We start from the raw sequence: 60948 nt of genomic DNA on the forward strand, positions 1-60948 counted from the left end.
ACGGTTCAAGGAATAAAGAGGTTGTTGACCAGGCAACCTACCTTCCCCATCTATTCACTGATGGAGGGGGGGGCAGCTGCGATATGAATCAGATACAGCCATGATTGGAATACAATGGCCTGGCAACACACGGTCTCTCCCTCTCTCGCTCTCTCTGTCTTGCCATGTGTCTCTTTTTCTGAACAAGGTTATCAGCAAAGATAATCGGGGTTAGGGCAATAGATGGCTTGATTCACATGTAGTGAATGGTTTTGGCACAAAACGTATTTGGGTCTGTGAATGTCATTTCTCCTCAACTGCAATTGTTTTTAATAAAAATGGGCAAGGTGTGATCAAAATCATCCTTGGTATATTAGTATTATTAATTGTTTTAGTAAAACAACTTTGGGCCATGGAAATAAACATGTTACATATGAAAAATTATTAAATGTGATGACATTTTTACAAATCTGTTAAGTATTTACAAAATCCTAATTATTATCAGCACTAATAATACTACCATTTCCATCAAGAATTCACCAGTTAAATATAGCTTCTATATAATTTTAAATAAAATCTACAGGGAGTTGATGAAATAACATACCCACCCATGAAAAACAACTTTAACTTTGATGTTACTAGGCATGCTAATGCTGCTACAAAGTGGGTCATATGATGTCTCATACTAATTAAGTATTTGTCAACCCCCCTATATGCTTTATACAGTATCTTTATTATCCCCGATGACTTGTCTCAACTAGTGGAGGCTGTTGTTCTTTCTCAGTGCAGTTCTTGATTTTTAACACTGTACTCCTTGAGGTATTGAATAATTTAGCAGTTTTTGGACTGATGCGCCTGCAGTTTAAGCACAGATGATCTAACTGTTTCAGATTTTGTGCCGGTTGTCACATTACACCCTGAATGCTCACACATCAAAGTGCTGATTGCCACACCTTTTTATCAGTAACAAATACTGCTTACTGGCATGCAACCTAATTATGATTCACCTTTGAGGCAGTTGTTGTAATTACGTTACTACAAGGTTAAATGACAGCCTGGGTCTATTTTTCATTGTTTGGGCCTCATTTTCTAATGGAAACAATAACAGTGTATACATCAAGTTAATTGCTGAGATTTCAGAACATGCAGACGTCGCTAAAAAGTATCCCAGTGGACTAGAAAGACAAGCAGTCAGATCCTGGATTAACTTTGGCCTACCCTTGTTGCCGTAGCTGTGCACACATACAGTTGTGTGCAATGACAGATACAGTATCACTCCAAGTGCCTGTACAATATGCTTGGGCAGTTTCACTGCATGATGGTATACCAGGGTATTTAGAAATCACGAAGGCATGTTTTTTTAATTCTGTCATAAATGCAGGTAGTCCTCTTTCTATTAAGCTCATTATATGTAGTGCACAGCATGCACCACCAGAGCTCAGTCTCCAGTCTCTACTGGTGGAACTGGCAGTTCAGCTGAAGACACTGCAACACCTAGTGAAGGAGGGATAAGTTACAAGACTGTAAAAAGCCGGCAGAGAGAGACTCTGGGGAATAACGGCATGTTTTTCACATCTAACTTAAAAAAAAAAAAACTATTTATTTGACCAAACCAGAGCTGATGATTGTTGGAACAGTGGACTCACTAACTAGATTACTAAAATTAACCAAGACTGTTTGGGTGAGTTTTAATTTTGTTTCTGTCAAGTTTGAATGAAGCGTGTTTTATGACGAGTTAACAAGGCAGTTAAGCTTTCACAGTCTTAAAATGAGAAAGTTTCATCCAAAAGGTGTAGAGTTGTATTTCTCTGTTTAATAAGGAAAAGGAAAATAGGTGTGACAATATTACTTTTAGAAATTATGTACTATTGAGTAAGCTGAAGGGGGGGGCTTGTGCCACACACCTTCATATACCCCGGTGAAATTTCAAGAAGGTTAGAAAGTGTGACATATTACATAACCACTGTCATCATAACCACTAGAAAATGATTGCAAACCCTACAAACTCAAATTATAATGCACTTGAGAAAACTTTCAAAGTCCTATGTCATTGAATGTTTATATCATTTTTTGCGATCCCTCTTTATAATAGTCTTGTAAGTAATCTTGTAATATTTTGCATGCATAGCTCTTTCGTTCTACAGTAATGCAGTTCATTTGGAAAACACACTTAAATCAGAGTGTGTTTTCCAAATGAACTGCATTACTGTAATATGAAAGAGCTATGGATACAAAATATTTTGACTGCAGCTGATGCACAGGGGCACTAATTCACATCTCGGATCTGTCTCAGCAAAAGGTTATTCAGAGTTTGTCCACATCTCATGTATCATCTCCTTAATATAAAAACTTAATGAAGCCTGTTGAGGCTGCAGCAGCTGAGGCGAGTCTTTAGAAAAGGATGATAACACGCTCTTAACACCTCTCTGAACCGTGGCAGAGTGCATCACTTTTCACAATTTTCACCCGGGACGTAACTATGGGGTCACACCAACATTCACCATGAATCTTTGGCAATTAGGCAGAGAAATGGAGAGTGGAGCTGGGGGTTGTGAGATAGAGGGGGGTACTATATTATACCTAAGGGTAGCAGGTGAATGTACTCTAAAGACTTCTGGCTTCCTGTAATGCTGCTTAGTGTGTTTCAGGAATGCATGTGACACCGTTTGGGGGGAAAAAGCTCTTTGATCAGTTAAATGTTGTGTGACAAGAACACTGGCTGGCAGTTTCACCTGTGTGTGTTAATGTAAGTGTTTAGAGCTCCGCTTTGAGATGTTGCTAATCTAAGTTGTAGCAGTCAGTTAACTCAAACTGTTTGTGTGCACTCTGGCAGACAAAATGAATACTGTAGGCAAAGAGTTGAAACTGTGATCATGTCCATGCCAGAGTCATTCCATTATTAAGAACTGTTATTAAAACACTGATTATGTTATGTGTTTAGGATAATGTGGCCACACTGTGTTCAATCAGTGGCTCCCAACATGAAGATGACCCCCAAGGGGTCATAAAATGAACTTGAGTATTTTTACCTCCTTAGGCCTCTAAAAACTATTCAAAAAAATAACCTGAGAAGGAAACATCATTTAAACCCAGACACATGTTACCTCTGACAATGGGCTCTTGGTCATACAATACTTTTCAAAGCAAAAGTTTGATTTTTTGGAGGGAAATTTGGTTTCTTGCCTTGAGTTAGGTGAGGAGATTAAAACCACTTATGTCCTTTAAATATAAAGCTGTCATCATATTGATGTGGCCAAGCAACCACTCCAGGAAGTTAGTGCACCTGACCCTTGGATGTGTAAAGAGAACTGGATACAGCGCCTGAGGTGGGGCACCATTCATTTCTATGAAAACTGCAGTTTGACTGTCCCAGTCTAAAATTACCTGATCTTATGTACGATAGAGCAGGCACACTAGGGACTTCAACCAGCTGTGCAGCTGAATTCCAGCTTACATCTTTGCTAACTTGAACTGAAATGGGTTTTTTTTTCCAAAGAAATTAAAGTTTTATCTGACCTTAAGGGTCAAATCCAAATAGAGTGCTGCAGGGATGACATTTTTTCTGTAGGTCGACACTGAAGTTAGTGTAGCCCCAGTACCCTCGTCAAAAAGCCAATGGGATTTTTTCCATTTGATTTTGGATTATTACAGAAAATAATTGGCAAGCAAACATTTATGACACTTAAAAGCAAGATAATCTTACCAACAAACACCACGTTTATGATTTTTGAATGGTAAATGCAATAACTACAAATAAAAAAGCTAATGTTAGACTATGAACAAGCTACACCACCGTAGCATGACTTAACATGTATACCACAACAAGGCTGTAAAGCCATATTTGGCATGATGACGATCTGTAGTCTAATTTAGCCACTTGTTGGCAACCATCCTTTTTCAAACACATTAAAGCTTCAAAACATACAGACATATTCTCAATCACAGAACAAAAGTGAAAGTCTCTTTAGCTTGTGTTAACCACAGACCGTATTTCAGGCATCTAACCAAAAAATCCATTATAAAAACACTGACTTCTAGACGAGAGGACCAGGTGTGCTAAAACGCTAACTCATGTCTACGTTTTAGGACTCATTCCTGAAGTTACTTTATGGCGAAACGAGTTGTGCATTCATCAACGACTTTTTGTGGGGGTTGTGACTCTTGAAAAAATGATCCACTGATTTATAGATTTTTGTTTCGATGTAAGTCTATATGGGAAAAGCTCTAGACGAAAAACCCGGGACTTGTAAGTCCGCGGTTTGGCCACTACGTTAAACTGGCTTTGCAGCCAGCACTGTTTCTGTAGGCTGGACTCTTCCAAGAAATAATCAAGCTCACTACCCTCTGTTAATCCAAAAATGGTCATTGTTACACTGTGGTGTTTGTACAAATTACGCAAGACAGAAAAAGTGCTTATTTTGTTGCCTTGGATGATCCAGACTATTTCCCCCTAATTTCAGGCTTTAGTCTATGCTAAGCTAACACACTGCTAACTGTAGCTTTCTATTTAGCATATAAATATAAGAAAAGTATCAATCTTCTTTTCTAACTCACAGCAAGAAAGTCAATGAGCATATTTCTGCAAATGTTTAAGAAATTCGTTAACAGGTCGTTAACAGGTTAACAGGTTGGGAAACAATCACGAGAGTCAGTAAAAAGTCTAGAGCCACAGTCTTAAACCCCCCCCCCCCCAAAAAAAAAGTATGAAACAGAAATTGCTACCAATTGATCAACGGATCCGTTTTGATGTGATCGGTTCTATTGTTACATCTGAGCTGTGACTTTCCATCGGTCTAGTGGGCGGCTGCATGTTTCACCCACAGGATACAGAGATTAAAAGGCAGAGGAACTTGCATCAGCTGCCTCGGTAAATATAAACACATCACTACTAAGCTCATTTTCACGCTGCCGTATGCACTGATCTTTGTCGTGTTTTTTCATTCAAACCCCATGGAAAACATCTGCTACAACACACTCCAGAAAAACAATGATTGATGTTTGATACGCAGCCTGTTGATAACCTGTTTAATAAGATATTTCACTGCCAGACACAATCTGGCCTCCCCCAACCCCCATGTCCACCACATTAAACTTCTTATTAGGGCTGGGTAGCTCCTCCATCTTGGGAGCGATCTGTGATCTACAACCCAATAGCCCATCAGAGAAAACACAGGAATTAACTTTTAAATGAGGCGTCATAAACTGCCATGCAACACAGTGACTGGAGATCCCGTTAGGCAACATGAGGGGGCTAATTCAATAGGCACAAGCAGGCCCCAATTTCTGCCAGGTCACAGAGCAGAAATCCACACACAATTAGCAAACATCATGACACTCTCTGCTGAAACACAGTGATCTTGGCAATGTGATGAATGAGATGAATTACTCTACAGCAGGAAGGAGAAACAGCCCGGAGGTGATCCGAAACACGCCGTGGTGGTCTTTTTTTTTTTTTTTGTGATCAACATGGAGCGATTGAAGCAGGCAGGCCGGAGCTGGAGCACACAGGCAGCAAGGTGCTCTTCATACAGCTCACATGCCAGCTGACGGCTGAGGGAAACAAAAATTCTGATCGTCCGAGTATCGCCCAGCAAAGGCAGCACAAAGGCGCTTGCAGCCGGTCACGATGAGCCGCTGTCACCTGTGTTAATCCCGCGAATATCACTCACATTTAGGTCAATCTGAAAGTAATACGCATCAGCCAACCCCCCCTCCCCTCATCCTCCGACCCCCACACACCCTCGTATGGACGGATGGATGGCGAGTCTTGCTGAAATGGGGGGTTTTCCATTTTCGAGCACACCACAGCCCTTTAGCGCATCATAATAAAAAAAAACACAATCCACACCACGCCTCGGAATAAACTCACACAAAATAACAAAACAAACCAAACAAACAACAAAAAAAACCCAAACATCTGGCGCACACTTCGAGCAACAATACAACAGCCAGCCATATTCCCAGCAGGCTGACACATTCTAGCATTTTTCAAGCATTTGCACAGATGGGAGGTGTGAGACGAGCGGAATGAGGAAACTGGAATGACATTGCGCCTGCTTACTGTAAAATAAATTCTCTCGGGGGATGGAGAGCCTCCTTTTTTCTCCCCTCTCTTGACTCCCCTCCTTTCCGACGTGCGAAATTCCCGAAATTCAGACCATGCAAAACAGGTAGTCAGTCATTCCGCCCTCCGAAGTATTTGGTCCAGCGCGGCGGTGGTGGCGAGGAAGAGGAGAAGAAGGCAAAGAGGAGCCAGCATCCGAGAGGAGAGAGCCAGCTGTGGGGAGGAAATGAGGAAGGAAGGAAGGAGCGGCCGGGCCGGAGCTCTGCGCACAGGAGAGGAGGCAGGAGGAGCGGCGGCAGCGGTGCTCTCTCTCTCTCTCTAGCTCTCTCTCACTCTCTCTCTCTCTCAGTTCACAATACAACATCCCCCCATCCCTGCCAGACAGACTGACAGACGACTTGGGTACCAGTGTCAGCAGCGACACCCACCGGGGATGAGAGGAACTTCTATATGGAGGGTGATTAATGCCACAAGCGAGGCAGCAGCTGTAACAGAAGAACTCACTGTGGCTGCAGGTGCGTCAGGACATCGGTTAGCTTAAAATTTCACAAATAAACATTTAGGTCCAACTAAAATCATATTTAGCGATCCCTCTTTTTTTTTTTTACAAAGAAGTCATGTCAAAGTGATTATTAAGGTTATTAGCCTATTGATATTTTGGTATTATTGAAAGGAGTAGAAAGGGCTTGAAAGGCATGTATTGGTAGCCTAAGTATAACGTTTGAAAACAATATTTACATCATTAGTATTTTCAAATTCCACTGAGTTATTTTTTTTAACCAACATCAGTCCTAATCATAAATATCAAATATTCATTAATTTTCAGAATATTAGCCCTTTAAGTGCCAGGTTGTCGTTATGATGCCACTGTGTTTTTAGATGAAAAAAAAATATTTTCAATATACTATATGCAAAGTACTTTTTTTTGTATTTTCCCCAGATGCCAAATATGGTTAAAATGATGTCATCAGGTGGAAAAATTACAAATTCCAAGGCAAAAGCCCAGAATGACACCAAGATATAATACAGTAATACAATAATATTATTTTTATGCTTTGGAATTGAAAATTGCAGTTTGAATGGCACTTAATAGTATGAATGTTGCAATCTTGTTTCCGCAGTGTATTTTAGACTTATTGTAGGAGCTGAGCTGGAAATTGTAATATCAAACAAAAATGCAAAGTCTTGCCAAAATATGTGATATGCATGAACACAGCCAAAATTATCAAAAAATGAAGAACGGAAGGCGCCAAACAGCTCCTGAGAGAGGCTTAGGGCAGCTACACAGAGTTTTTAACTGGTCATGAAACAGTAATTATTATGCCTCTTTTGGACCTACATAAGCAAATGACAGTATCGGCTATTTAAGTTAAGTTATAGTTATTTTCAAAGTCAGTCCCTGGGTCTGATTCCCCACTAAATCAGATAAAATTTATACTACACAGAGCGGAACAGCCTGTGTTTACATTTTCTCAGGCAAGGTTTTGCAATAAGTAGGCTAGAATTGTTAAAAGGAAGCAGGAGTTTTTTTGTTTGTTTAGTCAGTGTTTTTGTTTGTTTGTTTTTTGGAGAGAATTTTATTTTTGACATTATATTTACCAGCCAGGACAACATTGCAATCTCTGGTATTGTTTTCACTTAGTGAGCGTGTGTGCTGAGTATTTTGCCAAGTGTTTATGTTCATCTGTTTCTAGACAGATTTTGTCAACACAATAATGATCTATTATCGCTTGCATTACATGCCTGCATTGCCTTCAATTGGAAATAACAATGGCTGATGCTGTGGCTATATGAAATAAACGTGCTAATGTTTTAAACAGCCATCGCCATGCTTCTTGGAATGTTATTGCAAGAGGAGTAACTATGGGGTCACTCAATGGAAACAGTCATCTTGCAAGTTTTGTGCAAATCTGTAATGAAAACCTGCCCTGTAAGTCAGATCAGCCCTTACTCCCCCACAGCTCTAGCCTTTCTGCAGAACTCGAGGCTTCAGAACAGGAGTCTACAAACCAATGGATGACGTCACAGTAACTATGTCCATTATTTTATATAAGCTATATTAATGTCACCCCATAGGTGTATGAAGAGCTAATATGTCTGTCTTGAGGAGGCCAGTGTGCTGAACAAGTAAAACAAACACGGGACTTTAACCTAAGAGACTGCTGTTTGTGTCCTGTGTGAAATTAGGAGGCAATGTTGACTTTTTAACTCCTTAACATATCGACATCACATTGACACACATCAGTTACAACAAAAATAGTCCCATACATAATAAACTTTGTATTTTTAACACAATCTTTTTCTAAAACAAAAGTTTTGGTGCCTAACCATGTCGCTACCCTGTAATTAAGATGTAATTTCACTTATGTCTGTGAAATACCGTTGTGATGCCAATAGCTTTAGAAGCGCAAAAAAGCAGTTTCTAGAGTGCAGTTTCTTTGGATGAAACTATTTTTTTTAAGAGAGCCTCGTTTAATAAGCCTGTTAGGGTTAGTGTGCTCACACGAGCTAGAAGAATCTGGATGGATGCCTTATGGTTGGAAGACAGGTACTCTTACTGCTGACAAAGAGTTTCTGTCAGTAATGCATTACAAAAGTCAACCCCTTCCAATGAACTGCTCCTTTTTAGCAGTTTCAGCAAGTAAATTGTTTTTTTTTTTGTTTGTTTGTTTTGTTTTTTCAATAACACACCATCATTTTTCTTTTTTGCCTCCTTGATATTTTCTACCTTGTTCTGTGCCCCATCAACTTTGAAGGCAAACCTTCATCCTTTGTTAAATAAACTACAATAGAAAATACAATATGCACAGACTCACATGCCAAATCAGGACAAATCCTTTACTAGAGGGAGTTAGAACACAAATGGAGACTGGGGAAAGTTTGTAACCCAGTTGAACTGAGCTCTGTTTATCCTGCGACTCTTTTCTATCTCTGGCTTTATCTATATTTGTCTGCCTCTCTTTCTGCCTCTCCCATTCTTTCGCTTCCTCTTTGTCTAACATTTCTTTGTTCAGTCAACTGTAAGCTATTTCCAAATGCCACAGTCAGTGGCATCAATGGCAAACTAAATCTTGCACACATTGTTCTTGCATGCACTGTTTGCTTCATTGCACAAGAAATGACTTGGGATGCTCAGATTATCTACACACATTGCAGCCCAAATGTCATACTTTAACGGTGGAAGAATGAAGGCTTTGTTGATATAAAAACCTTGAAATATGACTTTGATAAAGCATATGCATGGTGTAACAATGTACATTTTTAATTTATGTTACCCTGTAAATCTGTATTATTTGCTGCATCATCCCCAATCTGCTCCTTCTCACACAGTTTCTTGCAGTACACACTCCATTTGAGCTATTCTTATCTGTAGCCTATCCTCCGCTGCTCTAATGACCTGACATCTCCACAGGGATCATTAAAGTTTCATCTGACCTAATCTAAAAATTGAAGTCCCCTTAAGCAAGGCACTTGTCTGCTCCAGTGAAGCTGCTCAGTGTCCATCAGTGGGGAATGTGGCTATACTGAGAAGCTGCTCGCAGGTGTGTGTGTGTGTGTGTGTGTGTGTGTGTGTGTGTGTGTGTGTGTGTGTGTGTGTGTGTGTGTAGCACAATGCTGCAGAGAGGAACACATGCTCATTTAAACCTATGTTAACACAAAAGAATATGTCAGCCCCGTGGTATTGGATTCAAAGTGGTGATGAGACAGCGTGGTGAACATGCAGCAGTGGTGAATTGTTATCTGAACAGTAGGCGGGTTTCCATTAACCCCCAAACTGCGCATATTGAAATTGCAAATAAAAAATGGAAACATCAATTTGGGGGAAAAAATTCTAGTTTATCGTAAAAAAGTATTTACGCTTGCATGAGGTGGTATTCCAGGTGATTCTAAAAAGCTATATTTTGCAAAACTGCAATGGAAACACAATTTTTCAATTTTACAGATCATATGATGTGCAATACTGGATAGCGTAATACGACTTTATGGATGCCAACCTCCATTTAATCCAAATAAGGAGAAAAAGAAGTACACAAAGTGGATAGAGAAAGAGACTGAGATTTTCTTAACTTATTAATGGAAATGTAGTCATCTTGCAATTGTGTTTTATCAACAATTCAAAAATATCGCTCAAGTTTTGCGCAAATATGTAATGGAAGCCCACCTAGTGTCTGGCTTTTGGAACTGGCAACGTAAACAAACAAAGCATCCACCTACCACGGTGGTGCACGATGATGTCATGTGTGAGAGAGACAAGGAGAGAGGCAGAGAGAGAGAGAGAGAGATGGAGGTGCTGTGAAGTCAAGATGTGCAGACTATCAGTCATAAACCCAGTGACTCACTTTGCCTTTCATTTGTCTACCATCATCCACTCATCTCTCCATTTACATTCACACAGTGTAACCTAAGAGGTGAGAACCAAGGTAGTATAGCTGTGTTAAGATTTTTTTAAAGACCCAATCTGCAATTTCAAAACATACACTATAATGCCGTTTAAAATTTTTGGAATCTCCTTCCACAAGAGCTTGATTGAAAGGATTACTCAATATTTTTCAGTGGTCTTTGGTGCGTCCAGCTTGTACAAAGTTCTCTTTGAATAGATGTTATTTCGTAAGAAGATTTTTGGGGTTTTTTTGATAAAAAATCCCTCTGAGTAAAAGTTCAATAATAATAGAAGCAATTACCAGTCACTGGTAAAAGAAACTGGAAGTTCAGCATCTTTAAATAGAAACAGGTTCCTGTTTCAAAGGAAAGTGCATAATAATAAGCCCACTGCCAGAATAAGATGTTCGAATTTTACATTTCTACAAATCAGGGATATATTACACAAATACATTTCATATGTATTTTAGATGAAATGTAATTGTGCTGAGTTTCTCCTTAGGTAGAGGAGGGGATGGTAAATGGTGTGACTGCCAAGCAGCAGACAGCAGCAGACCATTATTCAAGACCAACAAAAATGGGCATTTTTCAAAGTTTGCGACATGTACAGTCCTGTCTGTGACGACCAAACCGAGTATTTTTAATCCAAAACATGTTTACCTAACCTTAAACAAGTGTTTTTTGTGCCTAAACGTAATCACACATTAACTACAGCATTGTCACAGCATAAAGATGAGAACTGAATCATAAAGAAAGTTTTAACATATCTGCAACATATAGCATGCAAATGTAGCATATATGTGGTTTGCAGAAGCGTACAATGGCAACATTTATTTTGGCATTTGTTTTGCAATAAAGTCGATAACAAGCTGGTATTAATTGGCAATGTGTTGCTTTAGCAGAGCTATTCTGCTATAAAGTTATTATAGAGTTAGCACTGTTGGAATTAGATCAGGGAGTATCAACTGATCATAAAATGGACAAACAAATCACCCATTTAAATAGTTTCTTTAGAGCCCAGTTACACTGTTGTGTTTTAATCATGATCGAGGGTCGTTTTAACAAAAAGATACTTCTCACATTTTTTTCCAAACAGGTGAGAGTAACAAGTAAAACACAACTTACAGAAAGACTCTCTGGAGACTGTCTGACTCAAGGACATTGGTGAAATGGAAGTTTGTATCATTTTCTTCTTCTTTTTTGGTCAAAACTATATTAAATGTAGATAATAAATGTGGGGTCTTAAGTACACCATTTTTATCTGTCTTCTTTCCTTTCCTAACGGCTATTGCAACAGACATCAATATTAACAGGTGATTCCAAGCATTTGAGCGGCAGTGTAAATATTCACATACATGACCTGAAAGGTTGGATTATAGACCCCATTTACACCTCTAATCCATATCTGCATCAGGTATGTGGGTAAGGACGCATGATTACAGGTCAATGGAGGACATGGAGGACATGATACTGTATGGGCTCTACTTATTTTTCATTATTAGTCATGCTAGCAGCATGTATGGATGGCAATGAGGTCGGTTAGTTGACCACTTTGGCTCAGACTGAGATATTTCAACAACTATATAGATAATGAAGAGTTAGGTTCAAGTGTGTTAGTCAGTTGATCTTCTTGTGATTCAAAGCTTGTGTCTGGTTCTATTGCATTTAACCCATTCCAACTTCACCATCCAAATTAGCCAATAATCTAACAAGTGCTATAAAAAGTACTGCTTTTGGCCTTAATTAAAACTTGCTGAGATTATGTCTGATCTCCAGAGTTGCTCCCTCCTCTGATAAATTCTTTTGTAGACTGCGGGCTGTTCAGGTTACAGCTAACCACATCTTCTGTGAGGAATAAAACATGACACTGCTGTCACTGAGGTCTGAATCACATCCTTTTCTGTACGAGCAACAGGTAAAGAAATTCTTCCCACTGAAGGTTAAGCTTGATCTAAAAATCAAAGGGACAGGTAGAAGTTCTGGGCAGGGAGAGTCTTTTTCCGCTTCTGTTGCGTCGAACCAGTGAACCAATCTTTAGGGCTGATGAACCAAGTCACTTCGTGAAACGACGCATTCTTTTCTTACTAAAGCTGAGCTCGCAGTCAGTTTTGAGCAAACATGCAGGGATGGAGTGCAGTGTGAGTGACATGCATGTTCAGTGACTCGTCGCTGAAATAAAAGGAAAATTTAAAAAAGTCAAGAAAAATAAATTTACCTTAAAATAAGCAACAAAAAGTAAAATAAGAAAAAATTACCTAAAAAGTATAAAAATTTTGTTAAAAATGTATTGTTTGTATATAATTTTTGTAACATAATTTTAAATATCAAAATATTATAATTATAAATATAGTTTTCTGGACATTTCTCCCATTTAAAAATAATCTCATAATCTCCTCTTTTTAAATTTTTTTAAGTTCTTTTCTTGTCACCTTTTACCAGTTTCTTGTAATTTGTGATACATTTTTTGCCAAGTTGGTCATTATTTTCCAAAGTCATTCAACAAATCTGTTCTGTTTTTAAATGGTCAAATACTTGTGAAAGGTGTCTGAACGCAGCACAAAAAAAATTGATGACAATCCAGGTTTCAAAGGGTTAAGTCTAATGCTCCTTTTCCCTTGCTCTTAGGTCTTGAAGTCTCAAAGTTGGAAGTAGTGCAAAATATTTTATTTCATAATTAGGTACCACAAAAAAGTAGAACTACATGCAGCTGTTGCTCTGGCTGAACATTTTTTGGTGAACAAATCTTTTTAATGAACGGATTTTAGTGATTTAGTGCGCTGAAAAGAGCTGCTTTGCCCACAGTCAGCTGGAGAGTGAAAGCTCTAACATTTGCTGAAGATACTGTAGGAAGACACTGCAGGTTTTATTGATCTGCTCTGAGCTGCCATAAACCATACAGCTATAATGGGATGAGCACCACTGTGAGCACAGGAACTAGAGTTCATTTTTAAACTAGTACATCCATAAAGCTGCTCATTTTTCTGTCAGATAAACATCTTGTGTCTCTTGCTTTCCTGAGCACCAGGTATTTCATCCATTTTTTGTGCACCAATCAGACCAGACTGCTCAGATTTTCTTGAGTCAACAGAGGAGTGTGTAATCTTTTCTGTTTAAAGTACTTTGACCCTTTACTTAAAGCCACTGGAAACCCAAATCACCAAAAACTTTATTAATATTTAATTTAGGCTCTTAAATGCATAATAAAAAAGAATAAAAAATTATCAGACATTAGCCTTAATCCAAATTTGAACAGCATTATCTTTGCTTTCAGGGTTTTGATAATAAATGGGTGCATCTCAGCTCATATCATATGTGCTACGTGATGCTAACTGTATGCTGAAGTAATATCGATAATCAAGCATTCAATAAACTTGCCATTCGGTGACAGAGTGAAATATATTATTTTGAGAATCCTCCAATTCTGAAAGTTCAGAGGATGTGTTCAGAAACACACACTTGGAGTGCCAGAGCGCCCTCTGGCACAAACTGGACCGTTGGTAAATTCGCAGCGCTGTTGGAATGTAACATTTGGATATCCAGAGCACTGTACTCTGGAAGTGTCAGAGCACAATTTGGGCACTGTTTGGGGAGAAGGAGCCGCAAAGCATCGAATGAAGTGAATACTTAATGAACTTAACCGTTTGTTAGTTCTTGGAGAAACAGAACACTCCATGGCTTCAAACAACAGCTCTCTCATTTTAGAGAACAGCATCAGATTGGATTTAGGAACGCAGCCAGAGTCAGAGGGCTGGAACAGATAGGGCCGTACCACGCCGATTCTGCTTTGCTCCATGGCTATCGTCGTGGAGACGAGAGACAGTTGACGAAGGTGGGATCCAAGGAGGTGTCAAATAAAATATGATTGGCCACGCCCAGACAGTCTGGAGAAATGCTGTTTTGAACTAGATTTGTCTAATAGTTGGGAAAGTGAATTTCTTTTCTTAGAGCCTCTAAGCGCAGACGTTTAAGTGCAGAAGTTTAAGCTGTTTAAGCGCAGATGTATACCTGGTCGAATTATGCGGAGGGGGCGTGAACAAGGCGGAAGCTGGTCTGCCTGAGTGACTGGTGGAAAAAGGAGAGGCAGAGACTGGAGTGATTGGCTCAAGCCGTGTCACAAAGCTACTGACTGTTAATGGTCTTCTTCCTGACCTCTAATGTAGGCCCACAGTTCAGTTAGGGTCATGTTATCAGAGGCTGCAGAGTCTGGAGAAATGCTGTTTTGAACTAGATTTGTCTAGTAGTTGGGAAAGTGAATTTCTTTTCATCCAGATTTTTGTAGATACTTAATGAGACACTCAACTTTGATATAGTATGTGCATATAGTAACTATATCAAGGCATGTTTCTAGAGGCTCTAAGACAAGGTACTAATACAACCGTTGCAAGTCAAAGTCCTGTATTCACAATCCTGCTTCTGTAAAGATGCAGAGTATTAACAGCAAAATGCACTTAAGAGTATCACAGCGGTTCAGTGAACTAAGTCCATCTCATCATTACCCCTCATGTGTAATGGACCGGAGACAATAAATTGATGCGAACTCATCTCTCTGCAAACTATAATGTCTGATTTCTCATTGCTTCCTCCTTACCTTATTGGTGCTGAGATGGAGTACAATGTTGCTAAAGCTAGTGTTGATGTGTGCCTGGATTCTCCCTTTGAGATACCCTCAGATTAGCCAATTAGCAGAGTACAGGTAATGGAGTCTCGTATTACTAGCATGTGTCTGGAGTGCCAGTGAAATCTGAGACTGTATTAGCAAAGAGGAGCTGTTCTGACAGACACGGGGTCATCTCTACATTCCCAGGGTCCTATGTCTCTTGATATAAACTAACATCGTAAGAGATTTTAAGGGCTAGCTGCCTCGCTTTGAGTTTAAACTGAAAGATCAGATATGTATGTTTCAAATGCAATTCACATGAAAAAAAATCCACTCAGCCACTGTGGAGATATCAACGCCTAAAGTCAAGAAAACTGCCTGGCCCACAAATCTGAGAGTATAAGTTTCAAAGAGTGTAACATCAGAGGGCTATGAGCTGTATGTGGTTGATTTAAACTTTTCTACCCAGGAAAACACACACTGTACATTTGACTTCAGGAAAAACATTGCTGAGAACATAAAAACCTTCAAAAGTCCCCCTTAATGTGCATTCCTGGTGAATTGCAGATTTCAACCAGCTTAAGTATATATATAAATATATATATATATATATATATATATATATATATATATATATATATATATATATATATATAAATATATATATAAAACTTCTCTTGTTTAGAATTCCTTCAGTTTAGTTGTTCAGGAGGTTTTAACTGCAAGCTGAACTATCTGCAGAGGTCTCTTAGTCTCTAAACAAACTGGATGATTCAAACCGGTAAAAGCACTGATTAAAGCAGTTTCACATTATTCTCAATGTTTCTCTAGTCCCGTTTGGCATGTTGGACACAAGCAGCTTGCCCACCACCTGCTATTGTGCATCCACCATTTTCTCTGATAACTTAACAAGTGTTGACTTACTCTGATAAAAACGTTCAGAGGTTTTACGGGGAGCCAAATTATGCACAGAGGTCTCCTCATCTCCAAAACACACAGACCAGTTGATTAAAACCAGTAAAAACACTACATAAAGCAGCTTCACATTAAAACTCTGTGTTTTTCTGATACAGTGCTTGACACAGACTGGCTACTAACAAAGGTGGCTGATGTAAAAACACAAATGGCCACATCTAGAGCCAGTGTTTGGAATTTTGATGATGGAATTTTAAACATCATCACTTAAGACAAGCTGTCATCAGTTTAAGATACGCCTTCGAGCAGGAAGCCACAAAGGAGACACGAATCTCTGCCGCACTGGGCTGACATGCCAAACCAAACTAAACCAAACCAAATTAAACCATGCTATACCAAGCCAAGCCAGCCCATGATTGTGAAAAAGGGGTTAGAGACTGACAGGAAAATACGAGTGAGAGTGAGGAGATTAACCCCTTAAAAACTGATGTTGATAGCCTACAGGTGTTAAGGGTTAAATAGATTTAAAATAAGAGCCACAACAGCTAGCACATTTATTCTTTTTGCAGCAGAAAGGTAAGGCTTCTATATTCACTGTCATCTCATCATGACCTTTAGTTATCTTACCTTACATGCCATGTAGATGTAGTATTTCACTGCAGTTATATTCCGGTATTTGCCCAAAATAGCCGCAGGATATCGCTGTTTCCATCTTGTGTGTATATATGTCGCCCTAAAATAAAATGAAAACACAATAGATTGAGAATCCATACTTTTAACAACAGAAAGCTAAGGCCACTGTCTTTCATGGCATAACTTCATTAGCTTGTTACCTTACCTTATGGGCCGTGCAAACTGTGTATTTCACCGAAATTACAGCGGAATTTCCCCGCTAAGGGACACGGAAGATAGTAATTTGCATACTCTTGTATATACTGATTTAATATATAATACATAATATAAACCAAAATAGCTAGAGCATTCATTATCTTTGCTGCAGAAAGCATGAATGTTTTTTTTTTAAATAGTAGAGTAAGTAGAAAGCCCAGGTTTCCGTCTTCCGTTACGCTACATGACTTGCGTTGTGAAAACACGCGGCACGCTAGTGCACTAGAATAATAATAAGAATCCCTTAAAGAGCTCTGGACAACGCCAATGAACTCTGCTCATAAAAACAAGCACATCTCAAAAAAATAAAAAAATAACTTAGAAATATTTTAACTAATTTAATTAATTTTTTATTTTTATTGATAAGTTTCTATGTTTCTTTGGAAAATCCTTTGGATCATGGCCGGTGTCGAGGAGTAACTAGTTACATGTAACTAGTTGCAGTAATTCAATTACAAAGTAAATGTAAAAGTTATCAGTTACAGATAATGAGAAAAATATGCAGTTAAACTACAGTTACTAATCAAAATGTTGGTGATTACAAAGGGGTTACGTATGAGAAAAAGTCTTTTAAGTAAAAAGTTTATGTTAAATAAAACATTCATTCTGTTGCTTTACAACTGTTTGCTGTGCAGGAATTCTTTTATAATATATTTTTGGACAACACAGTTCAGCAAAGCCTTTGAGACAAATCTGAGCACAACTTCTCTCAAGTTATTTTTTAAGGTCTTTTCAGCTTTATTATCCTATTTAAAACATTTGTTAGAAAAGTAATAAAATGTAATACGTTATATTACTTTAATAAGTAATAAAAGTTATATTACTTATTAATTAATGTAGTCAATGTGATTAATGTATTAAAGTTAACTGATTACATTTCAAAAGTAACCTTCATAGCACTGATATAGGACATCTGGGCTTTTTTTTTTTGCAGAGTTCAAAGGGTTAAAACAGAATCTTGAAAAGGGAGATCAAGGTTGTCAATCTCACAATGTACATTAAAGGTCTTTTCATGTGATATCTTAATATGAAAAGTAAAGTAACAGCTGTCAAATAAGCACAGTAGAGTAAGAATCACATTATTTTCCTATGAAATTTTCCTGATAGAAGTATAAAGTAGTAGAGAAAAGGGGAAAAAAATTCTTAAAACTGCTATTTAACCCTTAGTACCCTTTAAAACCTGAGCAAATTTAATTGATTTTTCAGCAAGCAACTTAGCAAAAATGTCCCAAGGAGCAAGAAAATTATTTTTTTAAGAAGGTAAAAAAAAAATGAGGAAAATGTCCAGAAAACTAAATTTATAATTTTTATATACATTTATATAAAATTATAATTATATTATTTTATTATATTTAATTATATAAATTATATATATGCATAAATTATGTACAAGAAAAAATATATACTTTTTTTGTTTGTTTTGTGTTTGTCAATTTTCAATACTTTTTGGGGTCTTTTTTTAACCTTTTTTTTTTTTTTCCCTTTTTTTTTTACTTTTAGGTTATTTTCTTGTTTTTGGGGAGTTTTTTTTTTTTGTTGTTGTTTTTTTTACCAATTTCTTGCTGGGCCAAGCCTAGTTATTTTTCCCCATATTCTCCCTATAGTTTTGCAAGAAAGCAAACCATTTGGCTCAGGTTTCAAAGTGTTAATAACCTGATATGATAGTTTTCTCTGACTGCAATGTGCAGTATTCTAATTATGACTAATGGTTGTTTAATTTCATAATTCTGCATGTTTCCAGGCCCAGTGGCTTGTCTGCTGATAGAGCCGCAGTCTTTCATGAAGCCATCGCTCACAGAGAGACAAGGTGCAGCTGGAAACATCTAAAGTGAAGTGACAGAGAGGTAAAGCACAGCATTGCAGCCAGCCAGTGAAGACAGCCAATAAGGACAGCCAGCGAAGACAGCCAGCGAAGACAGCCAGCGAAGACAGCCAGCGAAGACGCAGCTGAGCCTCTGTGGATCCTGTCAGCAGCAACGCATCTGAAGGTAAAAGTCCCTGAAGCTGATGGGAGTGAGCCCATCTCAACTCTTTGCCACTTATCAGATTCCTTTTTTCAAAACTTCCCCAAATGTGTCTTGCTGCTGAAACCTTGCACCACCAGTACAAAGAGGAGAAATTGTTTCCACAGCAACAAGATGCTCACGCTGTTCACTGCAGAGTTGGAGTCAGGGGTGTGGAAAGGTCAGCACGTTTTCTCTCTATACTGCAACTGTTGGTTTTGTATGTTTTATCTTTAATTCATCAAGAGGAAACTGAAATTATCCATATTTTTTTCTTTACAACACAAATGGAACTATAAAGAAAACTGATGTGGTGAAGAAAGACATTGGATGCTGGTTCCCCAAAAGACAGTGGTCCTGAAATGTGTCACCACGTGCAGCACCAACGAGTTCTCATCCCAACTCCCAACGTGTCAAATGCCGCCACTTTGTCAGTCGACCTACATGTTTAGATTTTTTTTATTTTTTTATTTCAAACATGCAAAAAAAGTAATATTTACAGACAATGAAAAGCATAAAGCAAGAGAAAATGGTCAAACACACGATTACTTGGTTTGCGTATTTGACAGAGTGAGAAGAACTTATTAAATCCCAATTTTAATTAACCAGCTTCCTTATTTTAAACCTACACTCTAACTAAAAATATATATGTAAACACCCACATACCCTCAATCAGATATCTTAATTTTTTATCATTATTTAAGAAAAAAAAGAGGAAGATAAACTAGGAGAAAAATAAATATAATGTAACCAAATAAATAAACAATAACCCCTCAATCCCTGTACCCACATGTTAAAATACAATGCACTAGGTACCCTCCTTTGGGCACAAAAATCAATATTATATTGATATTGTGATATGTGACTAGATATTGTATTAGATTTCGGATATTGTAATATCGCAATTTATGTCTTTTTCTGGTTGTAAAGGCTGGATGGATGGACTGATCTCTGAAAAGCTGCTTTACAAACCATATGGCTGCTGGTGTCAGTGAGCAATCCCTGCCACCTCCACAGGTGATGTTTTGTAGTTGTAACTGTTCCATTGCTCAAAATATAAAGGGATTTAAATATGAGATCAATAATTGGTACCTAAAGTATATTAGAAATGGCATGTTAGTCCACTGAGACCGCATCTTTACATTGTTGCTTTACATAAAGTATACTTTCCTAAATAAAAGTTCTAACAGTTGGACTTATTTTTTCACTGTATTAATTTGGTTATAGCAGTGATTAAAGGTAGATTGCAGGAAGCTGTGTTTACTCATGCTGACAGCAGCGCCATCCTGTGGTATGACAATGTATTGCACACAATTATCTCCTGGCATTATGTTGTTTCCAATCGCATTGCACATCATCACAAAAGAGCAAATATCCTTGAAAACAATGCACTGTGTGTCATCGAGCACACAGGGATTTCTCTGTGCTCATTCATTTAATTTACAATGGTTTTTTAGAAAGAGACAGACGACACTGTCAAAATGTGACCACATTCTTAACATGTAATAGAAAAAATATGTTTTCACAACTATTTTATTCCACTTATTATGGACCCAGTCCGCTTACATTCAGTGTGATTCCTGGGATGAATAGATTTAAATGGGACAATGTGAATATGAAGATAACTCATATGTGAAATGCATTTGTAATATTTAACCCTCTACTACACCACATGATGTTGTGCGCTGTTAAATCAGCAGATGTGATAGGAATAAAAATAAGCAAATGTAACTTTTTAAATTAAAAAAACAACCTGTTAACAATGGGAGAAACTATTGTAGTTATGGCTTTTTGCCACCTTCAAGTGCTGTACAAAATACCGTTGTATGGAGTTTAGAGCACATGAAAAATTTAGTGGTTTGAATTATCATATTTTTAAACATTATTCAAGTATATTTCCTTTCATTTTATTTCATTATATTTTATGTTTTCAATCTGCGATTTTATCAGTATTTTTATTTTATTTTTTTAGTCTGTACTATAAAGATCCCTGCTGCATATTCTGAAATATTCACTATTATTTTTTTAGTTTAATTTTATTCTTTTTTTAAGTTTTAAATAAAGCAGAATTAAAAATCCTTTTTTTTTTAAAAAAAAAAAGGGGACTTTTTCTTTCCATCTCTTTCAACTAAAGCCATGCTAATCTGAATGAATTTCTTTTGAAACTACGAAACATAATTACTTTTCTTATCGATAACTTTTCACTTTTTTTTCATAAAACAACGTCCAAATAGCCAAAAACATCATAAGCAGATATTTTATTGCTGTCGCTGAGATTTACGAGCTGACTTTGAACGCAGCGCGAGCCTGGTGCTGCTCAGAGCTCTCTCCTCTCATCCTTTTGTGTCTGCTGTCCAATCAGCGCGCAGATGCCGCTTCCTGGCTACTGATTGGTCGCGAAGGAGGAAGATGCGACAGCTATGGAGGAGAATAGACTGGGGACTTTTCAAAGCATCCTGCTGATGTGATTAATCACGTTTAATGATAAACACGCATTGAGTCGTCGCGGTATGTAGCGTAAGGGTTTAGGATTATTATCTGCTGGTCGCGGGTCGGTTCCGGTATTTTTGTGTTTGGTGCTGTTTGTTGTGTCGGAGCGTTTGATGTGATGTCGGGCCCGTGGCGCTGCGCTGGATGTGAAGTCACTCCCTAGATGTGTAGCTTTGGTTACAACACTGCTAGAGCTATCACTGCAGGTAAGGACACACCGAACCTTGACTAAGACATAAAGCAGTGACATCATGACTCATTTTGGGGATCAGACTTGACTTGTGGTCGGGTTTACACCTGATCCTGGACTTGTGGGCCTAACGGTGGTCGGGCAGCCTGGTTTAGCATGAGATACTATGGGAAAAAAATGCATGAGTTCAGATTAAAGACATGGGAGTGATTCAGATTGTGATAGTGGGTTAAAATGGTTAACCCTGAAATCTGGATCCACATCACTTCACTTGTGCTGTCGCTTTTCACACAAACGCCTTTCACGTATTTAAACCTTTAAACCCTGAACAAATTGGTGCAATTTCTTTAGAATAAAATAAATAAATAAATATATATTTATAAACTAGAGGAAATAAAATATTTTTTAAAAATGGAAAAGATTATTACTATAATTATACTTATATACTTATTATTATATTATAATAACCATAATACTATATATTAAATTAGGTTACACAAATTAGTATAATTTGTTCACTTTTTTTCAGGTCCTTGTTTGTTTTTTTACTCTTTTTTGCAAATTTTCAGGTAATTTTCTTCCTTCTGTTATTGTAAATCTTTTAATTTTTTAAAAAACCTTTTAATGTTAATTTTTGTATCATTTTTTCTTAAGTTGGTCATAATCTACTTCCCATATTTTTTGAAGAAATTAAGCCAATTTGCCCAAGTTTCAAAGGGTTAAAACAAATAATGCCTTTAGTTGTTTTCCTGTGTTGTGTTGTCAGTGGTGCTGTGCTAAGGCTATATGTAGACTAGAATAGGGGAGACAGGGGACGGTTGTAACACTTTTTGCATTCCTCTCAGTGACTCATATACAATTTGGACTACATCAACCACATTTTTATATATTAAACTTAAATCTGTCTGCTAATTCCTCATGCCATTTAAACATGATTAGGCTACATATGACATATCGTTCATAATATTTATTTCAATGGAAGAAGGGAGATATTGAAACTAACCCCAACCCTGGGAAAAGTTGCTGAAAGAGTAGGTGTAGTTACATGTTCAAAATGCCAGAAATTTAAACTAATCACCTTTTGTCTCAATAAGCAGAATATTGTGAAAATATGCATTGTTGTATGATAATATAGTATTTTTAAATATATACAATAAACAATATTATACTTTTATTAAAAATTAAGTAATATTTATCAAATACCAGTTTTGAGTTTTGACTGTGTCTGTCAGTAACCTTCTTCCTTACACTTGGAATACTTTAAAATAATAATAATAATAATAAATAATTCTACTTTAAACGACAAAATACATCATCAACAACATCAACATCAAAATAAACATGCCCAGATTATATACTATAGTATACTACGACTCAAGTCTAGTATACTATAGTAGTAGTAGTAGTAGTAGTAGTAGTAGTAGTAGTAGTAGTGGTATTTCAAGCATCTTTCCCAGCTTTAACGTCATGTAACCAGTGTCAGTCGTCGGTCTAAATATTGTTTGGTGTATGACAAATACACACTGTATGCTGTTTGCACTTTAATGTTGAAAACATTGACTTTACCTTTAGTAAATGGGCTACATGAATAATATAACCTTTCCAGTCTACATGTAGGCCTACTATACGTACACACTGTAAATGATGAAGCTGAACTTCGAGCTACTCCCCTTGCAGGTGTTGCTGTGTGAACGATGCACAAGCGATGTCTGATGTTGAGGCCACGTACGCAGACTTCATTGCCTCCGGCAGGACGGGACGCAGGAACGCCATGCACGACATTCTGCAGAGTCCCACCGACCCAGAGGGACGAGAACTGCCCCTCACCCTGTCTCTGTCCCAGCTGCACATCAACGCAGGAGGGGGAGGTAAACTACTGCGTCATACGGGGGTGGATTACTGTGAACTGATTTTACGTATAATAGTGCGTTTGATTTATTTGATCTTTTCTTAACCCTATAACACCTGGATTGATATCACTTTTCTTCTGCTGCGTTCAGATGCATTTGACAAGAATTTAAACCTCTGAAACTAACTTAAAAAAATTAATTCTTTCCTGGACATAAGGAGCAACCTGGCAAGAAATGTCCCACACTGGCAAAAATGAATTTTTCATCTGCTTGTAGTGCTAGATGAAAAGTCAAAGATCACCAAAGTAAAAAAAAAAAAAAAGAAAATTTATCCTCTGGGGACACTGAATGTCCAGTATGTCTTGAGATATTTCAGTCTTTTCTAATGTGAAGGACCTACAGGCCAATCAATAGACCGTTCTATCCCTGGAGCCTCGCTACTCGCTTAGCTAAAAAGTTAAGTATGATAGGGGCAAAGGAGAATATACTGAAACATGCAAAAACACTGATATAGTCCTATTCATATTTATGTCCTGTAACTTTCCTCCCAGATGGAAACGACACTGAGGACAACCAGAGCTCCTCCTCCTCGGCCCACAGGGAGGTGGAGCAGAGGAACAGCTAACCTGCCACACGCTCCTGCCAGTGGACAGAGAGCTGCGAAATGGATTCCAGCAGCCATTGTGATGAAGCCGTTAGTCAAGAGCGGGCTGGTAGCCGGAGGGTAGCACCGCCACTGCTGAGGTGCCCATAAACAGGGCACTGACCCCCCTAAATCCACTGTAGAGGCGCTGTGCTGTGCTGCGATGTGATCACCCAGTGCTCTCATGTCCCCGTGGCTCTGCTGTGCACTAGAATAACAGACTGTTGGCGAGGGAGTCGAGTACACAGAGAGACAAATGTGTAGCTCTTGTACAGCTGATTTTACTTTCAGTCTTTGTTACTAAACACACAGGCTGGATGGGTGGAATGAAAAGAGAAAAAAAGTGAGTTTTTTTTTTAGTAGTGCGGGCAATTTGTAAGACCACTGAGACATGCTGATGTAATGGGTCACAGTGGGAGTCGCATGTTTGTCGTGACGCTGATAGAGATTATATTGCCAGTTAATGGCTTGTGCTTCCTTTAAATTGACAATACTGTGGAGGGAATTGGACTACTCAGCTGTAGTAAAGTTGGAAAACACCATGAACAAAAACACTGGGGTTTGGTTACTTTACTGTTGAAAGGTGTGTTCACTGATTTATATGTTTGATGAAGAAATTCAAGTGAAATGTGAAAGTGGTTTATACTGTAGAAAGCTGCAGACTGGATGGTGGTGTGACACTGTTCTGTTGACCAACACTACTTAATAATCAGTTTAAAGTACAGTACAGTATGGATGATGTTAGTCAGTGGCTCAGTGGTTAAAAAAAAGAAATAATGGTAGTGTACTATCTTTTAAAAAATTTTTTTTTTTACTTTTCTAATGACGTCATTATAATCACAACCTTAAAGGAATAGTTTTAAATTTGGGGAAATGTGCTTATTTCCTTTTTTTTGCTGTGAATTAGATAAAAGGGGTTGATGTCAATGTAATCTGTTAAATATGTAGGTGAAAACAGCTAGCCTGGCTCTGTCCGAAGGTAAGAAAAACTTCTACACCTACCAGGTCTTTCTAAAACTCACTAATTAACTTGTTATATCCAAGCCACAATATCCATAATAAAAAAAATGAATCCAGTGCATAGTCATAAAGTTCTTGAATTGAATGTTAAAGAAGGTGTGCACACCACAATAATTTCTACAAAAAGTGAAGTTCATAAATAGCAATTAGCAATTTTACTGGTGTCATATGCCAAACTAGGTCTGGTCTTCTTGGATGTGACCAGTTGCAAAGATAGATAGATAGATAGATAGGTACTTTATTGATCCCGAGGGAAATTTAAGTAACCAGCAGCATAATAAACATACAGAATAGAATATAGACCAAATAAACATACAGAAAAAGCGAAACTCCAGGAAGTTAGTGGTCACTTGACAGTTCAGTTTTTGTACAGATTGAACAAATAAAATAGATAGATAAGATAACAAGTTAATTAGTAATTGTTAGAGGTGTTGGCAGGTTAGTAGATTTTGTGAACTTTGAACTGAGCCAGGCTAGCTGTTTTCCCTGGTCTTCATGCTAAGCTGGTTTAAAAAGCATTCATTAGCCTGCACATTAGATAAGTGTGTTCTCTGTTTGCATACATTCATGTACTTTGTTTTCCAGACAAAAGAGTAACAGTGGTGCTTTTTGTGTCTAAAAACTATAGATATGCTAGATAGTTAAGCTAAGCTGCTTGCTGCAGCTACATATTTAGTTTAGAGGCATGAAGCTGATTTCAATCTTCTCATCTCTCTCCCAGCACTTAAGTGACTGCGTATTTCCCAAAATGTCAAACTATTCCTTAAATGTAGATATGCAATACTCAGTGGAGCTTCCAGTACGTGTAACATGTTTGTGTGAGCGTTTCTATCTCTGACACTGAGGCTGAACTACATCCCTGCTTCTTTCTGTAATAATGGAAACATCCCATAATCGTCATCTGGTAAAGACCATCATGCATGCACTGTTTTAAGTGTGTATTTTGGTTATTTTGTTCCCAGTTTTTCTTAGAATAATCTTACCGTAACACTGCAGCTTGACTGCATCTCATATCCACACCAACAATATTAGCGAATATATAACTTGTTTTTATGTCACTCATTCAATCAGGTTTTCAAGTTGTAAACTGCCGTGAAACTGTATAGTGACTTCCACCTGCTTCAACGACACTGTAGAAAACCCAGCTGTTCATAATTCAGCATGTAGAAATATAGCAGGTGCATGACTCTGCTAAATGTGTAGGTGTTCGTCTGACTGTCTATAACCATATTTTCTACTCTGTGTGTCCAAAAATAAATGACTGATGACAGTAGAATGAAAAGCTTTGTTGTACTTCTGCAATGTGGCCGACAGGTAGCACTGCGGGAGAATTCACTGAGCCAGGAACATGCATGTCACTTAAACTGAGGTAAATGCATACCAAACTGTATATATAAAGTTTCACACGCATGACCAGTATTAACACAATTAAAATGAAGTAGTACTGATAGTACTGATAGATTTTTTTCAAGAGATTCTGCTTGTTCAAGTCTTTTGTAACATATTGTAAAACCATTCTTAACAGCATTAACAAATGAGACAAAAAGACCTAAAGGCCCTTGTGTGCCCCTGTGTGTGCCCCTGTGTGTGCCCCTGTGTGTGCCCCTGTGTGTGCCCCTGTGTGTGCCCCTGTGTGTGCCCCTGTGTGTGTGTGTGTGTGTGTGTGTGTGTGTGTGTGTGTGTGTGGGGCTTATGCAAATATTCATTAGACAATTGTACCAGGAAGTTTCAGTAAAAAAAAAATCCCCCACCAGTTTCTCCAAGTTCCTCATTCTGTTGGCTGAGTGTAACAGTACATGTCGACCGGCTGACCCAGTTGCCGAGCCAAAAGTCTGTCTGTCCACCAGTCTGTCTGTCATCAAATGAAAATCAAAGGGAAGAAATCTAAGGACTAAGACATTTCTTCACAGTGGATGATCTGTTTCTTTAAGTGGGAATACACACTGAGAGAGGTAAGCGCTAATGCACTTGAGGTGTGAATGACAGATGTGCAACAGGTCACTGTGCTATCAGTCTATTTATATTCACTCACAGACACAATAAAAGAATTGAAAACATGTTTTCTAGTCTAATTTGTGGAATAAAATTAACCACTGAGCCACTACACTGAAAATTATAGGCTTGGTTGTGATTTTTGTTATAATGTACCAAAGCATTTCAGAGAGTAACTTGAGTTAATTACAGAAAATATTTCAGTTACTGTTGGATTTTTATTTATTTAGAATTTATTTATTTGGAATCAAGGACTTATCTCCTCATGTATTTATTTATTTATTTGAAGTATGGTTTGTCCAGGTTTGAAAATTAAAATTTAAGGAATCTTTTGTGAACTGTACAGTAATCAGTGGTTGAATTGAATGTGATGTAGGCATAGGTTTAGGGTGGAAATGTGTACTATATGCCATTATCATTTTGCAATTACTTGTATCAAATTCTGCAGTTGAATTTGTTCTTTCCTCTGGTTTCATTTCTTCACCATTCCAGCCTTTGGCTCAGTCCATCACTAAAGAAGGAAGTTTGTATGTTGGTCATAGGCACGCACACTGAGTGAGTGTGTGTGTGCGTGCGCGTGTGTGCTCTTAATCTGTTCCGACCCCTGCTTTCCGGCTGTTTGCTGACTGTCGAGTTAAAAATATAACAGAGGCACTGAACCAATAAATCACATAACCAACAACAAACTGCCAACCTGCTGGTAACAACACATTTTTATTCACCATCATGAATACTGTCATCTTGATTCATAAACCTCTATTTAGACAAGTTAAAAACTTGCTGAGCATCAATACAGGTTTTTAGGTGTGCTGCTTTTCTGTTGCCTTTGGGGTGATGGTATTTCAACTCTTTTTTCCCCCCTAAATCTTTCCAAACAATCTGTCAGATTCAGGTCAGGAGCTGACCCCAATCTGTCATCGGAATATCTTTGGGCACACTTTTATTTGCATACTATTACTCAAAAACTTTCCCTTTCTTTTGGCGCTAAAAGGGTCAGTTGTTTTGAGCTGCTTTTGGAGGTTTTAAAACTTTTAGTATTCAATGTGGGGTTTAGGTAACAGAATGGCTCTAACCTTTTCCTAAAGTGCCACTTACAGATAAAAAATATATATATATATGTGGTTCCCAAATAATAAATCCTTTTGACTTATAGTGATCCCGACGCCACAACAAGTAGGGTGAAGTCAGGTAATGTGGGACGTCAGGTAAATCGCAACAAATTAGGTTTTACATCTTTAGCTCTTTAACAAGTGATAGCTAGTCACCAAACATGTTTCTGAGTTGCTGCTATAAATGTCATTTACATAAAACAATCATTTTTATTGGTCTGAGATAACTAGGATGGGCAGAGCAAAGAGAAAAATCACTGGTCCCAGAACTTGCAAGTATGTTGGTAATAAGAATATTGCAGCTAAAACAATATGGGTAATCAAAATATTTTTACAACACTCTTTACTTTTTGTGGTACAGGGTTTTATGTGAGTTCTTAATGTATTCAAGTAAAATGGGGGGAAAATTAAGCTTAAGTGGGACATTTTTCAAAAATGACACCAGCAAGTCTAGGCTAAGGTGCCATAAAATCATGACTTGTACTAATGAGTGCCACCCTGTCAAAATTCAGATATTTTTAGTATTTTTGTCACAAAAAAAATAAAAATTAAATAGGATGCCATGAGACCATGTCAGCCACAAAAGACATATTTTTTTGAATTTCCAAAGGTTAAGTGAAAGATTTTAAATTCATGACTCTACTGAAAATGAATTTAATCATTTGGGGAAAAAAAGGATTGTCCCATTTTACCTTACCAACCGTCCCATTTTACCTAAAATGTCACCTGAGTAATATCGGTGTACTAAATGTATTTGAAGGTTCAAAGTCTCTAAATTATTTTACTTAACTTTTTTTTATTCATACAAAAGTAGAGCAGAGAGTCATGACAAGTTATAAAAGTAACTCTTCAGGTAGTCTGCAGAGTTTTAGGTGGTTTTCTTGATAATCTACCAAAAGGTGTCCCAAATAACCTGACTATACACTACACCTTTGTGGTTTTTAAGTGGAATGTCTCTGTTATTGGATGGAGTACCCTAAGGTTTGCAACAGACATTCATGTCTACTAATGACCTCCCCGTCAGCCTCAGCTGTATGGTAGACAAAAGTCAGGGCAAAGGTGTGAAATTTAAGTATCTTGAGCTGCCTTGCAGGTCAAAACAAAGTTGTCTTCATGACAACTGATTGTAAATGTAACCATGGTTGGCTGTCTTTGTCAATAGTGATTTATCTTGACTTTTGACATGTGACCTACTTTATTTTCTGACTGGCCTGGACCATTTACTGTACGACCTACTGTCTACTGGTGAACTTCTATATAGCCCTTCTATATAACCCACAATATAGCTAAACCTAACCCTAGGCGTGTTCCTCCTGTTGGTTTGTGTTCAGTCATGCACTTCAGTTTCCTGGAGAAAGAGCGACAGTGTTGTTTTTCTTCTTTTCGAAAGCAGGTTTTATATTTCTGACCAACATGTACTGGTGCTTCTGCAATGCCTCGGTTTCTCTGCATCCTATCAATTTTATCATATTGTCAACTTAGTTATGCTCCGTTGACCATCATCTCTTCGTAGGCTTACTATGATTCATCATATAAGTAAATTTCTGCCTTCATATGCCAAACATCATTCAAGGAAGTTATTTGATATCATTGAAGTGTTTGTCATAATAATCACTGTAATCTATATCAGTTTACCTGCTTGTGTGTGTGTGTGTGTGTGTGTGTGTGTGTGTGTGTGTGTGTGTGTGTGCGCGCACATGCGAGTGCTCAACCGGACTGTTGAATTGTATGCAAGACATCTGCAATTAAAGGGATGATTTACTTACACACACAAGTAAAACTAAAAAGCAGTTATATAAATATTCAGCAACTAAGTTTTAACATTACCAAATACCGAAACTAACTATAGCATAAGAAGAATTAACCAAAATAAGGTAAAAAAGGGTAACGCAAGGCTTTAGTAAATGAAAAAATAACAAAGAGGAAGCAAACGGTGAGCATTTAGCCAACAGTATACTGTATTGGATTATTAAAGCTGAACTTAACAATGCTGGCAAAATTATTAAATATTCCCAAATGAGTAAGTTTAAATAAATATAGTATGCTGGTTGCTCCAGGAAACAAATCAAAAGCTTCTGCTGAATGTGAACTTTGACTAAAATCAGTTTTTACTTTCTGTCTGCATCAATGAAAGAACCCTTATCACATTTCCTTATAGCACATAAACTTTTTGTAAAGGTCACATCGCTATAAGGACAATTTGCAAAATACTTCAGCGTATAAATTATTTTATAACTTTGCACTTTAGCATGGTGTGCGCGTGGGTGTGTGTTTCCTTTGAACTTCAATACAGCAGGTGATATTGGGATGTCAGCTGTTGACAGGTTTGCTCGCAATTGTCATGTCTTCCTCTTTAATGCCCTTTAAAAGTTACTTCACTGGCATAAGTCATGTGAAAATACAAAGCACGCGTCAAAAAAAGTTGTCAGTGTAAAAAAAAAATCAGACAGGAAGAGAGTGAATAGGGTCCACATGCTCATCTCAAGTCAAGCTTTCAGCCATGGACCCCAGGGGACAATGGACCTCAGGGGATAGACATGCAGAGGGCCCTGCCGTCATGCAAAGACGCACATTTTATAGATGTTTAGCCTCTTTTTTTAAAATGTTATTTTTTTGTCTCTTTGTAGTAGTTATGCAAATCTCTCTGGTTTTGCATGTCTTTTGATCATCTCTTGGTGTACATTTTGTGGTCATTTTGAGTCTGTAGTTGCCTTGGGTCACTTTGTGGTCATTTTGTTTCTCTTTGTGGTCATTTTGTTTATCTTTGTGGTCATTTTGTTTCTCTTTGTGGTCATTTTGAGCCAATTTGTGGTCATTTTAGCTCTCTTTGTGGTCATTTTGACTCTCTTAGTGGTCACTTTGTGTCTCTCTGTAGTCATTTTGTGTCTCTTTAAAGTCATTATGAGTCTCTTTGTAGTTGCTTTGGGTCATTTTATGGTCATTTTTTTGCATCTTTGCAGTCATTTTTGGTCTCTTACTGATCAGTATGTGTCTCTTTGAGTGACATTTCGGTGGGCCTTGACACTTTGGTCCCCTGGGCCTGTGTGTGGTAGGCCTGTTCAGTAATCCATTAATGAACACAGAAGGTGACTGTCATTAACAGTTCACTGTCAAAAAGGCTGCTACAGACCATCACAGATACACACTATTACTTACACTAATAATCTACCACACCCCTTCTGAACTACCACCATTTGTTGCACAGGAAGCACATTGACAAAGATTTAGTGGTCATTTTGTTGCATGTACCAATCTGTGTGAGCTTGAGCGCAAATGTCACAGTGTGTCAGTGTTTGTGGGCCTCTTGTTGTCACGCAGACAACAGACTGACATCAAGCCACAATCAAAAATAACAATACTGGCAACTGCAGCAGTACTCGTCAGTTAACAGCACCTTTATGACTGATTCTCCGATTTTGTAGTAGCACTCATAGGAGTGTCCTGCAAGCTCACTGTTGATGTTTTGAAACAGCTGTGAACTGAACTACAGTAACTTTAAAAGAAATTGTGATGTTTTCTAAATACAAGTTTTGTCAAATCGGTGAGCATGTTTCTTTCTTAGTTCATGTTATGGGTTTTTTTTTCTGTATTTTGAAGAGTGTTGAGCTATCAGTGCAGTGCCACCGATCAAAACTGCAATCTTTCAGATTGTATAGACTTTTTTTTGAAGTAGGTAAACTGAAACTGGAACTGTATTAGCTACAGTTGATGGTGGTCGGCTCACCCGCTGTTCTGAAAACAGATTTCATATGTATATATGTATGTATGTATTCTGTAGCAAAAATTTACAGCTGTGGACAGGGACAGCAGCAAAACATATTTTAGCCTCCTAAAAACAAGGTCCACCCAAAAACAGCAATGTGAGTTTAAGTGTAGCTTTAGGATATTTTAGCTGCCATATATTGCTGTCAGGCAGGCCTAGTCAACAGGGAAATGAAGCCGTTGTCTCTCCTCTCTTAAAAGCCACCAGACTCCATTGACAAAAACTGTCATTTTACCTTGCTGAACATGGGAGTTGCTGGTCTACCACTGCCTCCATCAGTGTGTCATTTTGTGACTTTGGTGAATTAATGGGTTTGTTCGGATTTACAGAAGTCACAAAATTACACATACAAACTAACTGATTGAGTAGACCAGCAACTCCCCTGTTCAGCAAGGAAAAACCAGTTTTTATCGATGGAGTCTGGTGTCTTTGAGAGCAAGCATATACAGTATAAGCCTCAGTAACATCAGAGGGCTGTCTTATGGCAAGGTAAAGCAGTGAAAATATTCTAAATATACTGAAAATGATGTAGATTTTTGGGTAAAGTGCCTTTTGCTGCTGCCCCCACTCACAGCAGAACATGAGTTTCAAAGTATATTTGTGCATTTCCACTTTGACTTTTTTTTAACACCAAGGGATTAAAAAAAGGAAAACTGTTCATGTCACTAGTTTGGTCTTGTGTTATTTTTACATGTGAGAGCCGAAGAGTCACAGGTGTTTGGTGTCAAACATTTTAAGAATTGTTGACTTCAGCAGCTGTAAATGGTAAAGGTCTAACGGTTCAGTTCACTCTTCCTTTTTCTCACTTCCCCCCTGCAGGCAGTATGGGCTGTATGAAGTCCACGCTGAGCGGAGGTCTGAGCAGAGGTGTGGAGGTGAAGAGCGGCCAGCAGACTGTACGTACCGACTACACGCACTATGTCAGAGACCCCACCTCCAATACAAAAAACAACATAGTAAGTAGTCAGACAGTCGGGCTGAGCAAAACCAAGAATTTCAGTAGTAGACAGTAAGACACTGATCACTGCTTTTGAGATAACCAAAGTGCCACAGTGCTGATTTTATCAGGAAAAAAAGTCACAGCATGAAAGTTGTGAATTTTATGTTGTTGTTCTTTATGAGCCCTTGGGGAATTTAAAAAAAGTAAACAAATGGAAAATGTCAGCGAAAGGAAATATTCATTTCTCAAGAGAGTATTTTACAATTTAGATACACCCTTTCCTATTGATTCGGATTATGACTCAGATATTTCCTAATGAATGGAACTTCCTTGTCTCACACGATTACATCAAGCAGAAGGAAATGAACAGATTTTGAAAGTCTGTAGCCTACAAGTGATAACTATATCAGCCAGACAGACAGATAGCATTAACTTTTGTAATTTGTATTATGTAACGTTTATTTTCTGATCCTAAAAGAAACCCTTGGTCTGTCCTTTGTAGCAGAATAACTCCCTGTTACCCGGTCAAGTGTTTCAAAAGATGGAAGGTGAGCCACATGTCTTCAGTTTTTATGTTTCAGTCTTTCTTTCTTACTTTCTATTGTAAAAGTAAAAATAAATACATTGTTCGATCTTACACTTGAAAACAAAAAAAAAGCAAGGAAAGGAAGTAAGGATGAAGTAACATCTTCCTAATGTGACCTCAGTGTCATAGATGTAGGAAAAAATACCTACAGTAATATGAGGCTTCAGCATTCTGAGTTAGCCCAATTAAGCGGTTATCAATATAAGTTATCAATATAATGATAAACCAAACCAGTCTGCTCAGCCTCTCTGTCCCACTGCGCTCCTCAGTTTTTTTAATGCTTAGAAATAACTAAGGCTCTCCAATCACATCAGTCATAAAAATATGTTTGTTACATGCCAGTTTCTGCTCATTACATGCATACACTGTATTTTCAAAATAAAAGTGAATACATGTTCATTGGAAATGTAAGTTTCAGCACCAAAACTATTTCAGGTTCAAGACAAGATCATGGTTTGGGTTAAAAAATATTGCTGGTGAGCCAGACCCAGAAAACACCTGTTGGTGGCGCATTATCATGGCTGTGTTGATTTGGGTCACTTATCATGCTTCTCAGGTTGTGCATTAAATTACTGATTGATTAAGGTTGAAATTACTATGTCAGAGTACAATAATTGGGTGTACAGCCCATTTTTAGCAGGTTTTCCTGTGTTTAAAAAGCTTGTGAGCAGTTAGGAAAAGGGCTATTACAGTCTGCCCTCCCGCTACTGCAGACATACCTGCAGCTTCCTCTTTACTCCAACTGCTGAGTATCTGCTTTCTGTTCCACTCTTACACATTTTATTATGATTTTACATGTAAATTTTTACCCTTTAAGAAAAAAATAAAACAAAACCTAAGTACAAGTCACATTATTAATTTTTTAAAAAACAACATTGTTACAGTAATGTAATTTGATATCCTTGTGGGCATGTGAGTGTTTTATTAAAACAGACTTTAATGTATCTAAAACTATTTTTTAATGTTACAAAATTATTTGTTACTAATTTTCTGTTTCCTCTCTCAGAGCAAAGCGTGGGTAAAATTGTGATCGGCCTTTATCCGTATGAAGCCGTGCATCCCGACGACTTAGGATTCAAGAAGGGAGAAAAGATGAAAATCTTAGAGGAGTGAGTGTCTGATATTGATGGGGGACTGATTCAACTTTAAGAAATATTCATCATCATTAATTTATATACTGCATCATGAAAGGCGAGAGGCAAAGATGAACACGCTACGAAATGGGAGCACTGTTTCCACTGTATACCCATGAGAAGACCGTCAGAGTCATGTACAGTTCACAGTAACCTCTTCAACCCAGATAGACCTACTGATCCATCAGTCATTACAAACTCTTGCGTCACTTGAAAATATTCAAACACATAGAGCCTACTTGCCAAGAGTGTCAAAAGTTCAATACCAATATATTTCAGAAGACGCACCCATTAAATAAAGAAAATAGTTCCTCTGTATACTTCATAAAGTTGCAATGAAGTGTTGGAAGGCTGATGAATAGATATATTCTGATGGGCACTTTATATAAATGTATATATTCCTACTTTGAAAGCTGATTAAGATGGAAATTAACCAGAAAATCAAGGTTCAAGAGGCCATAGGTCAAATCACAATGATTATTAACATTAAAGTCCTAGTGGAGAACCCCTGTATCACGAACAAACACTTTAAAGGCACTGAGCAAACAGGGGGGAGGAACAACTGAGATCTTGAGAGAAAATGCTTGAGTCTTGCTGTGTACGGGAGTGCAAACCTGCTCCAAGCTCTCAACTCAACATGGCTTTTTCATGATTCTTTCATCTCCTTCATCTAGGCTCAAATACAGGACTGACGTTTTCATATCTCATTAGAAACAACACTTTAACTTCAATGATTTTTTTTCCTTAAAGAGGCCCCTTTTATATCATTGAGTAAACTGACGACCCCCGACTAAGTGACATACTTTACGAATATTTCATCTCATATTCAGTGCATAACGATGACAGTACAAAGAAGCTGACAAGCTGTAAAATAACTTAGATAGTGAAAGTAAAATATTCAGGAAGTTTGGGTAAAATTATCAATTTGTATGAATTTTAAGCAAATTATTCCCTGTCCGAGCTGAGTTTTCCAGAGATATTTAAGGGAACTTTTAAAATAACTATTTCATTTTTCAACAATCATACATACTTAAAGGCCTTCCTTTCGACAAATTCAGTGTGTCCTCTCCCTGACACTTGGCCATTGTTCTATTAGCTCTTTGGCTGTTTAAACTGCAGACTTTTCTTAAGCAGGAGGAGGCTGTTTAGCAGCACACGTGTCCTGTGAGACTGAAGGGCCGTTTACACTGCAACGGTTCCTGTATGAAACATTAAACTTTTGTTGCAGTTTGGCCTTGTGTTCACATGACAACAGTGTTTTGGGAGCCTGAAAACGCAAACCTTTGAAACTGGGTTCCAGAGTGTAAGTTTTTGAAAACACCACCCATGTGTCATTACAAACTTATACCGCCAACTACTGGCCTGGCATGCATACTACAGCTTTTTTGGTTGTTTTTGCAGGCCCGTGTACAGGATAATCATTTTCCACATGAACGCAGATTTTCTAAAAATCACAAAGGAAAGACTTTACCATTTTTGGTAGGGCCATTCTCGTCGAAAATAGCCTTAGTTTATATTTTTATCTTTTCTGCCATTTTATCTTGAATGGTAATGTACACCCTAAAAATAATTTAATTTCGTTTTCTTCACAAAATGAATCAAATGCTGAGATATAAGCCCAATATACTTTTTAAAACGCTTTTTAAACCCCTTGAAATCAAGAAGGCCTTGCGACCCCTTTGTGAAGATCTGGCAACCCTTCAGTGCAGGTTGGGAACCCCAAGGTTGGGAACCAGTGCTTTAACCACCGTTTAGTTGCAGCCTAATTTACCTGTTTGGCCACAGACTAAAGAAAACAAGAGCTTGAGTTTACCCAAAACTAGCAGTTAGTCAGACAAGCAGTTGCGATGTCATTGCTGGGTAGTGGCATATTCGGTATATCAAAGACTCTAGCAAAGCAGCAAAGTACATGAGATCAGCACAGCAGAAACATCAGATAGATCGGATCACCGTTCCTTAACTTTATGTCTTTAAATACTATAGTCATGGCTAAAAATTACAACAGAAACATATTTGCCGATTTCACATATCTCCGCAATACAAATCAGCTGCCATTTGTCTACCCAGAAGTGATTGTTGTTGTTAGCTTGGCGTCATAGTGATTCGGTCTATTCTAGCACTTCAGGATACCCACAGGAGGTACTCTGTCAACACTGACATTCATAGAAAAAACAGTTGTGCTAAAATAGATTATTATTTCCTGCAGACATGGGGAGTGGTGGAAAGCAAAGTCATTGACAACCAACAAAGAAGGATTCATCCCGTGCAATTATGTTGCCCAAGCCGACACCATGGAAACAGAAGAGTGAGTAGCTCGTCTAAATACATGACTTTTTTTTGTTCTCAATAAACGCCCTCCGAAAAGGGATGTTTGATTTGACAAGCATTGTTTCATGCTGACAATAGACACCACAGTGGGAATACTAATGAGGCTATTATGCTTTATTAACTTCCCATATTTCATCTATACCGACTAAAAGGGAGGACTTCCAAGCTCTGAGACACCTGCTGCCACTTGTAAAAAATTGGAGGGATGTCAATATGAATTAAGAAATACAATATATTGTGTGAATTTCCTTACATTACAGGTGGTTTTTCAAGGACATCACAAGGAAGGATGCAGAGAGGCAGCTGTTGGCGCCAGCAAACAAACCAGGCTCTTATCTTATCAGGGAGAGTGAAACATCAAAAGGTATGGAAATCACAACAGCCCTCAGAGACACACATACATTCACTTTCAGTATTCTGAGTTCCTTCAGCTTCATTTCAATTCACCAGTCACATTCTTTTACTCGATGATTTCCCCACAGGAAGTTACTCATTGTCCATCAGAGACGTGGACGCCCAGGGGACGGATTCCGTCAAACACTATAAGATCAGGATGATGGATAATGGCGGCTATTACATCTCTCCTAAAATCTCCTTCCAAGACATTGGCGGCATGATCAAACACTACCACAGTGAGTGCAGATCTGGGATGTAGGCGTTTAGGGCTGCAACTAACGATTAGTTTGATAATCCAATAATCGTTCGATTACTTTTCGATTAATTGGTGAATCGTATTTAATAAAATAAAATAGAAATAATAATAAAATAAGACATTTTTTTTCTCTCATCACTCTGGTAAAAAATAGATTATCATTGACAACAGTGCTAAAAGTGCATAATCAGGTAGTTGCTTGAACACCCCTGAGCTCAAAATACTATTAAATTATAAAAAAAATAACTACAAAATCGATTCTGAAAAAATTCAAAAACTAAATGTTGACAGCATTTACAACATACTGTTATGTTTCCTTACTTTAAAACTGAACATCCGTCGTTTTTCGTCAAGACTTACTCTGCCGTTAAGCTCTCCTCCTCCTCACATTCACTTTTGTTTTAGATGCTGCATCTTAACCGTCGTGCTCGCATGTTGCCGTGTCACTTTTGCATATTTTGCAGCTAACACACTTTCTTGTTTTGCAATTTGACGTAAACAGTCCTACGGCACAGCGACTGACATAGTAATCACACGGCACAACGAACCAATAATTTGATTCGTTGCAAACACATTTAATAATCACTTATAATCAATTTTATCGATTCGTTGTTGCAGTCCTAGAGATGTTAAGTATACCTTGTTTAAGAACTGTCACCATACCCCTCTAATATGTTTGGCATCAGTTGGTGATATTTTTAATAAATCTAATGTAAACCTAAAGCTAATGTTTTATTCATAAAAACAATAATAAAAAAACACTAAAGCAAGTTTACCTTCCAGACAAAGCAGATGGCCTTTGTCGTAAGCTGGACCGTCCATGTGTGAAACCCAAAGCGCAGAAACCATGGGACAAAGATGCCTGGGAGATTTCCAAAGATTCCATTAAAATGGTGAAGAGACTCGGAGCAGGGCAGTTTGGAGAAGTCTGGATGGGTGAGTAAAGAGAAAATAAATTGCTAAACTTAGTCAATTATGTTAACAAGGAACAGCTTTTTAGGTTTAAACCCAATAAAAGAAAATGTAGATGACTTCCCCTGAAGAAAAAAGAAAGAAAAAGTCCAATTCCTTCAAGGGTCTTTTAGCAGCATCAAATGCTTAACAAGACTTTTTTAGATTACCAAAACGTTACAAATAACCTTCATGAACTAAGAACACACTGATATAGCAACAGCTAACATAGCAGCTACGCCTATACTCTGTGACTCTGGGGTTACGCCATGGTCATGTTACCTCATCAACGTTGTCGTGTGGTACCGGCTTGTCAACAGACAACACTCACCCGTCACATAAAGCAGCCACGCCCTTAATTGTGCATAACTTTAAGCCTTAACAGTAAACTGGTGAGTTATATAGAAATCCTATCCCAAAACAGTCGTCATGACAGGGAAATTAGCTACAGAGGCCTTTAAACACCCTAAAAATAGCACATAAACATCAGTGGTTGGATGAACAGGCCTGTGCCTCATTCAGTTTCGCAGTGTGAGGATTTCAGTTTCTTTGTCTCATTTCTGTAAATTCAGAGCTGCAGTAGTGAACATTACAGGGAAGTTCCATTTCCCCCTAATTAAAACAAAAATGACTTCCTGCTTTTGTTACCTATTAGGTGTTTTACATAGTTTTGATCAGAACTGAGTCCTTTCCCTGAAAGGAAAAAGGTTCAAATGTGTCCATGAGGCATTCATGTGTGCATCAGTGTTTTATCCTCCATGTCTGAAATGTTTGAGTCTGAAATGACATTTGCATTGGAAGTTCGGGAGCGGTGTTGATGACTGACAGACAGACACACATACACACACACAGGGGTGTGTAGAGAGGGCTAAAAGAAAAACAAGGTTTACACTTTCTTATGTTTCATGGATTAAAGACTTAGTCAGATTAATTATTCATTTAAAAAAAAAAATAGAATTGTTTTTTGAGCACTTACACAACTGGCTGCAATTCTTTGAAACAAGAGGGAAGTGTATGACAACATAGTGGTAAAAAGGGTTAATGTTGGTGTTGTCTCTTTGGGTGGGTAATGATGAGAAAGTTGTGGTCCTGGTTCTAGATTACCTTTTTTTAATGATAATATTACATAAAATACACAGAGAAATTACTGAACAAATATGTGTGGTTATCATTGATAAAAATGATCTTTCCAGCCACTGTATATTTGAGAATATCATAGATGTGTATTCATTGTAGTAAAACTATGTGTTTGGATGCTTTGGATGAAAAAAGAAACTGTGTCAAAACAGGTACAGTTGGTTTCACTGGCAGCTTGTTATGAGTGGCCCCAACACTGAACAGGCAGTGAAAATAGGACATAAAACCAACTGTATGAGCTTACAGTATGAACAGAGAGGGGTTGTTGTCATCATGTTCAGCCGAAGTAAGAGGGGGAGTCTAAACTCACCACAATTTACCTCGTACTGTCTGGGAAAGCACTGTTAGGTCTCATCTCTGCTTCATAATAGGAAACAGCTGGTTTCATAAACATCCCACAAATCCCACCAACAGCTCAGACTCACACTAACCCCGACTGAGCTTTTATATACCATCTCTCTCTCTCTGTGTAACCCCCCTGTCATGCTAATAACCAGCAGGCTCATATAGTGACATGGTACTGTGCTGTATGCAGTTTCAAATGTCTGTTCTTTTGTCAAACTGAAGTTCAGTAATCAAGTCATGCAACTTAATTAAAGTGAAGCAATGTGTAACTGTGACCCCCTCTTCACAGATACTTTATTCTGAGATTGTTAATTTGATTTTTGGAAGCGTTACTGTTAATCTTTCCAGTATTTCCAACACGTTCTCACCCCACGTCACCACATATTGCCACTTTGCAGTAGACTTCCACGTCTATATATTATGCACTAGGTATCCTTCGTTCTACGATGGCACTGTCATGATGTCAACAAATGCACATGGTGGGATGAACACATGGTTATGTTTAAGCAACACAAGCACATGGCAATCAATGCGGGATGTAAAGAAAAGCACATGCTGGCACGGATGGGCAATAAGGGAACAAAAATAAAATTAAAAAATAAATAAATAAATAAAATTCACATTCAGACAGGAAGCGAAAACTAGACTCCTGCATGAATGTCTGGGATTTGTTCCAATTGATCCATCCATCACCACTCCTGCCTGCCCTATAGTGACCTTCGTGCTCCATATATCATGTAGTTACCAGCACCTTTCAACCTAACAGCATGCAGCGGTGTGTCACGAGGATGCAGCAAAAGGTGTTTTTTCGGGATCTTACATCAAAAGCACTGCGAAAGCAGTTATATTTGACGACTTCGGAATGGGAGCAGGCTGGTATTTCATAATCATCACTAGAAACTTAACCAAAAAAAAAAAAAAAGAACTGACGTTTTTTGTAAACTAACCATAGTTCTTGGTGTTGTATTTACTGTGCTGTATATTTGTCTTGTGCTGCGTTGGAATTGCACAGATCTGACTGAATGACTGTGAGAGTGAAAGCATCTTTATGTTGTAAAACTGCAGCTTCACAGTTCTAGCTGTGACTGTGTATATGGCCCACTACTCAAAATTTAAAAGTGAAAAGTGAAAAAGCTAGCATATGTTATTACTCTTTGTTTACTGAACTGTTACTAAAGCAGTCACATCACCATGCACAATTTTCAGACCCACCCTGCTCCAGCTGCTGTGTGAGAAGTGAAAGTGAAAACACCTGTGTGTGTCCTTTCGGCTTTTTAAACTGAGCAAATGGAACAACTGGCATGAATACCTTTTTAAAGGGGCGCTCTGCTGATATGACACATCAAGATGAGTGTACTAGTAATGGAGAGAACGCCTCAGTGTGTGAAAGTAGTTATTGTCCTTCTGGTTCTAAAGATTATGGGTCTATTAATGAAGTGCTTGTGTCTGACAATATGATGATATGGTGCTTTTTGGAATATGTAGGATTCATTGCTTTTGGATCTTATCCAATAGGGGCTTAAAAGCTAATCACATGACCCCTAATTTTATGGAAATGTAATATGAAATAGCTCGAGTGTCTAGTTTAAGTTTCTCAAACTCATTCAATATTTTAGCTTCAACGCACACAAAAATCGTGTATTTTCTATTTTAGCATCATGCATTATCAGCTGTGTGATGTTTTTCTGCATCAATAAATACTGTACTACTGTTATAGCATCAAAAGTGATGTCCTTTTTCAAAGTTATAGCCTGTCAGACATTGTCTAATATTCATAGCTCACCAAAGCCAAGCAGCATGTCAAGCAGATGGTTTGACACTTTCACAGAAATGTATTAATATTCTCCATTTCTCCCCAAATCTCTCCATCGCCCTCTTGTCTGCGCAATCAGCTCACTACAACAATGCAACCACAGTGGCGGTGAAGACGCTGAAGCCGGGCACCATGACTGCTGAGGCTTTCATGGAAGAAGCCAACGTCATGAAGACGCTGCAGCACGACAGGCTGGTGCGGCTCTACGCTGTCGTCACCAAGACACAACCCATCTACATCATCACGGAATTTATGGCTAACGGTACATGAGCTTGATACTCTTATCTTGAGCAGCTTCTCATGAGAGAAGCAGTGAAGACATTTAGAATAAGCATCCAGTAATAAAAAGTGCAGAGGTCAGCAGCTCAGTATTGGGACATACAGAATTCATGTGACCACACGCTGATCTGTGGAATTTGTCTGGACACAGACATCAAAGACACTGACAGTGTTTCTTGTTACATCTTGTTTCCAGGCAGCCTACTAGACTTCCTAAAAAGCGATGCAGGATGCAAACTGCAACTCCCCAAGCTCATCGATTTCTCAGCGCAGGTGATTTGCACACTGACCACAACATGCTGTTTTTTCTTACAGCTATCTCACTGCCATGGTTGCGAAACAGACGCAACGTCACTGTTTCCATTGTTGAACTGAAAGAAGGAACCATAACCAAAAGTTTTAAAAAAAAATTGATGTTGCACTGATAAAGATTACAAAAATAAACATTGAAAAAATATATATTAATAGAGTTTTAATTGGAACAGTTCTTTCAAGGAAATTAGTGTTTTCTGCAACAATTAGTGGGAAATTATGTAATTCTTCGCAGAAAATCTCCTAGAAAATTATTAGGGAATTTACAGACTGGTTAAATGAGGCTTTATTGTCTTTTTTTTTCCTATTTATTACTTTTCCTCTGACAAAAAAATCACTTGAAAACAGCAAATCTTGCTTCTTAGTGTGTTTTTGAGTGACTGAATGAATGAAAAATGAATTAATATTTAATCAGTTCTACCAGTTTACTAATTTTTTTCCATTCGTGCTCATCCAATTTGAATGAAAATTAGGGATGCAGAAAACTATCAGCACGTCACCTGCTTTAAAATGAAAAATCGAAACTGGCCTACATGCTGATTTCTGCCAATATCACAAACTGATGTTTTTTCTTGAAAAAGTGAACAAGCAAACTTAACAGCAGCCCCAAGTTGAAGTATTTTTCTTATTTTGTACAATAAATAAATATCACATACATTAAAAACATTGTGTTTCATGTGTCTACCTGCTGGTGGGCCATCATGATAAGAGTCTGCATAATACAATGTCGTTTCTACTACAGGCGAGACTTGATGATCACTGAAATAAGGTGTGAAAAAAATGGATGTTTAAATATGAGTTATCAGCCAAATGAGTTGTTTTTATGTCATCATATCTGATATTGGCAAAAAATCCAGTATCGTGCATGCCTAATGAAAATTGGTAATAACAGATGATACAGTGCAGCTCTGTACACCATGCTTTCCTTGTGCTGTTGCAGATCGCAGAGGGCATGGCGTACATCGAGAAGAAGAATTACATCCACAGAGACCTGAGAGCAGCTAATGTCCTGGTGTCAGAGAGTCTGCTCTGTAAAATAGCTGATTTTGGACTGGCCAGAGTCATAGAGGATGACGAATACTCTGCCAGAGAGGGTAAGCTCTGTGTGTGTGTGTGTGTGTGTGTGTGTGTGTGTGTGTGTGTGTGTGTGTGTGTGTGTGTGTGTGTGTGTGTGTGTGTGTGTGTGTGTATATATGTGTCCATGTTATTTAGTTTTCCCATCACAAAAAAGCTGACTACCTGACTGGATAGTTATGACACATTCAAGTAAAAATCCCCTTTGTGGAGCTGGAAGAGGAATTGACAACTATTTTTTTGTAAAGACCAGTGTGTTTTCTGACAAGCCAGACTTTTGGTTTCATTTACTGGTTGCTCAACTTCTTCCATCTCATTTCATGTGCACCAATACCACAATGACCAGTGCCTCAGATGGCCTTAGACCACATACTGGGTGTATTTCCTTTAATACTGAGCCCAGTCTCAGGTGCAGTCTACGATAAAACGGTGTACACAGAGACAGGTGTGGGTGTGTTCCAAATCACATACTTTTTATTTTTATTTTACGGCTGCCCTTAACGAGTATGTACTGTTGCATGCAGTACACACAAAATCAGGGCAGACTATTTCTTCATAATACTTTGCCCTGAACATTGACCCTCTTTTTCATATATCTGTTACCGTGAAAATAGGCCAAAACAAATCACCCTTTGCCAAAACTCATCAGAGACGGAGGTTAATCCAGGAAGCTCTGCTGTTGCTACTTAACAATGTGTAACTTTTAACCTTTTAAACCTGGGCAAATTGGTTGGAAAAACATGGGAAAAATGCAATAAGCACACTTAAGAAAAAAAATGATAGAAATAGCAAGAAATAAAAATAATAAATAATTTATATATATATATATATATATATATATATATATATATATATATATATATATATATATACACACACACACACATATATATATATACACACACATATATATATACATATATAAAATAAAAAATACAATAACCTGAAAATTACCAGAAAAACAACAACAACAACAACAACAAGAAAACAACAAGCTGGAAAGTAAAAAAAGCAGGGAAATTAACTGAAATCACTGCTTAAAAATTATAACATTTCTGCAAAATTATTTAAAATATATAATTCTAATTATACTTTTCTAGACATTTTTAGACATTTTTTCCTCGCATTTTTAGAAAAGTTTTGCTAAATCTACTATTTTTTTCTCAATTTTAGGGAAATTCTTGGCATGTTGCTTATTGCTTTTTTCCCCATGTTTTTGAAAGAAATTGAACCAATTTAAAGGATTTTAAGGTTTTTTTTGTTTGGTTTTTTTTTTAATTTGCAAATGTTGGCATGCAAAAACAATGCAGTAGGTGTGTACTTAAAACAACACATTTCCCCCTTTTTCTTTTCCATACATAAACAACCCCACCACCCCCCCCACCGGGGTTAAAGGTTTTAATACTTGTGAAAAGTGTATGAATGCAGCACAAGAAAAGTGATGTTGATGCAGGTTTCAAATGGTTAAGTTATAACTGAATACACTGAGGATTCTAACATTTTATATTCATTCAACTAGCCTAAGCATTTCTCTGTCATTTTTATTTCCATTGTAACTTTGTCAGTTGTCAATCGGCTGTCAACTGTTTGCAGCTCAGTCAATGTGACATATTTCCTGCTGCACAGAGGACTGCAGCTCAGAGTAGTCAGAAAAGCATGCTGGCTTGAATACTGCAAAATTTAACCATATGTAGTACAACATCATGGCACTAGATTAATTACACTGTATACTGGGACATACTATACAGTATGCTAGTATGGGTACTGGAAAGCACAGAGGACGTCTCTCTGTGTCATAACATGAAAGCTGATTGATCACTGATCTGGAACCAGGAGACACTGAAACTAAACTAAACTAAGTATATAAATAGAGTCTGAACCTTCCATGACTAACAGCATGGAGAGTAGAGGCGAGCTGTGTGGTAATGTGGAGGAGTGTGGGTTATTTACAGATAGCAGTTGATTTGTAATCGCCATTAGCAGATGTTATTAATCTCTTCTTTAATATCTTTGTACCATTTCATCAAGAGGTGGAAGCATGTCATTGTTTTGCAAATCAAAAGCAAGTTTCAAGCCTTTGCACTCAAGTCCCAAGTCTTCAAGCTTTGAGTTTCAAGTCCTAAACAGGTCATATATGCGCTCTTCAGCAAATGTGAGAGGATTTTAAAAATAGAGTAATAATTTAATTAATTTAGCAATTAATGCTTTTTAAAATTTGTATTTATTTGTTAGGACAAGTTTGATAAAAAAAGTTACTTGGCAAACAAAGTTGAAAGTCATTGTGTCTCCACCAGTCACATTTGGTAAACTGCAATTTATTTTTTCTTGAAGTCTGCATAGTTTTTTTTTATGCCAACAAGATTATCTTTGGTATATTTTTTTTCATCATGGTTCTCTCCTGCAACTTGACTGGATGCAGTCAGATTGGTTTGAACAAAGTGGATGTGGAGAAACTCCACAGTCATGTGTTAATGGTGACATGATGGGTGTGTGTGTGTGTGTGTGTGTGTGTTTGTGTGTGTTTGTGTGTGTAAATGTGTGCATGTCCTCCCCAGGGGCCAAATTCCCCATCAAGTGGACCGCTCCAGAGGCCATCAACTATGGCTCCTTCACCATCAAGTCAGACATGTGGTCCTTTGGAGTCCTGCTCTATGAGATTATAACCTACGGGAAAATCCCCTACCCAGGTAAACATTAAAGGAAATTGTTTTTTTAGGTTCTATATCATTCTGTAGCTTTAAAGTAGTGTTGCAGTATTAGTATTCAAATCTGAAGATTAAAATTTTGGTCAAAGTATGTTTTAGCCTCAAAATGCTATTTCCCATAGCCCTCCCACATTTCCTCACGTGACTTGATGTAGGTTTCTGCATGATGACCATGCTCCATGTTAACTGCCTGCCAAATGTGCCTCTTTGTGAATAAGCCAAACCTTCTTTGACAATTGTGTGTTTTCATTCCCCCAACTAGCTTTATTCATTTAACCCCCTTACCAGCTCCTTACTATTACAATTGTGAACTATTGTGTTTATATTCTGATTGACCCTACTGTGTATGACTGGCCTGGGCAATATGGGCTGAAAATTATATTGCGATATTTTTAGGCTATATCTCAACACACAATATATATCTCATTATTTTCAAATCTCCTCAAAAGCACTTCATTAATGCCAGCACTGGGAGATTGAATCAAACAGTACAAACAAATATAAAACATTACAAATTCCCTCTTTGATGCGACAATATTGTAGGAATGACTATATAATATTAACACAATTCAAAGTACAAAGTAATGTAGATATTATGACTAAGCGGGTAAAGGCAAGTATTAAAACAAGCAGAACTATCTGATAAGTTGAGAAAAGTACATCACTTAACTGTAATGCAACCTTTAAAATCAGGAAGAAAAAAAAACATCAATTCCATATCACAATATAACAATGACTAATATCTAAGAAAATATATTGTCTCATATCTCGATACAATATATCTTTATATTGCCCAGCCCTATAGTGTATGACTTTAAATTAGCACTGGGGTCATTTCAAGGGTTAAGGGAATGCCAAGTATTTATTGATAGGATCCAGTTTAACAACAGCAAACCTCATAGCAAATCATTGCTTTAAAAACTCTCAAACAACTTGTGCAGTATAATCCAAGTCTTGGTTATCAAGTCATATTCTCAGACATGCATTTTTGCTAAAAATTTAACTGAAACTTATCTATGTTCTATTCATACAAGGAGTTTTGTGCAAAAATGTATGCTTTTTGGAAGTACTGAGCATCCAAATGCTTAAAGGCTCTTAGTGTAATGAAGCTTTACTGCCCTCACCTGGTGAGTTCATATGAAAAATAATTTTTCACTTATATAGTGCATTTCTACACTTCCCGACCACTCAAAGCACTTTTGCACCACAGAGTCACATTCACCCATTCATACACACATTTACACACTGTTGGTCAAGGTTACTGTACAAGGTGCCACCTGCTACTCAATTTCAAACACTCTCACAGCCACCGCAATCAGGAGCAATTTGGGATTCAGAATCTTGCCCAAGGATACTTCGACATACAAACTGCAGGAGCCACTCTAGCCGCTCTACTTCCTGAGCCACAGCTGTCCCAATATACGGAAGATAATAAGCTATAGTACAGTATTTCTATATTGCCTCGCAAAACCCTTCTATATTCACACCTCCTCTACCCGCTTTGTCCTCAGGTATGACTAAAGGAGAGGTGATCTCCTCGTTGCAGCGTGGCTACCGCATGCCTCAGCCCGACAACTGTCCTGACGAACTCTACACCATTCTGATGTCCTGCTGGAAGAGCAAACCAGAGGACAGGCCCACCTTTGAATACATGCAGAGCGTCCTGGATGACTTCTACACCGCCACAGAGGGACAATACCAGCAGCAACCATAGAGAGGGACACCTTCAGCCAAAGACATTTCACATTCACTCCAGATTATGTCTGGAGCTCAAGATATTATTCTATTTTTGTAATATTTTGTATATACCACATTTTGTGTACTTAAGTGCTATATTCTGGGGATATTGAGGAGATGGATTTTGCACAAAATTGATAAAAACAAACAGAGTCTTCCTTTTGTTTTTTGACACTTGTGCTGAGGCATTTTAGCATTTGGACCTGATACATTTCGATATGCATTATGTTTGTTGAGGGACTGCACAAACAGCTGACATTATAAAAATAATTTGCAAATGTAGGACTGAATATAGGAGGGTAAGAGTCTTGATTTTTGTACAAACTGCTGCCTTATAGAGCATGGGTATGTGTAAATAATAAGGCAAAATGGAAAAATGGATATGCTGCATATAGAAACAGCTGTCAAAGGTACGCTTCTGGTCATCCTTTCATACTGAGCAAACATTTAGAGATCATATATTTGACTTTAAAATGGTAATGTCTAATTTTATTGGTGTTATTTACAGTAAGTTTTTTCTTTGACCACAATGTGTAACTTTTTACACAACACAGTTTTGACCACAAACTGTGAGTCCATCTCAGAGGCTGTACTTAGTCTCTTTCAAACACAAAACTTTTGCCCAATGTGTGAATAGCAGCATTATATGCTATGATGTTCCGTAATAATATTTCCATTTGTGTGAATAGTTGAGAGCTCTATAAGGTGTGGACTATGTGTTTTGCATTTCATGATAAATATTTCATAAGCTGCTCTTACAAAGTGACGCCCATCTCTGGAAAAGAAACATGCTGTTTAATGTTTGAGTTGAGTCTGTTTGCTTGCTGTTTCATTGACCACCGAAGGGTTGATCACCTCTAAGTCCACTTCATATTGAAGTGCTGTACGTAGCTCTTGCTTGTTTTGTTTCTTTGTTTAGATGTAGTATTGTATAATCAAAAGTATGATATGGACGTTGAAGTTGCATTTCAATTAAATCTATACTGTGCAGATGAAGATTTTGAATACTGCAAAGTTTGTAAACACATCGGTCTACAAGCTGTTTGTCAGAATTTTTACTTAACCGGTTAAAATCTAAGCAAATTTGCTTAATTTCTTTCAAAAATATCAAAAGAAGGCAATGAGCAATGGAAGAGGAAATGACTCCAAAATTAGCAAGAAATTGCCTGCATATTACAAAAACAAACAAAAATGAAAACAAAACAAACAAAAAAAAGACCTCAAAAAAATGATAGTACTTTTATAACTAAGTAATTCTGATAATTGATAATGAATTGATAATTGTATAAATTAATCCTAGCATTTTCATTTCTTCCCTAGACATTTTTTCCATGCTTTTAAAAAATGTTATTCAAAATCTATCAATTTCTTGACATTTGTGGAACATTCTTACCAAGTTACTCATTGCCTTTGCTTTCTTTGAAATGTTTTTGAAAAAAAATAATCGCACCAACTGTCTCAGGGTTCAGAGGTTTAAATATTTGCTAAAGGCGTCTGAGAGCAGCAAAAGGAAAGTGATGTCACTCCAGGTTTCAAAGGGTTAAATGTGAATGTGTCCGTTTTGTATGGACTGATGGTGTTTGTAGTCATTTTTTTCTGTGTTGGATGACTTTGCTCATTTAGCTCTTTTACTCTAAAAGACTGAAAAACTGAACTTTTCCCTGGCGTACTGCATTCAAGTTAACTGTAGAGACACAAGTAACCTAACTTGAGTATCAAAAAGTAGGCTACTCGCAAAATAATAGATGTACAGGTAGTGTAAAGCAAGTGGATAAATTAAATATCGTGATTTTTCGCACTTTAGCGCTAGTTAACCATCTTTCTGGCCTGCCAACCAGACTGTAAAGGTGGGAATCATCATTTAAAAGATACACCGCTGGGTCCATTAGTAATGGTACCCCGTTTGTTGTGCAAGTGTACTTATCTCCCCCTAAACACCAAAACAAACACTGGTCATTGCTATATAAAAACGGTTCTCACAGAACAAAATAAGCAGTATGGTTCAGGCAGACATGCTCAATAATGGCTTCAAGTTTCGTCATTTAGACGCCGAGCAGAAGTGTCCACATGAAACAATAAACAGTTCAGTGTTGAGTTGCGTTATTTACCGTGTTTAAATGTTGACTGTAGCAGGCTGACTTCCACCGTCCACCTCCAAGATACTTGATAACGACACAAAAATATTTCCAAGTAACGACGAAAAACTTAGAACAAACAAATGCGGTTGAAGAAATGCCTCCGGGCGTCTTCCTGAGCTGACTAATTGACAGTAGTGGGGACGCCATTCTAATTATCCCGCGTCCGCAGGTAAGTCCAAGCTTCAAAATAAGAGAACCTATAAAAATAAAAGTTAAAAAAAAATCTACTTCTCGCCATATCGTGTGCATAAACTAAGGCATTTATCAAAAATGTATCAGACTCAGTTATCAAATATTGAAATCATGTGTGTGTGTGTGTGTGTGTGTGTGTGTGTGTGTGTGTGTAAACAAGTAAACATAAGTCAAGTATCAGTATGAGCACGCTGGCAGCAACTGATAAAGATATGTTATATCATTTTATTACAAGTATTTACAATACAATACAAGTATTTTTAGACATTTGCATATTTTTTTACAATGTAATAACTTTTGAAAATGTAAAGAAAATTGTTTTGTTTTTAATATTCCATTAGTTTTATTTTTTCATATGTCACATACATTAGAAAAACAAACGTAACGTGGCAAAGTAGACATTAAATTCCAACATAAGGAGGAAAATAGCCAAGGATTTTATTTTGAAAGCGCGGCTCTTTTCCTGATATGGTCACATGGTCTTTCAAGATGGCCGCGCCCTGGAGTGAAGGGGTGTCTGAGCAGAAACAGTTGTGCAAGCAGCTTTAAATGACAGTTGAGGAGCTGCAGGTCGCAAGTGACATCTCCAGAGAGACAGAGGAGCGTCTGAGAAAGCCTGACTCCTCCTGACCTCCCGACATGAGCAAGGACGGGTTCATCCTGTGAGTTCTCCTCTTGTTAGCCTAAATATACAGTATTACAGTAGCATTTTGGCTGCTAGCTGAGTGACGTTATTAAAAATGCCTGTGTCATTCTTATGAAAACATTTCCTCATACAATATGAATCGAATGTAACAACACGTTCACCGATTATGACCCCATTTTCACAACAAAATAGTAATATTTTATGGACGCTAATGCTGCATATTAGCTTTAGTTGGCACAACTCCCTCTGTAATGGCGAACCCTTATTCAGAAAACCATCAGTTTAATCGTTTCTCGCTCAAATGTGAAGGTGAGCTTCCTTTGCGACATAAATTATGAGCTTTAACCAATCATTTGGATCTTCTGATAAATTCGGCATAAAAATTATTCATCAAAGAGCAACTGATTTTTTAAAAATCCCAACAGTGACATCTTTTCCTAAGTTTGTTTTGTTTGTTTACCCGAGTTATCCCAGTGAAACACACATTATTTCTATGTCATTTATGTGAAGAGTTTAAGCAGCAATGCATTATGTAAAAGTGTTGTAGTTAACGTTTATATATATATATATTATACATGAACATGTTCATATTTTATTAGTAATTTGTTTGGAGGAATTAGTGGTCTGTGTTTTAATTGGAAAAGCAAGATTCACAGCAAAATTTGAATTTGTCAGATTGTGATGCATTGTAACCGTTTTTCTCCAGCTGTTGGAAGACGATAAGAGGGCAGACGAGTGTTATCTGTCATCTCAGTCATTGACAGCTCTTCAGCTGGATGCTTGTATGACTGCTGCAGAAAGGGAGGAGCACGCCTGTGTGTTAGATAACAGGAGCTTGGTACCGTATTGTAACCCTCAGAATCAAGTGATCAGACACAGCCATGCAAACTACATTCTCATAAAGGGCAAAAACTTAAAATTAATTTACTAGGTATGCATCAGTTTGTTGTATGGTAAAGTTTAGTAAAATTGAGAGGAATAGTCGTAGATGAATAATAAAAATTGGACTCAATGAAAGCCATAAATGTGACTTATTGTCCGCTAGGAAAAGACTCACATTCTGGTGTGTCAGAGTTAAAATTAACACAGTACTAAATACTACAAGGAGTACATTGCTGACAAACAGATAGAAGTAAATGGTGTCAGAGCCAACCAGCTGCTTGTAGATCAGAATAGATTGTGGTGCATATTCATGTAGAAATATGGAATCTTGGAAACACTCATGTATTTTTATTTCTGTAATTTTTAATTTTCATCATTGTATTAAGTGATTTGTTTTATACTATATGTATTAGTCATTTGATTTGATGACCATATTTGGTGACATTGTTGTTTTAGCACTAGGTATCGTTGCTCTTGCAGGTTTTTCTTTTGCATACTTATTTGCTTCATTACTTTACACAACACAACACTTTAACACACAGCTGCACTGCAACTGGCTGTATGGGTTAGCAAATGTCTGGTGTTGCGTGGATATTGTCCCTTTCACTGCATTAGAGGGCTAGTCCTTCCTTTGTTTGATGCACAGTTGCTTAATGAGCACAAAGAGGAGACTGAACCTGTTTTTTCCTCTCCTTTTCAGCCCCAAGGACTTCCCCCAGCTCCAGAACGATACATTCCTGCGAGCAGCACGAGGAGAAGAAACTGAACATGTCCCAGTGTGGTGTATGAGACAGGCTGGAAGATACCTACCAGGTACAGAACACACCAGTGCTTCTTCTCTCCTGATATACTGTTTTCTCTGTTAGGAGACACACTGTTGCCGACTTAAGATGATATGAACAAAGGAAGAAGCAGGCAGCAGGTGATAATTCAGCTGAACCGTTTATTAAATTCAGGGGGTTAACAGGTGTGTGTGTGTGTGTTCTATCTCTGCCATCAGAAAACAAAGGTATTAACTATAAAACAAGACAACAAATAGAAAAGTCAATGTAGTATTAAAGGAAAAGTTTCTTACATGACGCACACATGGTCGCTGTACAAAAGGTCCCACAAAGGGAGGAAGGCAACATTTATAGCCTCTCATTAACTAACTAAATGCACCTTAGGGGAGGTGGAGTCCTTCCAGGCAGGTGTGTTGGGTTTATACACCCTCCCTCAGGTGTGTCATGCGATCTCTTCTGTAGATCTTTCTGGGGACTTTTAACACTCATGCTCATCAAAAGTCAAAGACTCTTTTGTGCACCATGTCTTTTTTTTCTTTTAACTTTAAATAAATGTCTGTAGGCAGTATAATTTTAGGACAAATGGCTTTTCAAACACTGAAGGCATCATGAAGACGTTAATGTTTTGTTAACTGAAATCTGCAGAGTTTCGGGAGTCCAGAGCAGGGAAGGACTTCTTTGAGACATGTCGGTCACCAGAGGCCTGCTGTGAGCTCACTCTGCAGGTAAAGCATGAAAAGTCTAATATGAAATCATATAAAAAATATGTTTTCAGATTGTTAGACAGCAGTGTTAGTCCACTTTAAATAGAATTAGATTGATGTAATTGCTGAAAATTACAGAAAATGAATGATCAAACACACTTAAAATATGATCTTTATCTCATCTAATATATAGCAAGCCACCAGTGGAATAAAACCAAATGATATCTTAATGTGTGTTTATTTTTGTTTTATCTTGTCTGAAAGATCACATTTTCATCACATTTAACCAAGTTGCCATGATATATTTTTATGACTTAATTTGAGCTGAAAGGAAGCTCCAGAGTGCAAATAACCAGTGAAAATCTATTCAAAACATTCACTTTTAAGATACTTAACAATACTTAAAGTAATATTAATAATAGTACAGTAGTAATGTGATGATGGTGTATAATAAAATATCTTAAGGCCACCAATATAAGACAAAAAATAACAAACCGAAATGACTTTCATATTTAAGTTGTTTTGTTTTTTTGTTGTAGTTGTTTCGTTTCATTTTTTTTCACTCCTTTTTTCCTCACTTTCAGCCTCTGAGGCGTTTTCCCTTCGATGCTGCCATAATCTTCTCTGACATCCTGGTTATCCCACAGGTAAGGCCATCAGGACCAGACTCGCTCAGTAGCATGTTTACTGTCATCTTTTTCTGTTATGTCGTTGGATAAGTGTATGTGGTGTTTACAATTTAAAGGGTGTTTGCCCATGAGGAGTTTTAGCCTCTTTCAGCTCTTTGTTTTAGTTTCACAGCCCAAAAATTAGTGGACTTACTGTCATCAGGCGGACAGAGCCAAAAGCTGGATGTGACAATAATACTGCTCCAGGCGAATGTTAGCAAACATAACTGCTTTATTAGCCAGTAGTGTGTGATGATTGTGAATCTGTCAGCGTGTTTGGATGCTTTTCTGCCATCTAGTAGACAAATTATATCAATACACCTTAAATAGCGTTTACGGTGTTGTTTGTGTATATAAGCAGTTAGTTTACCTGGTAATAAGGACAAAGTGGGAAAAAACATTTTCCAAGCTCTTTAACCATATAAACCAGTGTATACAACCTCAGTTTGGAAATTCAAGAAATTTAAATATTCTGGTTTGAGCTACAAGACACAAATATTTATAGATGTGAAAGCGGGTTCCGTTTGGAGAACTGAACAGTTAAAAATCACTTAAATCACCTATAAAGAGTGCCATATTTCTATCATCTATTTAAACATCTACAGGCCATGTGATAACTTTCCTCTGCCTCTCCCAGGCCATGGGTATGGATGTGCAGATGGTTGCAGGTAAAGGTCCAACATTCCCGGAGCCCCTGAAGGAGCCCGAAGACCTGCAGCGTCTGCAGGCCAAAGTGGACGTTGGCAAAGAGCTGGGCTACGTCTTCAAAGCCATCACGCTGACCAGACACAAGATAGAAGGCAAAGTGCCCCTCATAGGATTCACTGGAGCTCCGGTTAGAGATGATGCATACATTTTTAAAGATGTATAGTGAAGCATGAAAAAAGAAAAGAAATTTAAAGTACTGTGATTCTGACTCTTCCCTCTTTGCTGCGTCCCTCCACAGTGGACGCTGATGTCCTACATGATTGAGGGTGGAGGTTCTAAGACCTTCTCCAAGTCAAAGCGTTGGCTGTACAGACACCCTGAGGCGAGCCACATGCTGCTGAGGATGCTGACTGATGTGATCGTGGAGTATCTGCTGGGCCAGGTGGCAGCTGGAGCTCAGGTTAGATCATGAGAGTTCTCATTTCTGGATACGTGTTTACAGTTTTGATTATGTCGCCCCACTGCCACGACAAATTTAACTGAAATATGGCAAAAAATGACTAAACCAGGGTTCCTGCAGATCCTTAAAAGGCTTTAAAGGCATTGAGTTCATTAATCTAAAAATAAGGCCTTAATTGATATGAAATTGACTTAAATTAATCTTTCAAAAGTCCTGAAAATGCTCAGACATGAGAAGTAGGATTTTATCAATCTTTGTTTCTGACATTGCGCTGTAAAATCTCAAAATATTTGGTAACATCTGTTTTTTCTGTTAAATAATTTAGTAAATTCCTTTTCTTAAACTCGTCATGATGGAAATCCAACAGTGAAATCTCACATGCAGATTGAGAAACACAAAATCACTCAATCAATCAGAAAATTGTCCGGAAATGCCAGATTTTTCCCACTTCTCTTGATAAACCAAAAAGATATTTTAATGATAACATAACATATTCATTGTGTTTAATGTGTTCCACTCTAAAAAGGGTTGCTTTTTTTCAACATTTGTCACAGATAAGTCCAATTTTCACTGGACAGAAAAGTAATGTTTTATGTTACAATAAATATTTGGGCAAAATAAAATTGTCAATTTTGGATATTAGAGAATTGGTCTTGTACTTAATTTAAAAGTGGTATTAAAAAAAGTCAGATCCATGTTGCTTTTAGCTGCAGGAACCCTGGACTGGACATGAACTGTTAATTAAGTTTAAAGAACCTGCGAAATAAGATTCAAAACGGTCGAAGAAACAGACTCAGCATAAGGCATATTGTGTAGATTATTTTGTTGTTTTGGGACATAAATACTATTTGCTGATAGTGGCAGCCCCTACACACACACCTTATGGAAAAAACCTGCTTCTCAGTATCAGCAGAAAATGTGATTGTGGCAGCATTTTTTCCCCCAAAAAAAAGTTGAGCACAGCCTGAGAGCACAAACCTTATTATTACACAAAGTCCAGACAGTGTCATAGCAGCACAGTGCGCTGCTTTTTTAATGCACTTTTCAGTGTTTGGGGCAGCAGGGTGGCTTATGTATGTATGTATTTTATCTGGACGGCCGCCTCTAGAAGTGTCAAGCATCCTCTCTGCTGCTGTGTCCTTGACCTTTGACCTTATGGCAGAGCAGTGTAAGAAAAGAGACATGATTGTTTTTAGCGATCTACAACATTTTTTGAGATTATTTATAAGGCCGTGACATAGTGAGAAACACTCAGGGTTCCCAAAAGTCATGGAATTAACCCTTAAGGCCTGCTTCACTTACTTTACTTACTTTACTTGAAATTCAAAGATTAAACAAAAATACACAATCTTGCCTAAATGTATGCTATAGCATTAATACAGCCAAAATTATGTAAAATGCTCCAGAAAATTTGATCTGCGGGTTTTGTGTGTGTGTGTGTGTGTGTGTGTGTGTGTGTGTGTGTGTGTGTGTGTGTGTGTGTGTGTGTGTGCGTGCGTGCGTGCGTGCGTGCGTGCGTGCGTGCGTGCGTGTGTGTGTTCAGGCTCTGCAGGTGTTTGAGTCCCACGCCGGCATTCTGGGTCCAGTGGAGTTTAAAGAGTTCTCTCTGCCTTACCTCCGAGACATCGCTCGCTGCGTCAAAGATAAACTAAAGGAGGATGGAAAAGACGTTCCCATGGTGAGAGACAGCTGCACACAGAAGCTTCAATGTGCTTTTTTTTTTCCAGATATATAAATATACCCAAATCCACAGCACACAACACACATTTTAGACTCTGTGTATGTTTTTTTGTTCTTTTTCCTCATATTCCTGCATGTGTTCCTCTTGACAATGTCAGTGGCTAATGATGTACACCTGCACATCATCCAAACAGCAGACGACTGTCGCAACTTTGTTAATTTATTTATTTATTTATTTATTTATGTGCCGTGTCTGCTTCTCTGTGTGTTCTCTTGTTATAATTACTTTCTGTATTAGTTTCTATTCTATTCTTATCATCACTCTGTTGCTTCAGCAGCACTGTCTCCCAGGAGGGATCATTAAGGATTCAGCTGGTCTCATAGAAATAACTAAAGTGTTGCACTTTTTTGACCACAAGGTGGCAGCAGTTCACCAGAAATGGTACATGATGATTGCTGCAGAATTTGGTTTGAAAATCAATTCTGTTTACTTTTCTGTGTGTGTGTGTGTGTGTGTGTGTGTGTGTGTGTGTGTGTGTGTGTGTGTGTGTGTGTGTGTGTGTGTTTGTTGTAGATCGTGTTTGCAAAGGATGCTCACTACGGTCTGGAGGATCTGTCTCAGTCTAATTATGAGGTGGTCGGGCTGGACTGGACCATTGACCCACGATCAGCACGGTAAAACACACACTTGTGAACAGAGCTGTTTTGGGGTTGCTTTTTTACTTTTCTGCTGATGTATCATGTAATAATTGTAGAAACAGATGTTTTAGCTTAAAATGACAACATGACACAAAAATACAAAATAAAATGACCTAAAAATCTAAAATCAAACTGCACCTCCTAATTTAGATTATCTCCTCTGCACCAGGCTATGTATTAACCCTTTAACACCTGGATTGACATCAGTTTTCATGTGCTGCATTCGGATGCCTTTCATTAGCTTTTAAACCTCTGAAACCTAAGAAAATTGGTTTGATTTCTTTTGGAAACCATAATGGGAAACTTGGCAAGAAACTGCAAAAAAATTGTAAAGGGTGACAAGGAAATGATCTGAAAATTGGTTGGGAGGATTATAGATATTATTAAAAAAAACAAACAAAAAAAAACGGGGAAAAGGTCCGGGAAACTAAAGAAAAAGAAAAAAAGAAACAAATTAAATTTTTTTTAGTTCTTTCTTTGGGTCATTTTTCTTGGTTTTTGTTTGCTTATTTTTAGGTATTTTTCTGGCAGCTTTTTTACTAATTTCTTGCTATTTTTTAAAATTTATTTATTTTTAAATATATCAAGCCAATTTGGGTTTCAAATAGTTAAATATGCAGCAGCCCAGCGGCTATGTGTGAAATGGTAATAGGAATCTGAATTTGGAGTTGGCTCCTCCAGTGGCAGTTTGTAAGATTTAAGGTGTTGAGATATCTTTGGAATGTGAGCAGCAATCAAAAGGATCAATATGCAAATCTCCTCAGTCAAAAGCAGCTACAACTTCAAAACCCTCTGTCATGGTCAGACTGCTGAAGACGTCGCTCGAGGCTGAATACATCCAGTCAGTCGCCGTAATCATGAAGCACAGCGTCGTGTTTCCTGAGGAGCAGGTTGACCATTAGTGACCTCCCTCATCCCTGGTTTTTCACCGCATGCAGGATTTAAGTCAACAAACGTCTGTGTTTCCTGCTCCGCTCATCAAATGCTTAACCTGTTGGTTAAAGGATTACTCTGTGTGTCCTGTGTTGTGTGTGTCCTGTGTTGTGTGTGTCTGTGTGTGTTCAGGGAGCGCACAGGAGGGAAGGTCAGCCTGCAGGGGAACATGGACCCCTGTGCTCTCTACGCTCCAAAGGTAAACTCCACTCCCACTTTGGTTTAAGCTTGCACATCAACACAAACTTTTTTCTCTGTTTTTGTCTCCTTTTTTTTCTTACTATATTTCATTTTGAAAATTCAAAATACCTCCAAACATTTACAGAAACCCTCCTATCCATCCCACATGACAGCAGTGCCTTTTTAAAAAGAAACTGAAAAGATGTAACATTAAATATAAATAAAAAATATATATTAAATATAAGATATATATAAAAAATAATAAAAAATAATGTAAATAAATGAGTAAAAATGTTAAAATAATCCACATCTCTAAAGCACAACCCAGATAAAAACAGGCAGGGCATCATCTTATTGTCCCTCCTTATTCACAGACATATTACTCTGGCTGTAAATCCACGGAGTGACAGCACTACACCAATCATTGGTCCATTATAAACATAATGGTGTTCTTATTTTGAAATGTTCCGCTTGTTTTTAATCTGAGATTTGGTTGTAAAAGTGTTTTTTTAAATCAAAGTCAGCAAATCCTCTTAAACCTTCAAACTTGTCGTAAGGTGAAGTAAGTTTCATTCACAAAAATGCCACCAAAGAGTAAGTAGTAGTGTTAAATTAAATTAAAATAAAACAAAATGTATGATTTTTAATTATGATAATAATTTAATGTAGTTCTTAAAATTTGTTTTATAATTAAATATAATGTATTGGCATTTATTCATGAATGTATTCAAATTTTGATTTAATAGTGCTACTTACTTTTCATAACTTGATAACAATATGTCAAAAAACATGCACAGCTGAGCTCTGTCATTAGTGGTTTAGCGTGAGTTGTTGAGGGTTCCGGGGTAGAATTTTGTATTGTCTGTCACGAAATGAATAAGGAAGGACGGAAAATAATTGATAACTTCATTGCAACTCTACAGTTTTCTCAAGTTTCAGCTGCTGCTATTTTCAGCAACAGCCATGAATCTTATTTTTATTCAGCAGTATTTTAATTCATACATTTATTACAGTGAAGTGCTGTCATTCATTCTGACAAACTTTAGTTTCCACACACTGTGGCAATTTATAACTCTTCACCAGAACTTTCTGAAATTGTTCTTCTCTGACCCAGTTTGAGCAAAGTTTGTCTCCCACAGATACTGTTACAGACTTATGGTAAATATTCTGAAGCCGTTGGTCTAAACGTGCTGATTCGTACATTAAATCCTCTCTCCTTCTCCCTCTTCTTCCTCTTCTTCCTCTTTGTCTTTAGGAGCGCATTTCAGATATCGTAAAGAAGATGGTGGAGGGTTTCGGCACAAGGGGCTACATCGCCAACCTGGGCCACGGCCTTTACCCCGACATGGACCCGGAGAACGTGGGCGCCTTCGTGGAAGCCGTGCACCAACACTCGAAACAGATGATCAAACAAATCTGAAGATGGATGTGATTGTGTGAAAAAGTGTAACCCAAAAATGGATGATATTGATGGAAACATTTATAGTAATGCATTATTTTATTAAAAACCAAAACTTTAACAGCTTTGTGTGTTTTCAGTCGCTAAATAATCCATTCACAGATTTTCGACGAGGAAAAATAAGAAAACACTTACTTATCCTGAATATATGGCACAAAAAAAAACATAAATTCAGTACATTCTCATGCAGGATAAACAAGACGTGGGTTTTCTGATACAAGATTTTCTGTTCATCTATAATATGTTGATCTGAGCAGGAGTGGATTATGTGTTTCCACTGGAGAGGATCACATCATTTTTGCAATTGCATGCACACTGCAAATGCATTTAAGTTGTATGGGATTTGTATTAATATTAGATCTATTCAAAAATGCTGAAAACAGCTTTGACTTGAAGATGAAAACTCTTGATATTTTTCATCCAATCAAACTTCCAATAATGTCACTGCAGCACAAACAAATACAAATGGAGACAAACCTTTCGAACCTCTTACAAACGGCTTCAATCACAACAGAGCTCCTCATCAGCACAAGTAGCCGCTTTGTCCTTGAAGTGAAAAACAACAAGGAAACAAAAGCTGGCGATTCTGCAAAAGAACTTCAGCAAGAGACACTTAACTGCAGCTCTAAAAAATCAATTTTTAAGGAAAAATGTCAGCTGTTGATCATTCCAGCAACAGTCTGACATCTTAACAGGGAACAAAATCCCCCGCTGGATCTCAGCATGAAGGGATTTATTTTTACTCCCGTAGACGGAAAGTCTTCTAAGAAATTCACATTGTACAAGAAGACGCCTTCTATGCCTTTCATTCTAATCTGTTTTTATCTTCATTTATTTCAATAACTCACGGAGAAAAAATGTCTTATGAGGTGAATCACATGGTCGCATGTGACTGCAGTTATGTGGTAGCTGTGATAATCATGCTTTGCTTTTGAAACATACATTTATACATAAAAAACATCCTCTGTCTCTGTGTCTATAACTTGCATCACATGCCAGTAT

At 37.7% G+C, this 60948-nt stretch overlaps 4 protein-coding genes and 1 long non-coding RNA gene across 17 annotated transcripts in view; 3 read left to right on the top strand and 2 right to left on the bottom strand.

Moving 5' to 3' along the window:
• Window positions 1-6375, bottom strand: part of ctnnd2b (catenin (cadherin-associated protein), delta 2b) — a 198381-nt gene extending 192006 nt beyond the window's left edge. For 3 of the 8 annotated variants that reach the window (XM_088085334.1, XM_088085332.1, XM_088085330.1), the window contains exon 1: window positions 6041-6374. The gene's annotated coding sequence lies outside the window, so the exon portion shown is untranslated. Of the gene's footprint in view, window positions 1-6040 lie in introns of all 8 variants that reach the window. The other 5 variants (XM_088085336.1, XM_088085335.1, XM_088085333.1 and 2 more) reach the window with 2 other exon arrangements.
• Window positions 6376-11850: 5475 nt separating this feature from the next.
• LOC148188036 (uncharacterized) lies at window positions 11851-50221 on the bottom strand. Of its 2 annotated transcripts, XR_015778249.1 has the most exons (4): window positions 49984-50221; window positions 38299-38450; window positions 16563-16668; window positions 11851-12592 (listed from the first exon to the last, which is right to left on the bottom strand). It is a non-coding gene; the product is annotated as an uncharacterized LOC148188036 (long non-coding RNA). The 2 variants fall into 2 exon arrangements; XR_015778250.1 differs by lacking the exons at window positions 11851-12592; window positions 16563-16668 and adding an exon at window positions 37255-37410 and having other exon boundaries at window positions 49984-50213.
• On the top strand, window positions 21221-26301 carry LOC121951827 (cAMP-dependent protein kinase inhibitor alpha-like). The gene is made up of 3 exons (XM_042498310.2): window positions 21221-21522; window positions 23184-23374; window positions 23908-26301. Exons 2-3 carry the CDS (start codon window positions 23212-23214, stop codon window positions 23979-23981), a joined length of 237 nt encoding a protein of 78 aa, XP_042354244.1. The 5' UTR covers window positions 21221-21522; window positions 23184-23211; the 3' UTR covers window positions 23982-26301.
• lyn (LYN proto-oncogene, Src family tyrosine kinase) lies at window positions 26770-48871 on the top strand. 5 transcript variants are annotated; one of them, XM_042497259.2, is made up of 13 exons: window positions 26770-26971; window positions 32703-32839; window positions 33326-33371; window positions 34416-34518; window positions 36749-36847; window positions 37131-37234; window positions 37353-37502; window positions 38306-38458; window positions 41848-42030; window positions 42244-42320; window positions 43300-43453; window positions 45989-46120; window positions 47650-48871. In XM_042497259.2, the coding sequence occupies exons 2-13, from the start codon at window positions 32708-32710 to the stop codon at window positions 47850-47852; spliced, it is 1536 nt and encodes a 511-aa protein (XP_042353193.2). In that variant the 5' UTR covers window positions 26770-26971; window positions 32703-32707; the 3' UTR covers window positions 47853-48871. The 5 variants fall into 5 exon arrangements, with proteins under 5 accessions (XP_042353193.2, XP_042353194.2, XP_042353195.2 ...); XM_042497260.2 differs by having other exon boundaries at window positions 33329-33371; XM_042497261.2 differs by having other exon boundaries at window positions 32703-32779.
• A 452-nt stretch (window positions 50222-50673) lies between the features above and the next one.
• urod (uroporphyrinogen decarboxylase) lies at window positions 50674-60007 on the top strand. The gene is made up of 10 exons (XM_042498068.2): window positions 50674-50867; window positions 52434-52546; window positions 53161-53240; window positions 53804-53866; window positions 54525-54722; window positions 54834-54995; window positions 56539-56673; window positions 57250-57350; window positions 58440-58506; window positions 59743-60007. The coding sequence occupies exons 1-10, from the start codon at window positions 50845-50847 to the stop codon at window positions 59905-59907; spliced, it is 1107 nt and encodes a 368-aa protein (XP_042354002.2). The 5' UTR covers window positions 50674-50844; the 3' UTR covers window positions 59908-60007.
• The last annotated feature ends 941 nt before the right edge of the window (window positions 60008-60948 follow it).

Source organism: Plectropomus leopardus, chromosome 12 (assembly GCF_026936395.1).
Source record: "Plectropomus leopardus strain MGB_pleo_1.0 chromosome 12, ASM2693639v1, whole genome shotgun sequence".
Taxonomy (NCBI): domain Eukaryota; kingdom Metazoa; phylum Chordata; class Actinopteri; order Perciformes; family Serranidae; genus Plectropomus; species Plectropomus leopardus.

What these genes read in the sequence shown, in the direction of transcription:
- urod (XM_042498068.2), top strand. Translation starts at nt 50,845, where the DNA reads ATGAGCAAGGACGGGTTCATCCT. An exon ending in AGCAAGGACGGGTTCATCCT is followed by an intron (nt 50,868 to 52,433) that starts GTGAGTTCTCCT and finishes TCTCCTTTTCAG; the next exon opens with CCCCAAGGACTTCCCCCAGC. An exon ending in TAGGATTCACTGGAGCTCCG is followed by an intron (nt 54,723 to 54,833) that starts GTTAGAGATGAT and finishes GTCCCTCCACAG; the next exon opens with TGGACGCTGATGTCCTACAT.
- LOC121951827 (XM_042498310.2), top strand. Translation starts at nt 23,212, where the DNA reads ATGTCTGATGTTGAGGCCACGTACGCAGACTTCATTGCCTCCGGCAGG. An exon ending in CATCAACGCAGGAGGGGGAG is followed by an intron (nt 23,375 to 23,907) that starts GTAAACTACTGC and finishes CTTTCCTCCCAG; the next exon opens with ATGGAAACGACACTGAGGAC.
- lyn (XM_042497259.2), top strand. Translation starts at nt 32,708, where the DNA reads ATGGGCTGTATGAAGTCCACGCTGAGCGGAGGTCTGAGCAGAGGTGTG. An exon ending in GACACCATGGAAACAGAAGA is followed by an intron (nt 36,848 to 37,130) that starts GTGAGTAGCTCG and finishes CTTACATTACAG; the next exon opens with GTGGTTTTTCAAGGACATCA. An exon ending in GGAGAGTGAAACATCAAAAG is followed by an intron (nt 37,235 to 37,352) that starts GTATGGAAATCA and finishes ATTTCCCCACAG; the next exon opens with GAAGTTACTCATTGTCCATC.